Source organism: Eschrichtius robustus, chromosome 3 (assembly GCF_028021215.1).
Source record: "Eschrichtius robustus isolate mEscRob2 chromosome 3, mEscRob2.pri, whole genome shotgun sequence".
In the NCBI taxonomy this organism is placed as follows: Eukaryota; Metazoa; Chordata; class Mammalia; order Artiodactyla; family Eschrichtiidae; genus Eschrichtius; species Eschrichtius robustus.
In genome coordinates, this window is record NC_090826.1 from 114910346 (window position 1) to 114976186 (window position 65841).

At 39.2% G+C, this 65841-nt stretch overlaps 2 protein-coding genes and 1 non-coding gene across 3 annotated transcripts; 1 reads left to right on the plus strand and 2 right to left on the minus strand.

Moving 5' to 3' along the window:
• Positions 1-2466: 2466 nt before the first annotated feature.
• On the minus strand, positions 2467-49660 carry FCRL5 (Fc receptor like 5). The gene is made up of 17 exons (XM_068537590.1): positions 49630-49660; positions 42379-42399; positions 40872-41126; positions 39467-39721; positions 38893-39177; positions 37158-37436; positions 34203-34481; positions 33041-33063; positions 28944-29271; positions 25336-25614; positions 7513-7791; positions 6957-7073; positions 6254-6281; positions 5050-5132; positions 4779-4847; positions 2635-2666; positions 2467-2556 (listed from the first exon to the last, which is right to left on the minus strand). Exons 1-17 carry the CDS (start codon positions 49658-49660, stop codon positions 2467-2469), a joined length of 2733 nt encoding a protein of 910 aa, XP_068393691.1.
• On the minus strand, positions 8962-10305 carry LOC137762752 (geranylgeranyl transferase type-2 subunit beta). The gene is made up of 2 exons (XM_068541068.1): positions 9862-10305; positions 8962-9687 (listed from the first exon to the last, which is right to left on the minus strand). Exons 1-2 carry the CDS (start codon positions 10291-10293, stop codon positions 9106-9108), a joined length of 1014 nt encoding a protein of 337 aa, XP_068397169.1. The 5' UTR covers positions 10294-10305; the 3' UTR covers positions 8962-9105.
• Positions 49661-55947: 6287 nt separating the features above from the next.
• LOC137763260 (U6 spliceosomal RNA) lies at positions 55948-56054 on the plus strand. The gene has a single exon (XR_011073803.1). It is a non-coding gene; the product is annotated as a U6 spliceosomal RNA (small nuclear RNA).
• Positions 56055-65841: the final 9787 nt, after the last annotated feature.

A 65841-nucleotide genomic window follows, 5' to 3' on the forward strand; every position in this document is an offset into this window, starting at 1 on the left:
GCAGTTCATGCAAGTATCTTGTTCTTGTTTTGAACAATACACAGCATTCATCTCAAATTGACAGGTGGACCTCGTAGCAATGATTTTATTGGGATTATTAAAAACTCTAAGATTGAAGGACATGTATTGCACTTCTCTGGGTGGGTTAAGAGGGAGCAGGTAATGATATAGACAAATTTGTAGAGGTGATGTTTATTCATCAGGGGGATTTAATAGACATCCAATTCAACAACAGTTCATTGAGCACCAATTGAATGCCAGGCACCATGCTGGCTGCTTGGGCTTTCCTTTTAAGGAACTCTCAGTCTTGTTGGGGAAACACAAAAATGCACACATCTCTGTAGCAGAGGAGCCGTGTAAAGGAAAGAGCACCGTCCTGGGTACCAGGAGACCTGGGTTTAATTTAGTATGTGCTTTGCCACTAACTCGTTATTTAATTTTCAGCTAGTTGCTCTTCCTCTCTGGTTCTCAATTTCCAACCACAAAATTAAAGAAGTGGCTTAGATAAACTGTAAGTTCCCTCCAAACATCAACCATTAGTGATGCCATGTCTCACGGTATACAAGTGCTATGGGAGTCCAAAGACAGATCATTTCCAGTAGCAGCTGACATTTGACTTGGGGCTCAATGAATGAGCAGGATTCCAGCATATGCAAATGATGGAAAAGGCTGAGAGGAGGAAGTGCAGAGCGGCTATATTAGAAAATGGGGAAGATCACCCGGTGGGTGATTGAGTGTAGGGTGTGGAGCACAATGACCACGGAAAATGCTGGAGAGGGAAGTAGGTGGTGCTACGTGGAGAAGGGCCATGAATGCCCCGTCAAGGATTTTATTAATCCAGGCAATGTGGCTTGGAAATGACTCCCCCTGTACAATCCACTGGAGTGTGGAGATCAAGATGAGGTGTGATGGACATCATAAAAATGGATCAAAACATCCCATGGCTCAGAGGCGAGATAGATCAACTTTGAATGGAGAAAGCTAAGAGGTATATTTATTCACAGTGTATTCATTTCCTCTATGGGAAAGTGTGAGGCCTGAGGTGGGGAAACGAAGATGACGGCAGCTACTTTTTACTGACCCAGGGAGGCTGATGAAACCCAGCATGTTGCTGAGAAGTCCTCTTAGCAGCAGGATCTGATGGTGTTCTAGTGGAAGGATGGTGCAGGGAGCACGTGATCTACGTGAGTGGCCCCCATGGAGCTGGGCAGTGGGCAGCCAGAGCCCACGCTACTTCTTCATGGTCCTGGGCGCTCAGTATGCTCCTAGGGTCAGTAGCATTAGCATCACGTGGGAGCTTATTACAGACGCAGGATCTTAGCCTCCACCCAGACTCAGTGAATAAGAATCTGCATTTTAACAAGATCTCCAGGTTACCCATAAGCACTTTATTTTATTTTATTATTTTTTAAACATCTTTATTGGAGTATAATTGCTTTACAATATTTTGTTAGTTTCTGCTGTATAACAAAGTGAATCAGCTATATGTATACATATATCCCCATATCCCCTCCCTCTTGCATCTCCCTCCCACCCTCCCTACATAAGCACTTTAAAGTTTGAGAAGGCTTCCTGCTTTCTGAACACAGCTTTCCTCACTCAAACTCTTTCTCTTAGTTTATTTCCTACTCAGGGAAGAGAAAAGAGTACTTCCTGGATTTCCTAGGGAGCACACTGGATCAGATGCCAGTTTGAGGGTAGGAATACACCATAATGACCCATAATAGCTTCCTCATTAATTCATTCATTCATTCAATCAATCAAATAGTAATAGAGCACCTCCTATATTTCAATATGTATTCTATCTGCATCTCTGGTCCTCCTGGCCTTGACTGTCCTGGGTTACTTCTGGCAGGATGGGAAGGATCTAGGACCTAGGGTGTGAAATCCACTTACTTGGGCAGGAGAGAAGTTATCCTGGTGTCAGATTCTGAGCTTAGAGTTTCAGACAGACAGTGGGAGTGTGGAATGCAGTCCCATCATGGGGAGGTCCATGACGAGCCCAGTGTCCATGTCTCCAGGGGTGTGTGCTGTCCCACTTGGCAGAGCCCACTGTAGCCTTACCAGACTGACTGCAACTGAGAAAAGCACCCACTGAAAGCAGGTTATCCGTGGTAGAGTTTAGGTGCAGTCCTCATGGAGGAATGGTGGGGATGTGTATGGGAGTAGGACTCAGAATAGTGACCAAAGCTGAAGCTCATTAAGGAAGCCAGGCAACATCATGGGCCTTGGATTGGGAGCAACATGTCATTAAGAAAAAGACCACTGGGCCAGGGCTGTCACTTTGGAAATAGGCGGGAGTCCTGCGGGACCCTGTGTTCTGTTCAGACTAGGGTGTGGGCACTTGATGTACAGGTTGCTGGGTGTGGCCTTGGGTGGTTTAAATCGTCCCACTTTGATGTCCCTTCTCCCCCAAGGGTGGCTTTGGGTGCAGAGGCTGAGACAGCAATCGGGAGCTGCGTGGACTCATCTGTGAGGAGTGGATGCAGCCAAGAGCTGGGGCTTAGGGGCTGCGGCGTAAGCCCCCTTCACCTGGGAGTAGATGACACAGGAATCCTGGGGGAAGGAGCACATAGGTGAGGGCCAGAGGCCAGCAGGCCCGAAGTGGGAGAGTACACAGGTCACGGGACTCACCATGTTCTTGAGAAGCTCTGGGTCAGAGGCTGCTGTGGAAAGAAGGGAAGCATTCAGCTGTGAACTCAGAACTCTCTCCTTGCATCTGTGCCACCAGCCCAGCCACAGCCATCTCCATGGGGCTGCACTGAACCTTTCCTAAGAACCTCAACCTCACAGCTTCGAGCAACTCTCTCCTCAGCATCTCTCCACTCTTTGTTCCTCATCCTGAGCTCCCCAGGGACTCTCAAAAGAAAGAAATGTACTTTTTATCTTGTTCATGCTTTGATCATAGATTCATAGTGTATATTATGGAGAAGCAGCCTGGCCTGGAGCAGAGGCAGTGCAGTGGTTTAGAGCAGACTTCTGATCCAGACTACCTCAGACTGAGCTCCAGGTCAGCCGTGCCACTTCTGTGACCTTGGGCAAGTCACTCAATATCTCCTGCCTTGGTGTCTCATCTGTATGTTGGGAATAATAATACCTACCTGTAGGGTTATGTGTGTGTGTGTTTGATTTCTAACATCTGTTATGTGCTGAGCAGTTCCAATGTGCAGGTACACTTCTGAGGGTTATAAACAAACAAACTTTAAATATATGTGTGTGTGTATATATTTATGGCATATATATATATATATTTTTTCAATGTATTTATTTACAGTACTCTACTCAGAACTGTACCAGGCACATAGGAACTGCTCAACACGTGTTGATATGATAATAGAAGTTGTTATTATTATTATATTGTCTTAAACCTGGAATGAAATATGGCATTCATCAAGCAAGGCTTTCTCTTTTTGGCTTGGAATGAGCCTCAAGGCTCCCTGGAACTGCCCTGAGAAGCAGAGCTTGGCCTAAGGCTTGGACTCTAGAGACAGACTCTTCTGTGATTTGTTAGCTCTGTGACTTCAGGCTGGTCATTTAAGATCTCTCTGCCTCTGTTTTCTCATCTGTGAAATGGGGTAATAACAACACTCACATCAAAAGGGGTTGTAAGTGTGAATGAATTCATACATTTTAGAGGTGGGCCCCTGAACCAAGAATGGAACAAAATGGAGTTCATTTGATTTTATACAAGAAGAATAAAAAAACCAGAGAAGGAAGCAGAATGGCTAAAAATCACATGACAGTTTTTACAGAACAAAGTTAGAATAGCCCCAAAGGCTTTCCCTTTCCTGCTCTGAGAGGAGGAAACCAGGCTGGGATTCTTCACAGCTGACCATCTACCATGAGTGAGGACTAATGACACAGACAGACAACAAGCATATACTTGTCATAAAAGCTGCTTAAACTCTGCTGCTGTAATAGCATCTCCCCATCTACTTCCTCGTTTGATCCTTACAATAACCCTATGAGAGAGTATGATAGGCAGAATAATGTCTCCCACAAAGATGTCCATGTCCTGATACCTGGAACCTGTGAATATGTGACCTAAGATGGAGAAAGGGATTTTGCAGATGTGACTAAGATTAAGGACCTTCAAATGGCGAGATTATTTTAGATTATCCAGGTAGAATTTTAAGGAGAACTTTAAAATCTGAGAACTTTTTCTAGTTGTGGTCAAAGGGAGCACTGACTATGGAAGAAATGGTTAGAGAGGTGCCACTTGCTGGCTTTGAAGATGGAGGGATGGGACATGAGCCCCAGAAAGGAAAAGGGTGTCCTTTAGAAGCTGGAAAAGGCACGGGAATACATTCTCCCCTGGAGCTTCCAGAAAGGACCTCTGCTGACACTGATTTTAGCCCAGTGTAACCTGTGTTTTAGACTTCTGACCTACAGCACAGTAAGATAATAAACTTGTATTGTTTAAGCCCTCGTGGTCATTTGCCACAGCAGCAGTAGAAAACAGGTACAGGTAGGAAGGGAATGATAGACAGTCCTGTCTCATTTCACAGATGGGACACTGAAGCTCTGAGGGGCTGACTGCCCAGGGTGATGACTTTGTTACTCAAGTGATGCTGAGGCCATCTGTGGAGAATGGAGAAAGCAGCTCTGCACGGTGAGCTTGGGTTAATCGCAGCAGGGTAGGTGGGCACAAAGTAAGAAGCTCAGTGACCCAGCCTGAGGGGCAGTTCTGTGTCTGGTTGGCCCAGACCCACTGAAGGGGTGGAGACTGAGCCACACATAGCAATAGACCGCCCAAATCAAGGGTCCTTAGGTCTTACCTGCCTGTTTGTTCTCCGCCTTCACGCTCCGGACTTCCGAGTACACCACATCTCCTCCGTTAGGATTTACTTGGAGAGAAGTTGAAGTTTGAGAGGACTCTAAGGTTCTTGCCCCTTGTCTTGCTACTTCCTCCTCTCCCAGATAGAGTTTGTTCTCTGGAGGGAGCAGGGCCCTCCGGGCCTCTGTACCATCCCTTCCTCATTTCTTGTCCCACCACTTCCTGGACCAACCCTGGGGTCCCTGCCCAAATGGAGGGTCCTCAGTCCTCACCATTGCTGTACACTGGTTGCAGTTCTATCCAGCTTGGTACATTGTAGTAGGTGGGCTCTTGGGAGTCTGAAGCTGATGGGTTCCTGTAAGGTAGAAGCATTGATGTTTCCCAGAAATCCTGATGAAGTAGCTATAAGGATCATTCCCTGTTAGTGAGTCTTTACCACAGGATAGTTGCCAAGCCTGGAAACATAGATGAGCATATAACAAATGGTCTATTGTTATGGACTATTATATTATAAATCATAATATTAATCCAGACTTTACTGCCACCTAGTATGTCACTGTGCTAGTGCCTATAACAATATTAAGTTGATGCTATTATTATCTCTGTTTTTTAGATGGAAAAAATGGAGGTTCTGAGAGGTAAAATGACTTACTCAAGACTATGTAACTAGAAAGGGAAAGAGCCAGGAGCCATTCAAACCTGGCTCCAAGGTCTACACTCCCAGAGAGATCAGTATCTGAGTGAAATCCATAATTAGAAAGGCTCAAATGGGAATACCTTGGTGGTCCAGAAGTTAGGACTTGGTGCTTTCACTAAGAAGGGCTTGGGTTCAGTCCCTTGTGGGGGAACTAAGATCCTGCAACTTTGCAGCATGGCCAAACAAACAAACAAACAAAAAGGCTCAGAGGAACTCAGGATGGTTTGGATGCTGCTACCATAAGCTTGCCCAGGGATAGTTTGTGAGCTGTGGTGTGACTCTTAAAGTCAGTCTTTGGAATCCAAGACGGCAGCCCCTTCTTCACAGGCACCACCTCCTGTTAGCAGAGAGGTCTCTCGGGGTGGCCAAGTTGCGTGACTCCATCTTCTTGGCTGTCATCACAACAGGTGTTGGTTAGGTTGGGTTGGCCACGACCAGAGCTTTCCAGGCTGATTAAGCTAAGACCATCTTAGGAAACGGATGGATTCAGTGGTCATAGTGTCACTCAAACAACCAAGGCAACATTGGACCAAGGATGTAAGTTAATAAATAAAAAGCAATTAACACTTGCTGCAAGAAAAAGGCCTATTTAGCTAAGCTGATGGGTGAGAAGGTCCTGGGAATTGAGATATCCCAAGGGAGGTGGCAACATGAAATTGGCACAACCCATCTCAGTGACATGAAGCAGTGACCATGCTCTCAGCAGTAACCAGATTCAATTCCATTTTCATACTTGGTGGGCATTTCATTAACCATACGGCAATATAGGCAGGTCTTACCTGGAGGAGTCAAATGTAGGCTTTCCTCCTGCAAAGGAAAGCAGAGAGACATTGAGTCCAGGAGAAGGAAGACTTCACAAGGAGCACAGCTCATAGGAGGCTCACCTAGAACCTTCCAGGAGTCACTGTCTCTAAGATGTGAACCCTCCTTTGCTATGTCCAAGGGAGGTGGCAGATTGGGCAAAAACTACTGATCCTGGATTCCAGAGGGGTATAGTTATAATACAAAAGGGTAGCCCACAATCCGTAATCTTTTAACGTGGAGTTTGTGAAGAACAATGGTCAATAGCTGAATGTGGGAAAATAGACTTGATCGGCTATGAAAGTACCATACATTTACAAAATCAGTAAGTTATCAAATTCCATTTGGTTTCTGTTCTCACTACTATTTCTCAGAGTTTTTCTTCTCCTCTTCCGTTCCTTGGGGGTCTTGCAAGGGTAGAGAGGGAAATGCACTGTAATTTGTCATGTCAGATAAACTACATCTTGTGAAGACATCTTACACCCAATAGGGCTGTTCTGGAAACTTTGCATTTGATGAAGACAAATTCTGGAGGAACTAGAGGGGAATGTAGGAGCTGTGGAATTGTGCAGAAAGGAGGTGTTGAGAGCTTGGGGGTGGTTCCAAAGGCAGCATGAGCCTGAGGGAATGGAGATGGGAAGGACAGGGACTCAAGCAAAGGTTAACCAGGGAGTTACTCACCTGCTTTCCTCGGGAGCCAGCAGTAGAACAACAGTGCCACGGCAGCGAGACCCATCACGCTGAGCAGCCCCCCGGTGACACCGGTGGCAACAGGGCCACTTCTGCTCCCTGTCAGCCCTGAGGGGGAGACCCCAGGCATGAGCCAGAGGGAGAGGCTTGTGGTCTTGAACTGCCCTGATCCCTGGAGCTGATGCCTGGGAGAGAGGATGAACTGAGGGGACCAGGACTCCTGAGGCTAATCAGGTGCAGGTGTGGCACAGGGGATGGCACTTCTCTTGGTGGGGAAGCTCATGTCTGTGGCTGATGCAAGGGTTGAGGGTCAGGATGGATGATGCTAGCTGAAGAGTATTAAATTCAGTGGTCTTCTTTAGCCCCCTTTCCCACCCAAATGACAAGCCTTCAGAAACACTTAATGAAAATAACAGTTTGGAGAACATCTAGCTTTGTGTACCTGTCCCTGAGAAACACTGTCCTGGTCAGGCATCACAAGGATTATCAGAGTATCCTAGGAGGAAATCTTTTGGCCACATCTGTGGCCTGAGAATAGGAAACTTACCTGTGATGGAAAGTGTCACTGCCTCACTGCACTGGGGACCCAGGCCATTGTCGGCCTCACAGGAGTAGGTTCCAGAATGATTTGCAGTCAGTGAGAGGTTGAGGGACACTCCTTGTCCAGAGTGGGATATGCTGCTCTCCAGGGTGACATTCTTGTGATAAAACCGGTACAGGATCGGGGGAGAGCCTCTCTGGGCCTCACAATGAAGCTCCACCACATCCCCCACCACAGCCTGGGCCCTGGGGGTCCTGAGGGTGAGGATAGGGTGAGACACTGGAACTGAGGGAAAACAAAAAGTCAATAGAAGTTCCTACTTCTAACATACTCAGAAAGGAACAAAAAATAATATAAACAAATAATAAAAGTCATATCTCAATCAAGGAAAATATATTGAAACACATATGACAAGCAAAGTTAATGACCTGAATCTACAAATAGCTTTCAATGCACAAAAATATCCAACAGAAAAGTGTGAAAAGTGTATGAATCACTAAAAACTTCAAATAGCCAATAAATATATAAAGATAACATCTTTGTTACTAATTAAGTATATACAAATAAAAACACCCATCAGACTGGCAAAGCTTAAAAAGGCAGATAATACTGATGGGGTTGTGGATTAAGAGGCACCCTGATATGCTCTCGGTGGGAATGCAAATTTGAGACACTTCCTTGAATGGTGATTTGGAAATATATATCTAATTTAAAATGCACATAAACTTTCACCCAGCAAATCTACTTCTAAGACTATTTCCTTTAGGGCTACTAACATAAGTTATGTAAAAAATGGCCAACAGACACGTGAAAAGATGCTCAATATGGGTAATTATTAGAGAAATGCAAATCAAAACTACAGTGAGGTATCACCTCACACCAGTCAGAATGGCCATCATTAAAAAGTCAACAAGTTTGGTACTGTGCTGTGTTTACTTATTGTATACAGTTCATACTTCATAGAAACTGTTATTTTATTGCTTTTGAATAAATTTTATATTTTGAATAAAAAAAAAGTCAACAGGACTGAGACATTCAAGATGGCGGAGGAGTAAGACGTGGAGATCACCTTCCTCCCCACAAATACATCAGAAAAACAACTACATGTGGAACAACTCTTTTTTTTTTTTTTTTTTTATTCCCAAATTTCAGCCATTTATTTTTTTTTCATCTTTTAATTCCTATGGGGTTCATCAATTCTTTATCAGTTAACATTCTCATTGACAAAGACCAATTTATATTAACTATAGTTATATATAACATATCAAGGGAGTACATGGGAAAATCAGAACATAAAACTTCATCAGCTAAATAGAGTTCAACTCAGTTTGCTGTTATGGAGACAAACAAGATAAATACATTGAAGCATAAACAAAATATTACGCTCAGAATAACAGCATTCCGGAAGAAAACGGAAAGCTGAAGATACAATAAAGGTCTCTAATTTACAGTATGTATAATTATATAATTTATTAAAATCAACACAATTCATGTACAAAATATTAACATGGCAGCCATTACGTTTGTTAAGCACTTCAAATACTGAAATGTTAAAACAGTAAAGCTACACTAAGCAACTTCTGCATCAAGGGATCTAATCTAGCTCACTAGTTCAGGCTGAACATTCACTCTCCGAAGTATTTCTTCAGGCATGCAAAAAACAGGGCTAACAGGTTTAATCTGTTCTTCTCCCAAAAGTGACAATCCAGCAATTCCAAATAGAGTATGAAAAGGATCTACCATATCTCCTGGCCTGTCCGCAAATCCTCCCGTTTCTTCATCTTGACATGCTAAAATGAAACTGCGCAGTTTCTCTCTGTCAATCCAATGAAGCCTTCCAATTATCTTTAGGGAAGCCAACACCCACCAAGAATAGCATACATCTGGTAACTTCTCTGGCCTTCCATTGAGTCCACCTGATGGAAGCTGTCGTTCACAAAGCCACCAACCAAGTAAATCAGAATTTACTCGATGCAACTGACTAGTAATAGCCAGGAATCCTGTGCAACAATAGATCTGCCCAGCATGGGATTCAGAACCTGGCCTGCAACCAAATCCACCATCAAAGTTCATACATGATAAAACAAATTCGATTGCCTTTTCCACATTAATAGCATCCAGCTTCCCCAATAGAGCCAAAGTTGCCACCGCACAAAAAGAGAATCTTGTATCGATTTCTCCCTATTATATAAAAGTAGATTTTCACATCCCATGAAGCAGCTGGTCTCTCCTGCCTGCGCTGTATTCAGCCCTTATCTTTTAGACTGGCCCCCTCTGTTCCAGTACTCCTGTATGCTGATATAACTAGCACAGTGCATGCTGGAACTTCCAGCAGACCATTAACTCCAGTTAGACCAGCTGCTTAGTGGGACCCCAAATATCTCCAGCAAAAGAACCATCTTCTTTCTGTAGACTCTGAACATATTCCACAACTTTATTTACATCAATAACATTAATACTATCATAGAGAGTAAGAATCTGCACAGCACTAAGAGTGTACAAAAGATGAGGATCATGTCCAAGACTAGCACTTATTCCACCACACTCGTGTTGACAAGACTTAATAAATGTCAGAATTTCTTCTCTATTCATGCGATGTAGCTGTCCCATGAGATCCATAACAGTCAGACCCCAATAGATGCCACTCATTCTCAAATATTCAGACATACAGTATTCGTAATCATCTTTCTTTGAGCCATACGATGCTATATAATCTGCATGCTTCTCCACTAATAGGGTGTCGGGTGCATCTGACTTGATAATAACATCCTTCTGCGGTGTGCCCATGTCTGAGAGCGAAAAGAGCTGTGGAACAACTCTTACAGAACACCAACTGAATGCTGGCAGAAGACCTCAGACTTCCCAAAAGTATGGCTGACAGGGTTTTGGTGTTCCATCCGGGTGTCAGGCCTGTGCCCCTGAGGTGGGAGGGCAAAGTTTACGACATTGGTCCACCAGAGACTTCTCGGCTCCACGTAATAACAAATGGCAAATGTTCTCCCAGAGAGCACCATCTCAACGCTAAGACCCAGCTCCACTCAATGACCAGCAAGCTACAGTGCTGGACACCCTATGCCAAACAACTCACAAGACAGGAAAACAACCCCACCCATTAGCAGAGAGGCTGCCTAAAATCATAATAAGTTCACAGACACCCCAAAACAAACCACCAGATGCAGTCTTGCCCCCCAGAAAGACAAGATTCAGCCTCACTGACCAAAACACAGGCACCAGTCCCCTCCACCTGGAAGCCTACACAACCCACTGAACCAACCTTAGCCACTGGGGGCAGACACCAAAAGCAACGGGAACTATGAACCTGCAGCCTGAGAAAAGGAGACCCCAAACACAGTAAGTTAAGCAAAATGAGAAGACAGAGAAACAAAAAGCAGATGAAGGAGCAAGGTAAAAACGACCAGACCAAACAAATGAAGAGGAAATAGGCAGTCTACCTGAAAAAGAATTCAGAGTAATGATAGTAAAGATGATCCAAAATCTTGGAAATAGAATGGAGAAAATACAAGAAACATTTAAGAAGGACCTAGAAGAACTAAAGAACAAACAAACAATGATGACCAACAAAATAAATGAAATTAAAAATTCTCTTGAAGGAATCAATAGCAGAATAACTGAGGCAGAAGAACGGATAAGTAACCTGGAAGATAAAATAGTGGAAGTAACTACCACAGAGCAGAATAAAGAAAAAAGAATGAAAAGAATTGAGGACAGTCTCAGAGACATCTGGGCCAACATTAAACGCAACAACATTCAAATTGTAGGGGTCCCAGAAGAAGAAGAGAAAAAAAAAAGGGACTGAGAAAATATTTGAAGAGATTATAGTTGAAAACTTCCCTAATATGGGAAAGGAAATAGTCAATCAAGTGCAGGAAGGGCAGAGAGTCCCATACAGGATAAATCCAAGGAGAAACATGCCAAGACACATATTAATCAAACTATCAAAAATTAAATACAGAGAAAAAATATTAAAGGCAGCAAGGGAGAAGCAACAAATAACATACAAAGACATCCCCATAAAGTTAACAGCTGATCTTTCAGCAGAAACTCTGCAAGGCAGAAGGGAGGGGCAGGACATATTTAAAGTGTTGAAAGGGAAAAACCTACAACCAAGATTACTCTACCCAGCAAGGATCTCATTCAGATTCGACAGAGAAATTAAAACCTTTACAGACAAGCAAAAGCTAAGAGAATTCAGCACCACAAAACCAGCTTTACAAGAAATGCTAAAGGAATTTCTCTAGACAGGAAACAGAAGGCAAGGAAAAGACCTACAAAAACAAACCCAAAATAATTAAGAAAATGGTAATAGGAACATACATATGGATAACTACCTTAAATGTAAATGGATTAAATGCTCCCACCAAAATACATAGACTAGCTGAATGGTTACAAAAACAAGACCCACATATATGCTGTCTACAAGAGACCCACTTCAGACCTAGGGACACATACAGTTCAAAAGTGAGGGGATGGAGAAAGATATTCCATGCAAATGGAAATCAAAAGAAAGCTGGTTAGCAATTCTGATATCAGACAAAATAGACTTTCAAATAAAGACTATTACAAGAGACAAAGAAAGACACTCATAATGATCAAGGGATCAATCCAAGAAGAAGACATGACAATTGTAAATATTTATGCACCCAACATAGCAGCACCTCAATACATAAGGCAAATGCTAACAGCCATAAAAGGGGAAATCGACAGTAACACAATCATAGTAGGGGACTTTAACATCCTACTTTCACCAATGGACAGATCATCCAAAATGAAAATAAATAAGGGAACACAAGCTTTAAATGATACATTAAACAAGATGGACTTAATTGATATTTATAGGACATTCCATCCAAACACAACAGAACACACTTTCTTCTCAAGTGCTCATGGAACACTCTCCATGATAGATCATATCTTGGGTCACAAATCAAGCTTTGGTAAATTTAAGGTAATTGAAATTGTATCAAGTAACTTTTCCAACCACAACGCTAAGAGACTAGATATTAATTACAGGTAAAAATCTGGAAAAAATACAAACACATGGAGGATAAACAATACTCTACTAAATAACCAAAGATCACTGAAGAAATCCAAGAGGAAATAAAAAAATACCTAGAAACAAATGACAATGAAAACACGAAGACCCAAAACCTATGGGATGAAGCAAAAGCAGTTCTAAGACAGAAGTTTACAGCAGTACAATCCTACCTCAAGAAACCAGAAACATCTCAAATAAACAACCTAACCTTACACCTAAAGCAATTAGAGAAAGAAGAACAAAAAAACCGCAAAGTTAGCAGAGGGAAAGAAATCATAAATATCAGATTAGAAATAAATGAAAAAGAAATGAAGGAAACAATAGCAAAGATCAATAAAACCAAAAGCTGGTTCTTTGAGGAGACAAACAAAATTGATAAACCATTAGCCAGACTCATCAAGAAAAAAAGGGAGAAGACTCAAATCAATAGAATTAGAAATGAAAAAGGAGAAGTAACAACTGACACTGCAGAAATACAAAGGATCATGAGAGATTACTACAAGCAACTATATGCCAGAAAAATGGACAGCCTCAAAGAAATGGACACATTCTTAGAAAAGCACAACCTTCCAAGACTGAACCAGGAAGAAATAGAAAATATAAACAGACCAAACATGAGCACTGAAATTGAGACTGTGATTAAAAATCTTCCAAAAATCAAAAGCCCAGGACCAGATGGCTTCACAGGCAAATTCTATCAAACATTTAGAGAAGAGCTAACACCTATCCTTCTCAAACTCTTCCACAATATAGCAGAGGGAGGAACACTCCCAAACTCATTCTACAAGGCCACCATCACCCTGATACCAAAACCAGACAAAGATGTCACAAAGAAAGAAAAGTACAGGCCAATATCACTGATGAACATAGATACAAAAATCCTCAACAAAATATTAGCAAACAGAATCTAACTGCACAATAAAAGGATCATACAACATGGTCAAGTGGGTTTTATCCCAGGAATGCAAGGATTCCTCAATGTACGCAAATCAATCAATGTGATACACCATATTAACAAATTGAAGGAGAAAAACCATATGATCATCTCAATAGATGCAGAAAAAGCTTTTGACAAAACTCAACACCCATTTATGATAAAAACCCTCCAGAAATAGGCATAGAGGGAACTTACCTCAACATAATAAAGGCCATATATGACAAATCCACAGCCAACATCATTCTCAATGGTGAAAAACTGAAACCATTTCCACTAAGATCAGGAACAAGAGAAGGTGGTTCTCTCTCACCACTATTATTCAACATAGTTTTGGAAGTTTTAGCCACAGCAATCAGAGAAGAAAAAGAAATAAAAGGAATCCAAATTGGAAAAGAAGAAGTAAAGCTGTCACTGTTTGCAGATGACATGATACTATACACAGAGAATCCTAAAGATGCTACCAGAACGCTACTAGAGCTAATCAATGAATTTGGTAAAGTAGCAGGATACAAAATTAATGCACAGAAATCTCTTGCATTCTTGAGAGGGCAGACAGCAGAAGCAAGAAGAACTACCATCCTGCAGCCTGTGGAACAAAAACCACATTCACAGAAAGATAGACAAGATGAAAAGGCAGAGGGCTATGTACCAGATGAAGGAACAAGATAAAACCCCAGAAAAACAACTAAATGAAGTGGAGATAGGCAACCTTCCAGAAAAAGAATTCAGAATAATGATAGTGAAGATGATTCAGGGCCTCGGAAAAACAATGGAGGCAAAGATGGAGAAGATGCAAGAAATGTGTAACAAAGACCTAGAAGAATTAAAGAACAAACAAACAGAGATGAACAATACAATAACTGAAATGAAAACTACACTAGAAGGAACCAATAGCAGAATAACTGAGGCAGAAGAACGGATAAGTGACCTGGAAGACACTATGGTGGAATTCACTGCTGTGGAACAGAATAAAGAAAAAAGAATGAAAAGAAATGAAGACAGCCTAAGAGACCTCTGGGACAACATTAAACGCAACAACATTCGCATTATAGGGGTCCCAGAAGGAGAAGAGAGAGAGGAAGGACCAGAGAAAATATTTGAGGAGATTATACTCGAAAACTTCCCTAACATGGGAAAGGAAATAGCCACCCAAGTCCAGGAAACGCAGCGAGTCCCATACAGGATAAACCCAAGGAGAAACACGCTGAGACACATAGTAATCAAATTGGCAAAAATTAAAGACAAAGAAAAATTATTGAAAGCAGCAAGGGAAAAATGACAAATAACATACAAGGGAACTCCCATAAGGTTAACAGCTGATTTCTCAGCAGAAACTCTACAAGCCAGAAGGGAGGGGCATGATATACTTAAAGTGATGAAAGCGAAGAACCGGCCACCAAGATTACTGTACTCGGCAAGGATCTCATTCAGATTTGATGGAGAAATCAAAAGCTTTACAGACAAGCAAAAGCTAAGAGAATTCAGCACCACCAAACCAGCTCTACAACAAATGCTAAAGGAACTTCTCTAAGTGGGAAACACAAGAGAAGAAAAGGACCTACAAAAACAACCCAAAACAATTAAGAGAATGGTCATAGGAACATACATATCAATAATTGCCTTAAATGTGAATGGAGTAAATGCTCCAACCAAAAGACACAGGCTCACTGAGTGAATACAAAAACAAGACCCATATATATGCTGTTTACAAGAGACCCACTTCAGACCTAGGGACACATACAGACTGAAAGTGAGGGGATAGAAAAAGATATTCCATGCAAATGGAAATCAAAAGAAAGCTGGAGTAACAATACTCATAGCAGATAAAATACACTTTAAATAAAGAATGTTACAAGACACAAGGAAGGGCACTACATAATGATCAAAGGATCAATACAAGAAGAAGATACAACAATTATAAATATATATGCACCCAACATAGGGGCACCTCAATACATAAGGCAATGGTTAACAGCTGTAAAAGAGGAAATTGACAGTAACACAATAATAGTGGGGGACTTTAACACCCCACTTACACCAATGGGCAGATCATCCAAAATGAAAATAAATAAGGAAACAGAAGCTTTAAAGGACACAATGGACCAGATAGATTTAATTGATATTTATAGGACATTCCATCCCCAAACAGCAGATTACACTTTCTTCTCAAGTGCGCATGGAACATTCTCCAGGATAGATCACATCTTGGGTCACAAATCAAGCCTCAGTAAATTTAGGAGAATTGAAATCATATCAGGCATCTTTTCTGACCACAACACTATGAGATTAGAAATGAATTACAGGGAAAAAAATGTAAAAAACACAAACACATGGAGGCTAAACAATACATTACTAAATAACCAAGAGATCACTGAAGAAATCCAAGAGGAAATCAAAAAATACCTAGAGACAAATGGCAATGAATACACGATGATCCAAAACCTATGGAATGCAGCAAAAGCAGTTCTAAGAGGGAAGTTTATAACTATACAAGCCTACCTCAAGAAACAAGAAAAATCTCAAATAAACAATCTATCCTTACACCTAAAGGAACTAGAGAAAGAAGAACAAACAAAACCCAAAGTTAGCAGAAGGAAAGAAATAATAAAGATCAGAGCAGAAATAAATGAAATAGAAACAAAGAAAACAATAGCAAAGATCAATAAAACTAAAAGCTTGTTCTTTGAGAACATAAACAAAATTGATAAACCATTAGCCAGACTCACCAAGAAAAAGAGGGAGAAGACTCAAATCAATAAAATTAGAAATGAAAAAGGAGAGGTTACAACAGACACCTCAGAAATACAAAGCATCCTAAGAGACTACTACAAGCAACTCTATGCCAATAAAATGGACAACCTGGAAGAAATGGACAAATTGTCAGAAAGGTATAACCTTCCAAGACTGAACCAGGAAGAAATAGAAAATATGAACAAACCAGTCACAAGTAATGAAATTGAAACTGTGATTAAAGATCTTCCAACAAACAAAAGTCCAGGACCAGAAGGCTTCACAGGGGAATTCTATCAAACATTTAGAGAAGAGCTAACGCCCATCCTTCTCAAATTCTTCCAAAAAATTGCAGAGGAAGGAACACTCCCAAACTCATTCTATGAGGCCACCATCACCCTGATACCAAAACCAGACAAAGATACTACAAAAAAAGAAAAAATACAGAGCAATATCACTGATGAATATAGATGCAAAAATCCTTAACAAAATACTAGCAAACAGAATCCAACAACACATTAAAAGGATCACACACCATGATCAAGTGGGATTTATCCCAGGGATGCAAGGATTCTTCAATATATGCAAATCAATCAATGTGATACACCATATTAACAAATTGAAGAATAAAAACCATATGATCATCTCAATAGATGCAGAAAAATCTTTTGACAAAATTCAACACCCATTTATGATAAAAACTCTCTAGATAGTGGACACAGAGGGAACGTACCTCAACATAATAAAGGCCTTATATGACACACCCACAGCAAACATCATTCTCAATAGTGAAAAACTGAAAGCATTTCCACTAAGATCAGGAACAAGACAAGGACGTCCACTCTTACCACTATTATTCAACATAGTTTTGGAAGTCCTAGCCACGGCAATCAGAGAAGAAAAAGAAATAAAAGGAATTCAGATTGCAAAAGAAGCAAAACTGTCACTGTTTGCAGATGACATGATACTATACATAGAGAATGCTAAACATGCCACCAGAAAACTACTAGAGCTAATCAATGAATCTGGTAAAGTTGCAGGATACAAAATTAATGCACAGAAATCTCTTGCATTCCTATACACTAATGATGAAACATCTGAAAGAGAAATTAAGGAGACACTCCCATTTACCATTACAACAAAAAGAATAAAATACCTAGGTATAAACCTACCTAGGGAGAAAAAAGACCTGTATGCAGAAAACTATAAGACACTGATGAAAGAAATTAAAGATGATACCAACAGATGGAGAGATGATACCATGTTCTTGGATTGGAATAATCAATATTGTGAAAATGACTATACTACCCAAAGCAATCTACAGAGTCAATGCAATCCCTATCAAATTACCAATGGCATTTTTTATGGAACTAGAACAAAAAATCTTAAAATTTGTATGGGGGCACAAAAGGCCCGAAATAGCCAAAGCAGTCTTGAGGGAAAAAAAGGAGCTGGCGGAATCAGACTCCCTGACTTCAGACTATACTACAAAGCTACAGTAATCAAGACAATATGGTACTGGCACAAAAACGGAAATATAGATCAATGGAACAAGATAGAAAGCCCAGAGGCAAACCCACGCACCTATGGTCAACTAATCTATGACAAAGGAGGCAAGGATATACAATGGAGAAAAGACAGTCTCTTCAATAAGTGGTGCTGGGGAAACTGGACGGCTACATGTAAAAGAATGAAATTAGAGCACTCCCTAACACCATACACAAAAATAAACTCAAAATGGATTCGAGACCTAATGTAAGACCGGACACTATAAAACTCTTAGAGGAAAACATAGGAAGAACACTCTTTGACATAAATCACAGCAAGATCTTTTTTGATCCACCTCTTAGAGTAATGGAAATAAAAACAAAAATAAACAAATGGGACCTAATGAAACTTAAAAGCTTTTGCACAGCAATGGAAACCATAAACAAGACCAAAAGACAACCCTCAGAATGGGAGAAAATATTTGCAAATGAATCAATGGACAAAGGATTAATCTCCAAAATATATAAACAGCTCATGCAGCTCAATATTAAAGAAACAAACAACCCAATCTAAAAATGGGCAGGAGACCTAAATAGACATTTCTCCAAAGAAGGCATACAGATGCCCAAGAAGCACATGAAAAGCTGCTCAATATCATTATTTATTAGAGAAATGCAAATCAAAACTACAATGAGGTATCACCTCACACCAGTTAGAATGGGCATCATCAGAAAATCTACAAACAACAAATGCTGGAGAGGGTGTGGAGAAAAGGGAACCCTCTTGCACTGTTGGTGGGAATGTAAATTGATACAGCCACTATGGAGAACAGTATGGAGGTTCCTTAAAAAACTAAAAATAGAATTACCATATGATCCAGCAATCCCACTACTGTGCATATACCCAGAGAAAACCATAATTCAAAAAGACACATGCACACCAATGTTCACTGCAGCACTATTTACAATAGCCAGGTCATGGAAGCAACCTAAATGCCCATTGACAGACGAATGGATAAAGAATTTGTGGTACATATATACAATGGACTATTACTCAGCCACAAAAAGGAACGAAATTGAGTCATTTGTTGCGACGTGGATGGATCTAGAGACTGTCATACAGAGTGAAGTAAGTCAGAAAGAGCAAAAGATATATCGTATATTAATGCATGTATGTGGAACCTAGAAAAATGGTACAGATGAACTGGTTTGCAGGGCAGAATTTGAGACACAGATGTAGAGAACAAACGTATGGACACCAAGGGGGGAAAGCCGTGGCAGGGGTGGGGGGGGGTGGGGATGGTGGTGTGCCGAATTGAGTGATTGGGATTGACATGTATAGAGTGATGTGTATAAAATTGATGACTAATAAGGACCTGCTGTATAAAAAAAAAAAAAAAATCAAATTCAAAAATTAAAAAAAAAGCTAATACTAAAATTTCTTTGGGTTATTTGTATGGAAATATGTTAATATAAATGTTTCATTTTACATTACATGAAATTAATTACATTACATGACATTACATGAAATTCCTAAAAATCTTATATGTTCTGGTATAATGTTATAAGTCATTATTCTAGTTATTACTTTAAAATGTATATCTCAGAAATAACTAAATTTCCTTGCCAATTGCATTATTATGAACTTTCATCAAAACTTTAACCGTGGTCATTTTAAAGTCTTTTGTCATTTACAGACAGTTCTGGGTGTACTCCGATGCTTTTGCAAAAATGTTCCTATAAAAGGGTTTCATCTTCAAGGAATTCATGGAAAAGACTCTGACAAGTACAGGTTTCTGGTAACTGACTATACTGCTGAATTGAGTGAAAAAGCATTTTCAGAACTCTAATGGAAAACTGATGAATTCATAAAAGTGGTAACAAAAGATCAAGATAAAAAAATTAATTACATGGGACTGAGTGAACTGATGAGGATGATAATAATTTTTGTGACTTTCTGTTTGAATAAAAAAATAAAAAAGAAATCTCTTGCATTCTTATACACTAACAATGAAAAATCCGAAAGGGAAATCAAGGAAACAATACCATTTACCATTGCAAGAAAAAGAATAAAACACCTAGGAATAAACCTACCTAAGGAGACAAAAGACCTGTATGCATAAAATTATAAGACACTGATGAAAGAAATTAAAGATGATACAAACAGATGGAGAGATATACCACGTTCTTGGATTGGAAGAATCAACATTGTGAAAATGACTATACTCCCCAAGGCAATCTACATATTCAATGCAATCCCTATCAAACTACCAATGGCATTTTTCACAGAACTAGAACAAAAAATTTCACAATTTGTATGGAAACACAAAAGACCCCGAATAGACAAAGCAATCTTGAGAAAGGAAAACGGAGCTGGAGGAATCAGGCTCCCTGACTTTAGACTCTACTACAAAGCTACAGTAATCAAGACAGTATTGTACTGACACAAAAACAGAAATATAGGTCGATGGAACAGGATAGAAAGCCCAGAGATAAACCCACACACATATGGTCACCTTATCTTTGATAAAGGAAGCAAGAATATACAATGGAGAAAAGGCAGCCTCTTCAATAAGTGGTGTTGGCAAAACTGGACAGCTACATATAAAAGAATGAAATTGGAGCACTCTCTAACAGCATACACAAAAATAAGCTCAAAATGGATTAAAGACCTCAATGTAAGGGCAGACACTATAAAATTCTTAGAGGAAAACATAGGCAGAACACTCTATGACATAAATCACAGCAAGATCCTTTTGACCCACCTCCTAAAGAAATGGAAATTAAAAAAAATAAACAAATGGGATCTACTGAAACTTAAAAGCTTTTGCACAGCAAAGGAAACCATAAACAAGATGAAAAGACTACCTTCAGAATCGGAGAAAATATTTGCAAATGAAGCAACTGACAAAGGATTAATCTCCAAAATTTACAAGCAGCTCATGCAACTCAATATCAAAAAAACCCAAACAAAACCCAATCCAAAAATGGGCAGAAGTCCTAAATAGGCATTTCTCCAAAGAAGATATACAGATTGCCAACAAAGATGTGAAAGGATGCTCAACATCACTAATCATTAGAGCAATGCAAATCAAAACTACAGTGAGGTATCACCTCACACCAGTCAGAATGGCCATCATCAAAACTTCTACAAACAATTAATGCTGGAGAGGGTGTGGCGGAAAGGTAACCCTCTTCCACTGTTGGTGGGAATGTAAATTGATACAGCCACTATGGAGAACAGTATGGAGGTTCCTTAAAAAACTAAAAATAGAACTACTATACTACCCAGCATCCCACTACTGGGCGTATACCCTGAGAAAACCTTAATTCAAAAAGAGTCATGTACCACAATGTTCATTGCAGCTCTATTTACAGTAGCCAGGACATGGAAGCAACCTAAGTATCCATTGACAGATGAATGGATAAAGAAGATGTGGCACATATATACAGTGGAATATTACTCAGCCATAAAAAGAAACGAAATTGAGTTATTTGTAGTGAGGTGGATGGACATAGAGTCTGTCATACGGAGTGAAGTAAGTCAGAAAGAAAAAAAACAAATACCGTGGGCTTCCCTGGTGGTGCAGTGGTTGAGAATCTGCCTGCCAATGCAGGGCACACGGGTTTGAGCCCTGGTCTGGGACAATCCCACATGCCGTGGAGCAACTGGGCCCGTGAGCCACAATTACTGAGCCTGCGTGTCTGGAGCCTGTGCTCTGCAACAAAAAAGGCCGCGGTAGTGAGAGGCCTAAGCACCGCGATGAAGAGTGGCCCACACTTGCCGCAACTGGAGAAAGCCCTCGCACAGAAGCGAGGACCCAACACAGCCAAAAATTAAAACAAACAAACAAACGAAAAAAAAACAAAAAAAAACAAATACCGTATGTCAACACATATATATGGAATCTAAAAAAAAAAAAGGCTATGAAGAACCTAGGGGCAGGACAGGAATAAAGATGCAGAAGTAGAGAATGCACTTGAGGACACGGGGATGGGGAAGGGTAAGCTGGGACGAAGTGAGAGAGTGGCATGGACTTATATGTACTACCAAATGTAAAACAGATAGCTAGTGGGACGCAGCTGCATAGCACAGGGAGATCACCTCGGTGCTTTGTGACCACCTAGAGGGGTGGGATAGGGAGGGTTGGAGGGAGACGCAAGAGGATGGAGATAGGGGGATATATGTATATGTATAGCTGAGTCACTTTGTTATAAAGCAGAAACTAACACACCATTGTAAAGCAATTATACTCCACTAAAGACGTTAAAAAAAAAAGTCAAGAAACATTGCTGGAGAACCTGTGGAGAAAAGGGAGCCCTCCTGCACTGTTGGTGGGAATGTAAATTGGTGCAGCCACTATGGAGAATAGTATGGAAGTTCCTCAAAAAAGTAAAAATAGAGTTACCATATGATCCTGCAATTCCACTCTTGGGCAAACTCTAGTTCAAAAAGATATATGCCCCCCAATGTTTATAGCAGCAATATTTACAATAGCCAAGACATGGCAGCAACCTAAATGTCATCATTAGATGAATGGATAAAGAAGATGTGGTATATATATACAATGGACTATTACTCAGCCATAAAAAAGAATGAAATAATGCCATTTGCAGCAACATGGATGGACTTAGAGATTGCCATACTGAGTGAAGTAAGTCAGACAGAGAAAGGCAAATATCATATGATATCACTTATATGTGGAATCTAAAAAAAAAATGTTACAAATGAACTTATTTATAAAACAGAAATAGGGCTTCCCTGGTGGCACAGTGGTTGAGAATCTGCCTGCTAATGCAGGGGACACGGGTTCGAGCCCTGGTCTGGGAAGACCCCACATGCCACAGAGCGACTGGGCCCGTGAGCCACAACTGCTGAGCCTGTGCGTCTGGAGCCTGTGCTCCACAACGAGAGACCGCGATACTGAGAGGCCCGTGCACCGTGATGAAGAGTGGCCCCCACTTGCCGCAACTAGAGAAAGCCCTAGCACAGAAACGAAGACAATCAATCAATAAAATAAATAAATCTTTAAAAAAAACAAACAAAAAAACAAACAAAAACACCAAAAACAAACAAACAAAAAAACAGAAATAGACTCACAGACATAGAAAACAAACTTATGGTTACCAAGGGGGCTAGCAGGTGGGGTGAGATAAATTTGGAGTTTGGGATTTACATGTATACCCTACTATATATAAAATAGATAACCAGCAAGGGCCTACTGTATAGCACAGGGAACTATACTCAATATCTTGTAATAACCTACAATGGAAAAGAATCTGATAATGAATATATATATATATGTACGTATATAAAACTGAATCACTTTGCTATACACATTGTAACTATACTATTGTAACTAAACTTCTATTTAAAAAAGTATTTGCAAATATATTTGCACAAAGATTTCTATTGTAGAATTTTTATAATAGCTAAAAACTGGAGACAACCTAGTTGACTTGCTAATAAAACACGAAAGATATCCAAGATATATCAAGTAAAAAATGCAAGTTGCATAACTATATGTGTAATATGATTGTACTTGTAAAAAATTCTATGCCTTTGTTTATAATATATTTTAATATTTCTAGAAAAATATACCTGAAAGTACCCTTTTGCTCCATTTGATTTTTTATCGTGAAAGTTTATGTATTCTTCCAGAATAATAAATTATTAAAAAGTTGTGTTAAACCTGGCCACAAAGGATGAGAGATATTATAATGTATATTTACATTGAGTTGGATAGACTCATTTTTCAACCTGGCTCTACCATTGCTAGCTGTGTCTCTAAGCTAGTTACTTCACCTCTCTAAGTTTCAGTTTCCTCTCCTGCAAACTGAGGATAAAAATGATCTCATTTTTAACCTCAGTGGTTTATCTTAAAGATTAAATGAGATATTGCATGTCAAGTACTAAGCACAGGGCCTGGCACATACAAGGGCTCAGTAAGTATTGATGGTGGTGATGATGATGATGGTAGTGACAATGATAGTAAGTATTCCTTTTTCTTGCAGTTCTCCATGATCTGTGTCCTAGTTCTAGGACTCAGACACAATCATCTAGCAAGAAGTCCTTTAGGTGTGATAGCACCAGCATAAATAATAGGCATTTGCACCAGGGATCATAGAAACAAAGGAATGAGGATGTGTATAAAATCACGCATACAGAGTGCGAGGGGTATGATGTGCTGGTCCACTGTGTTGTGAAGAGGGAGGGAGTGGCACTTGGTCAGAAGTACATGCCTGTGTGGTGGATCTAAGAGGTGAGTGTGTAAACCATGCGGTAAGAGTCCCTGTGAACCTTAGAGGAAAATTGGCTGAGGCAGGTGCTGCCTGCTACTGGGGGAAGAAGAATGGACTGGTTGAATGGAAAAAATCAAATCTGCAATCAAGTTGCCTGCTAGATGCCAAAGAGATGGCTGCCCCAGCCACCTTGATGGGATGTTGGCTCCCGGGCTGGTATGCCTAAATCAACCTGCTCATGTGATTTTGTCTGTATTTCTTATGATACTCAGGGACCCAGCCAAGGGAGACTAAGAGTATCAGCCTGTATTTTGCTTTATGTACTTCAGAAAGCATTTGCATGCTATTTCATGGTCTCGTGTTTCTCTGGGTTGTATCCTAGGAGCAGGGACTCCCAGCTTCTCCTTTAGCATGTCTCCTTCCAGGAACCTTTGAGTCTGACATACGCCATGTTCCCTGTGCACCAAAATAATAGAATTCTAGGGTTGAGGATGACCCTGGTATTCATCTAGTTCAATTTTCTCACTTTATGAATGAGGAAATTGAGGTCAATATAGGGAAATATGCTTGGCCAAGTTCACAGAGCTAGTATCTTCAGAACCAAGACTAGAACATCCATCTCAACAGCCCTTAGCATACTTTTGCTCTACCATAAGTTTGACCTGTAGGGGATCATCACAAAGCAGATTCAGAGATGACAAGAAGCAGTTTTCCTTTGGTTTTTATACCCAATGGCAAGATGTCAGACAGCTTAGAGAATGAAAGAATTTGATTAATGGGTGACCATTTTCATTCCATGTCATCCTGCTTTCACCTCTGTGTCCCCACTACTTTAAGAATCACTTTGTAAACTATCTTGGATTGGTTGTGATGGTATATCCTTAAAGGCTATGTACCTAGCTAATATTAATATAGAATTTTTAATATGGAAATGTGAGGCATGTTTATATCCCTGGCAGTGAAAGAAGCTCAAGAGTAGAAGTTTGTTGGAAGTCAAAGAGAGAAAAACCAGGACAAAGAATGGCCCAACCTTTTTTGGGGCAATGAAACCTATACTTAGAATTCGTTATTTTCCCTTTTTTTATCATAATTGCAGATCAAAATATAGTCAATGTTCTAAAAACCTTCTTTGCATTTTTAGTGAGGAGTTTTGATCACATTCAAGAAGACTTCTTGAACTGTGCTGCTGAGAGGGTCCAGGTTTCTGAAACCGCAGCCACAGGAAGGATCCCAGACTTTCAACTGGAGATTCTACGTGCAGGAAATATGCTGGGGGGTCACACCAGCAAACAGGAGTGCTGGAGCTCCATTTCTGCTGCCGGGGAGAGAAGACGGTCAGTCCCTGGTTGTGCTGCCTGCGGGCAGGACCAACTCACCTATGACACTGAGTAACATCACCTCACTATGCTGGACCCCCAGGCCATTGTCAGCCTTACAGGAGTAGTTTCCAGAATGTTTCGTGGTCAGAGAGAGGTTGAAGGATGCTCCTCCTCCCAAGGGAGCTGAGCTGCTCCCCACGGCGACATCCTCATGATAAAACTGGTACAGGATCGGGGGAGAGCCTCTCTGGGCCTCACAGTGAAGCTCTACCATGTCCCCCACCACAGCCTGGGCCCTGGAAGCCCTGAGGGTGAGGACAGGATGAGACACTGGAACTGAAGGAAGAAAGATAGTTAACCATTAGTTCATGCCGTTTAAATATGTTCCTCCATAGAAAAGACATTTCAAACAGGAAAATGTTTTTCTGTTTTTAATGACCTTGTGACATCACTCAGAGCTCAGCTATAATCTCTTCAGATCTGAAGAAACAAACCATTTGTGTAGTGTTATATACAGTCTGGAATACTTCGATATACAATCTCAAAATTGTTTGGAGAATCTGAAAACAGAGATTAAATTGAAACCCAAGTGTCTGAGAAGTCAAAAGACAATTGGAGAAAAGGAGAAATCAGTTCAATAGAAAATGAGAAACAGGGGAGACTGCTGCTTACATAGCCAGGGATGTAACTGAGCCTTGGCCGCATCAAAAATAAGACCCCAAAGAGAATAAATATTGATCAAGTTATTGGCTCATTTTCATATTTATTCATTCATCAAAAATTAATTGAGCAGTTTAAAAGTCTCAGGAACTACACAATATGCTGGAGATTCAATAGTGAGAAAGACACAGTCCCTGCTCTCATGAAGCCTGCAATCTAGATGAGAGGATAGAGTAATTAAATAGAAATACAAATACATAATTAAAACATTGATAATTGATACAAAGTAAAGAATAGGATGCTATGAAATGTATAATAATGGTACCTGATCTAGTATGGGTTAGTCAGGTAATGCTGCCTCACAAAGTGACATCTGAATTAACCAAGTGAGGAAGGGAATGAAGACTGCACAGGCAGGCAAACAGTGTGTGCAAAGGCCCTGAGCTGGGAAGAAGGTGGGAGCATTTGAGCTGTTGAAACGAGGTGACAGCAGCACTAAGAGAAGGGTTTGAAGAGTGCCGTGAAATAGGAGGCTGGAGAGCTAGGCAGAGCTTCACAAGCCATGGTACGGATTTTGATCCTTCTTCACAGAGCAATGGGAAACCTGTAAGTGTCTCTATACAGGGGCATGAGATGATCAAACCTGTCTTTTTTAAAGACAATTTTGATCTCAGTGTGCAAAATGGATTGTAATGGGACAGAAATGGAATGGAGAGGTTATTAGGGGTGGAGTGGTGGCATTGCAGTAATTGAAATGGTGGTAGATTTGACTATGATAGTGGCAGTAAAGATAGAAAGAAAAGATCCAAGGAATATTTTGGAAATAAAATCAATAGGAGTCAATGACTAACTGGCTATGGAGACCAAGGGAGAGAAATGGCAAGGAAGCCTCCTGGGTTTTTGCCTTGTATATCTGGATGAATGGATGTGTCTTTCACAGAGCTAGGGACACTTGGAGGAGGACCAGATCTGGGGGGATTTCCATGAGTTCAGTTTTAGAGATGTTCAAGTTCATGAGCCTTTAAGAGATATGGCATAAGCAGGTGCTCAGGTAGGAGGTCTCTTTTGGAGATAAAAGTTTAAGAATCATTTATAGATGACACCCCCAGGATCATTCAGAGAAAGAACATATATAAGAGAAGAGGGTACATGCAGGACAAAGCTCTGGGACACACCAATGCTTTTATAGTTTGTCTATAGAAGGAGGAGCTAGTAAAGGGAACTGAGAAGGAGTGGCAGAGAAAGGAGATCCAGGAGAAGGTGAAGTCATTGAAGCCAAGGAAGGGAGGGTTTCAAGAAGAAAGAAAATGTAAACAGTATGTACTATTTCTGAGAGATCAAGTAAGGTGAGGATTGGAAAATGGCCACTGGATTTAAAGCCATGGAGGTCATTGGTGACCTTTGTGAGAATCATTTTTTGTATAGAGGTCAGAAGAAACCAAGTGTTAAATCCTAGTGGGTAAGGAGGAAATGGAGACAATCTGTGCAACTGACTCTTTCTCGGAAGTTTAGCCATAATAGAGCAGTGGCTGGAGATGTAAGTGGGACCAAGTTAGGGTTTTTTCTTAGACATGGGACAGACATAGCATGTTAAATGTCAATGGGAAGGATCCTATAAAGCAGGAGAGAAAGTTGTTCAAAGTGTCTGAGAATGCAAGAAAGGATGGACTCTAGAGGTGAGATGGAGATTTTCACCTTTCATAGGAAGCAGTCTTCTATACCTTAGGAAGAGGAGGGATGAGTTACTGGATGGATACAGAGACAAACACTCAGATGGTGGTGGGAGTCGAGGGTGTGATTGTCTGGGAGGAAGTAAAGGTGTTAATGAACTGGGGGTTCTGCTGAGGTCTGAGAACAATAATGATTGGAGGATTTTATTTTTTTTAATTCCTGTATTTTAAAATTTTTTTTAAACATCTTTATTGGAGTATAATTGCTTTACAATGGTGTGTTAGTTTCTGCTTTTATAACAAAGTGAATCAGCTGTGCATATACATATATCCCCATATCTCCTCCCTCTTGCGTCTCCCTCTCTCCCTCCCTATCCCACCCCTCTAGGTGGTCACAAAGCACCGAGCTGATCTCCTTGTGCTATGCGGCTGCTTCCCACTAGCTATCTATTTTACGTTTGGTAGTGTATATATGTCCATGCCACTCTGTCACTTTGTCCCAGCTTACCCTGCCCAATCCCTGTGTCCTCAAGTCCTTTCTCTACATCTGCGTCTTTATTCCTGTCCTGCCCCTAGTGATTGGAGGATTTGAAGAAACAAGTAGAGGGATAGGAGGTTGTGGTCAGGTGATTGGAGTAGTGTATGTACGGGGCAGTGGGTGGCGGAAAGAATGACAAGACGTGGTGTTGAGTGGGTCATCCATGTGGACGAGTTATGGAATGATGGCAGAGTGTAGGGTAGAGAGGAAGACTATGAGTGAGGTGCCAAGCCTGCACTGAAAGTGGGCATGACTAGGTTAGCCCATGACAGGCCAGGTAGGAGAGAGAGTGCTATAGCTGAATGAGAGGTAAGTTGTCAGGAGAATGATGTTGAAAGGTCTTTTAGCAGGAGTTCTGGCTGGAGATCTGAGATGCTCTGGGACAGGGGCAGGAGAAGCTAGAGAGAAATTCATGAGCCAGTGAAAGGATGAGTTGGCCTTTTTATTGATTGACTGACAAAGGAAACTCCAACTAAATCTCTTCTGAGGTGAGACATGCTGAACTTTACAATTTCCTTTCTTGCTGATCATTGTTGGCCAGGATGCAATTTGTGTTTTAAAAGCCTTTATTCCTATGTTAGGAAACTTTTGGTCACAATGTCTTGCACTACTGCTACCAGGAGAGGCAAAGCAAGCAAAAGGAAGGTGAAAGTTCCTGAAAATGTAGAATACAGAACTCTCAGTTGGAGGCTGTGTAGCAATGATGTAAATGACCCTGGGGTACCTACAATCTCGGCTACAGGGGAAGGTGGGGGAGATGGTCTGTCCCTGGCTGTGCTGTAGTTGGGTCCACTTACCTCTGACACTGAGTGACACTGTGTTACTGCGTTGGGCCCCCTGGCCATTGTTGGCCTCACAGAAGTAGTTCCCAGAATGCTCTGCCGTCAGAAGGAGGTTGAAGGAAGCTCCCCTTCCAGAGGGGCTTGAGCTGCTCCCCAGGCTGACATCCTCATGATAAAACTGGTACAGGATCGGGGCAGAGCCTCTCCAGGCCTCACAGTGAAGCTCCATCACGTCCCCCACCACAGCCTGGGCCCCGGGAGCCCTGAGGGTGAGGACAGGGCGAGATACTGGAACTGAGAGCAAAAATGAGTTAGTTGATACCAGGATCTTTTCCCATTTCCTCTATTTTTATTTTTCAGAGGTTACCTCTGTTGATTATTTGGTGACACTTTCGAGATCTTTTATATGTGTAAGAACTCTTATTCTTATCAACACATAAACAAATGCATAAAAACCCCACATACATGCATGGGATCACAATATACATACTGGTCTACAACCTGATTTTTCCCCTTAGCAAAATATCATGAGCATCATTCTATGTTATTACCTAAAGATCTATCTGAGTCACTTAAAAAATCAGCTTTATTGAGGTATAATTTACATGCATAAAATGCAACTCCTCTAAATTTAAAATTTGATAATTTAGGGTAAATATTGCTTGATTATTTTTAACAACAGCAAAGTATTCCATGGTATGAATTTACTGTAATACACCTAAGCAATTCCCCATTATGGAACTTTAGGTTGTTATTGTTTTCTAATTTTGAATAAGGCTGCATTACACAATTCTGTATATATATCATTGTATTTTGTCAATGCATTTCTTAGGATAAATTCTTCGAAGTGGGATTTCTGGGATTGGGATATGGGCATTTCAAATAATGATATATAATGTTAAATTTTTCTTCAAAAAGTTTCAACCAATTTACACTTGCACTAATGGTATGTAAGAGTTTCCTTTCCCCACCCTCTGATCAATTATAGTCATATAAATGCACAGGCTTATTTTTCTTATCATTTCTCTTTTCCTAGTTTTAAACTCTACAGTTGTTCCATCTGAAGAATTGACTTATTCTATCCTATGGGACCTTACAGTTTATTATTTGATTTTTTATGGACTGTTAGTGAGCTGTAATTCGTTAATGACGAGTTGTTCTCTATAAAGTATCCAGAAATTATTTACAAAATGAAAACTTTGAAATCTGTCATTAATTTTTCTAAATTATTAAGTCAATTTTTATCCTCCATTATGAAATAATAATAATCATAAGAAAATTGGTTTTTTAATTTCCTCTTCTCCCTCTGAATGATTTTCCTTTGTTACATATATTTTTTACTTTTTCAGCATTTAGAATAGTTGCTTTCTATTCTGTAACCATAACTCTCATATTGCTTAGCCTTTGTTTTTATGTCTGAATCAGTGGTTTTCAACCATATCTGTACAATATTTTCAACTGAGGTTGTGTTAAAAAATGTGGATTCTGAGACCTCATCTGAGAGATTCTGAACTTAATTGATCTGGAGAGAGCTTAGTAAAAAGTCTCTTTTCAAAATTCCTAGGTGATTCTAATATGCAGCCAAGGCTGAGAACTACCGATCTGAATAGATTCAGTATTCACTTTTCATATCATAGTTTCCTCATTTTGAGTCTTTTATATTGATTCATACCTTGGCTGGCTAGAGTTTGTCATCAAGTAATTTTTCAAGAAGCGTTAATGGGTACTAAGTTCCCTGAATTCTTGCATGTTTGAAAATGTTTTTCTGATTTGATATAAAATTCTCAGTTCTCATTTCTCCTCTGAAAGTCCAAGTCTGAATACCATTCCTCTCTCTTTTAGTATTGACTTCTGTGTAAAGACTAAGACCAACTGCATATTTTTTCTTTCTGAGATGACTGCTTTTTTTTGCCATGATCACACACACACACAGGTGCGCACGTGCACACACACACACACACACACACACGTATATTTTTAGCCTTGAAAGTCAATAACCTCATCAGGATATGTCTTTTGATCTACATATTCAAGTTTTCTTCACTTCAGGAAACTTTTTATTATGTCTTTGAGTTTTGTTTCTCTCTTTAGACAGTTAATTATCCACACTTGTGGTCTTCGTTGTCTGATCGCCATACTTTACTTTCTTTTTCTTTTTGCCTTTTCTGTGTCTTTCTACTTTGCGTTCTGTATTATTTTCTCAAACCAACTCTCCATTCCATTAACAGATTTCGGAAGTATGCATTCTCTTCTTACTGCTTCAAATTTGGATTTTATTTCTAACATAGGTTTGGTTTTTCTCCTGAGCTCTGTTATATATATGTATATATATTTTTTCTTTTCTGTTATCTTATCATCTCTTTTTTTTTTAACATCTTTATTGGAGTATAATTGCTTTACAATGGTGTGTTAGTTTCTGCTTTATAACAAAGTGAATCAGCTATACATATAAGATTCTCATATTGGACTTGTTTTCTTTATGGCTTTTACTTCAATGAATAAAGTTATATTCCGAGTTTTGTATTTGCTTGAGAAAGCTGTGTGTGTGTATGAGGGGCGGGTAGTGTTTTAATGACCCAGGGCTGTTGATAGATTCAAAATTGGTATATCTTATTAGCTCACATTCCCACGAAATTTCTGTGTCTCCTCTTTGCGGTATATTCCCTTGAGAGAAAAAAAAAACAAACCCCAGATTATTCTGCCAGAAAGTCTGCATGGCTCACAGTGAAGCTTCTCAACTTGTTTGCTAATTTAAGGCTAATTTACTTCTGTTCAGTTGATATAAACAGTTGCAAAGATCAATGTTCTCTCCCTGCTCTTTTTTTCCTCATCTCATCTCAAAGACCTTTTTGTTCATGAAATTACAAATGCTGACTGAAGACCTACTCTATGCCAGACACCAAGTAGGCACAGGGATGAGGTGCAGACCAAAACTGATAAGGTTCCATTCTCATGAAGCTTATACTCTGGCATTGAGGAAGACAGACACGAGACGGGAAATAAAGGGGTTTCAGATATTGCTAAATTTGAGAAGAAAATACAGCATCATAATGAGAAAGAGGATGTCTTAGGGCTTGGGGCTTTCCTAGGTAGATTGGCTTCAGGCTTTGGAGTCTGGGTCTCAGATCATTTACATTTTTAAAATAATCTCTTTACTCAACAATTTATATTGGGGTAATGTCTTCCTTTGGCTATGTTTTATTTCTATGATCTGAAACAAGAGCTATCGAGGAGCAAGAGGTCTTTCAGATCCATATGTTCCAAGATAGGACCATAGTAATAAGAACTCCAAATGGACTCACGGGTTCCTAAGACCACAGACTATAACAGAAACTTGCCTAATTTACAAATTCTGACCAGACCACACTTGCAGTTACAATCACACTCTGACCAGTTCCTGCTCCCAAAGCCCTAAAAGTGCCTCCCCTAACTCCCCGCTGTGAGAGATGATGAGACTCTGTCAAACTGATGCTCTCCCTTGTTTTGCCAGCTAAACGAGCCCAGCTCTGGGGCACCCACAGGTTTCCCTGGTTGTCTTGTCTGGGGCTTTGACGAGTGTCGCTCAGCCTCTCCCTCACTTTGTTTCTTCCAGAGCTTCATGGATTCATGGCCTCTGGGTTCCTATTCCAACTCAAATCACAGAATTCTTGGGCTTTAAGGGACATGAAATACTGTCTTATCTAACTTTCAATAGAAGGTGAAAAGCAAGACAAAGAAAATTTAAAAGTTTTGCCCAAATTATGAGCTAGCTATTTTCATACCCAGGGCTAGAATTCAGGTTTTCTGACCCACGCTGACATCAGACAACCCGAGCAAGATGTTTTTCATGTACACTGGCTCTTTCTAGGAAACCTCAGAGGTCTTTCTGTGCATATCATTCCTAGAAAAAGTATTTCCTTAAACGTAGTTCATTACATGTCATGTTGTCCCAAGTGACCCTGCTCTCTTGGCCATCATTTGTTGAATTAGAGGTGAGCAGTTGGTTTAAGAACATTCTATGTATAGACTTGCCAGTGGCCTATGAGGTGTCTTAGAGCTAGGCTGCTTGACTAGTTGGAAGCACCGCTTTGGCAATTGGGGCAGACGCTGAAATACAGAGCAGGACGTCATACCCAGAAGTCCAAGGCAGTCAATGCTGAAATTAACAGAAGTTTTGAGTAAAGATAAGTTATAAGATAGAGTCATAAGAATGAGGGTGGAAAGCACTTAGGAGCAGTAAGAACAATGGGGCAGAAGGACATAGAAAGGAAATAGCTGATGGGCCTAGGAGTAGAGAATAATGAAAGCTTCTAGCTCATCAAACATCAGCATAATCTGTTTTTGAGAAATAAGTTGAATTCTGAGAGATCTCTCAGTTCTTATTCCATGAGTCTGAATATAATGTCTTTCCTGTTTTTTGTTTTTTGTTTTTTTTGTTTTTTTACTCCCTGGATATCCTTAACAAACCCTCACCCACTGGAGACATGGGGTTTTTTTTCTTCTGATCTAAAATGATCTGATACACCAGATTCAAGAGTTTTCTATTTATATTTCTCTTCTCTGAAAAGAAAACTGAACTTTTACTCTCTACTAAACAAAGATTCCAAGTGTAAACAGAAGCAATTTTGCTCCTAAAATGACACTTTTTCATGGTTCCATGGGCAACCATGAGCTGTACACCTATGGTTCGTATACCTTTATAAATATATGTCATACTGCAACAAAAATTTTAAAAACATAATACAATGAAATGACATTTATTTTACTGGGTTAAGTCAAAGGATCACGGAAACCCCAGTAAACAAATGAGCTGGTTTCCAGGAAGACATTTCCTCCCTTCCCTTCACCTTCAGCCCTCTTTAAACCTACTGGAAGAGCTTGAACTTCTTGAGAACCCTTTGGAGAAAGTAAGGTCTTGCCCACTATATGCCCATATGACTGTGCTTGTAGCTAAATTAATATGTAGGTGTTATTGAGGAAATATGAGATGCTTCTGGGCATGGAGTTAAGAGAAATTGGCTTGGAGACTGAACATACAGGGCCTGAGAAGATAATTTGAGAAAACAAATTCATTTGCTAAAAGCTGGGAAAGGTGCTGAGCTATCATAGGGGTCTGGCTGAGCCAGGGTAGATGAGGATTAAGGCCCACAGATAGCTGGTTCTATGAGAAGGGAGCCAAGACGGGCATGAGGTTGATTGGGGTAGGAAACTGGAAGATCCAGGCAGACCTCTGAAGGGGTTGGTGCGAGAGGATCTGGGTCAGGGATGGGTCACTGGCAGGAATCCAGGGCTTACCGGTGACAGAGAGTCTCAGGGTCTCACTGCTCTGGGGGCCAAGGCCATTGTCAGCTGTGCAGTAGTAGTTCCCAGAATGCTCTGCAGTCAGAGAGAATCTATAGGACGTTGTTCTCCATAAAGTAGTTTCTATCTTCATGAGCAGCACACCTTCACGAAAAAACTGATACCAGATGGGCAGAGAACCTCTCTGAGCTTCACAGTCAAAGCTCACCTCATCTCCCACAAGAGTCCGGGTCCCAGGAGGGTTGAGGGTGAGGACAGGTTGAGACACGGGGACTGAGGGAAAGAAACACTTAGTCAACAGGTGCATCTGCCACTTCCTGGAGCTTTCAATCAGTGGCTAGTGAGTCTCAAGTCCACTGGCCCTCAGGGCAGCCCAGTGCCTCCCAGGCTTTTCTCCCCAGCTCTCTCCTGTTCTCCATGCTGGTCTTCTCCTTTCCCATCAGACCTGGCCCTTCTCCTCTCCTGTCTCCCTTTGTTAGGTGACCTCATTCCTGTTTTCCAGAGGAAATGATGTTCTTGGGGAAGAAGTCCCTTATCTTGCTTCCACCAGACTGACAGATTTACCTTGTCCCTTTCCTTTGCCATATGACCGTGGAAGATCTGTTCCCTCACCTGCCAAGCCTCTCTGAGTCTTGTTATCTGTCCCTGCTCTATACTTCTCCCTTTGCTGGGATTGGCCTCAGGCCTCTGCCCTTAGCCCATTTCTGTTCCAGATTCACATACTCTTCCAGGACCCTCTCCTCTGTTCCTACACTCTCCCTGCATCCAGCCTGACCCTCTCTATTTACAGGTGAGAAAACTGAGTCAGGAAAAGGTTAGGAGATCGACCTGTGGTCCCTCAGCAGGCTGTTTTCAGGGCCAGATAGGACCTGAGTCTGTCTCCTTACTCATGGTCTAATGCTGAATCATATCATCTCCTTGAAAGTGGAACTGGAGTTTGCCACCAATGAAGGGAACAGCACAGGGCTCTACAGAAGCTATTTTCCTCTCACTACCACAACTACCTTAATAGCTTTCAGGGTAAGATGGCATCAGATACTGGTAAAGTAGGTGGTGTAGTTTGGGGTGGTGTAGTATGGTGTAGTAACCATAGTTACATGGTTGGAGTAACTGTGATGTTGCTACCTGTCTGTATCCTACATGGATTTGCACATTGGTTATTGCCAATAATTAATTGCTGATTGGAACAACAGATATCTCCACAACTCTGGGATAGAGAAATGATTTTAGAACTATTAAGATTGATTGGAAACTCAAGCATCTGGGGATTTGAAGGATAAAGAAAGAAAAGAGAAAAACAGTGAATTCTGTAGATGCCAGGGACCAAAGAGGGGGAGAGAGAGAGATGCTGAAGACATATTAAGGGGTGTGATGGTATCTGAACTTGTCAAAGGATGAGGCCCACAAGATAGAGACAGTTGTTCAAAGACCTGGGAGCCAATGGGGATATTAGAATGGTGTTATTGACTAAACTGTGTCCCTGCTAAATACATATGTTGAAGCCCTAATCTCCAATATGACTGTATTTGGAGATAAGGCCTTTTAGGAAATAAATGTCAAATGAGGTCATAAGGGTGGGGCCCTAATCAGATGGGACTGGTGTCCTTATAGAAGAGGAAGAGAGAAGCCTCTGTCTCTCCCAGGGCACAGAGGAAAGGTCATGTGAGGACACAGAGAAGGTGGCCTACTACAAGCCAGAAAGAGAGCCCTGATTAAATACCAATCTTACTGGCACCTGATCTTGGACTTTTAACCTCCAGAACTGTGAGAAAATAAATTTCTGTTGTTAAACCACCCAGTCTGTGGTATTATGTTATGGCAGCCTGAGCAGACTAATATAGATGAATTGGGGAAGAAGCAGGAAGTAGGTAAGGGAGTAGAGATTTGTTGGGATTCAGTAAGAGGAAGATTAGACCCAGGAATCGCTGGACTATTTTCTTTTTTTGATTGACAGAAAAATCAAAGACTGAGTATCATCTAAACCAAATAATGGTGAACTCTGACAGAATCTGGACCCTGAAAAGTTTTCACAGCTATGTTAGGAGAGTTTTGGTCAGACTGTGTATTTTACTGTTGATGATTCACTGTAAGGAATTCCTGAGAGTGTGGTCACAGGAAGGAGCCCAGATCTGCCAAGCAGAGGCAATGAACCTGCCGTGATGCCATGTGAACCAAAAGCCTGTGAATTTCTGTAGCTGCAGTCTTTAGACTGTGGGGTAACAAACAACCTGACCCTGTGACTTCTGGTGGTCAGACTTACTTCTGATGGAGAGTGGCCTCTCCTCACTGCCTGGGTCCCCAGGCCATTGTCTGAGCATGGGAGTCACTCCCAGAATGTTCTGTGGGCAGAGAGATTGAGGGATGTTCCTCTACTATAGGGGTCTGGGGTCCTCAGGATTTCAGCTTCATGATAAAACTGATACAGAATTGAAAGAGAGGCTCCCTTGGTTTCACAGGGAAGATCTGGAACTCTATCTCATTCTTCCCAACATCCTGTGCCCTAGGAGCCCTGAGGGTGGTGAAAGGATGTGTCATTTGGAACTGAAAGAGACAACGAGGTAGTGGGAGGGAGGGAATCCCTGCACATCCTTAAATCAAGGAGGCTTATGAAGAGACACGGCCCCAGATTGTTCCAGTTCTAAAATTCTGTTTGTTCTGGCTTTATCCCAGGAGCCACTGCATTTAAGCTAAAAAGTAATTTGTAAATATGAAGAATCCAGACATGTGCCAGCCACTGAGTACTTTCTCTGGCCTCCATTTCTAGGAGTTTCCAAAAGCTCCCACAACTCCTTCTATCCTTAAATCCCACTCCTGTTAGTCTCTAACTTCTGGTAGATTATTCAGAGTAGTAAATTATTGCCAACTATCAACATTCACTCCCACCCAACCACTTTGTGGTCTTCAAGAAGTTTGAAAAGCCATCCCTCAGGTAATATCTGGCAGACACACCTTTCACATTGATGGTCACTGGGTCACTGCGGAAGGAGGAGCGACTATTGCTGGCAACACAGTAATACTCTCCATCATGACTGTTTTTCACCACAGGGATCTTGAATTCTGTTTTTGAGGAAGTGTGAAGCTTTCTTTCTGTCCTCGGCTTTTTGAATTTTCTGTACCAAGAAATTGTGATGGGCCCTGGAACTCCATTTACTGAGCAGATGAGCACCAGCTCCTGCCCTTCAAACACCAACTTTGGGCGAGGGTATATACGGACGTCAGGAACAACATCTAAATGAATAAAAATGACATGTGGGATTCTTGGTATTGGGGTGTCACAGAATAAGCCATAGAAGAAGAGTCTCAGAATGGGAAGGGCTAAGTCTGCTGACCCGATGGGAAGTTGGCCTGGAATAGAATTGAGCTTGTTCCTTGGGACGAGGGAGAAAGGGGTGGAGAGACTGTGGTCCATCCATGGTTTGGGAGAACTTCAACTCCCTAATGAACTGGTGGAGCATCTGGCACAAGAAAAAGAGGCAAGCCTGCCCACCCTCCCCTCATGCCCTACCTGTTAGAACATGGACTAATCATTCTGGAAATTACACCCGGTGCCCAACAGTGGTGTTGCTTGGGGGGAAGTGGTGGATGGTGAAGGGGAGGGGAAGACCTGCCATCAGAGGTGCTTGTTCTGAAGCTGTAACAACTGCAATGGCTAGGTGGAAATCAATCATTGGCATATACAGCAAGCTTGCCCTGGAATAAGCACTTCTTAACACCTCTGCCAGTCAGTTAGATGGTCAGAGGAGGTGGACCCATAACAGTCCTCCTAAAACTGGGAAAATCTGTGATGAAAGTGTTCTATACTCCAGGTGGCTGTGGTTTTACACTAGGATGTTGGCTTAGGGCAGTGCCTTTTTGAGTCATCCTGGGGGTTTGAAGAACAAAGGAAGATACCTGGGAACAGAGAGGGAGTAGGGTTTGAGATTGGGGTTCCATCAATTATGCTGGGGGAGATCCTATACTAGAAATTACTATGTTGTAACTGTTGGGTAACACCCTCTCCACTTCCTCTCAATTTTCCAGTCCAAACTAGGGACCTAAGAAAAATCTGTTGCCTGTGACTGGAGAACAAAGATTAATAAAATCTGGACAGTTTAGAAGAAACATAGAACCTTCTTTTTTGCTTAGGAATGGGAGTGAATTTATGGAGAATGCTACCACTTTCACCCCTTCCTCACTCAGGAAAGCATGCATCCCAGATCTGCATCTTTCCTAATGCTCAAACACGTCTCCTATGGGACAGGTCAAATTTAATCAGAAGAGGCATTTGACAATTGGTTAGCAGTCATGCTTGAGGACCTACACAGTTTCAGAGACTTAGGGAAAAGTAATCGTGGGTAAAACACCATCCCTAAAGACAGCAAGTTGAAACCATTTAGTCCCCAAGCTCTTGTCCTTTGTTTTTTTATTCTTAAGTGCTCTGCTCCAGGGATCTAGCATTCTAGGAATCTGTCCATCTGGCTAAGCAGAGTCCATCCAGCCCAGTCGGAGGGCTCTGCCATAGCCCATGGCTTACGCCTATAGGCCTACCAGGGGAAAAAAATGGTGTCAAGGAAGAGAAACTTCAGAAGAAAAAGAAAGAGTTGTATCTCATGGGATTGAAAGAAAAAAGTAAACAACTGTTGTGCCACTCTGCCTGGCTCTTCCCAGCCCCAGTCTTAGCAAGTCTCACCTCACTAACACTCACTTTTCACCTGTATGTGTAATCTCTGGCTCTGTTTCTGGACAGAGGGAGTCATGCTCTGTGCCTGGCACCAGTAAGACCCTGAGTCTTCTCTCCATATGGTGGGGATCCAGAATTCTGGGGAGCTTCTCCAGCCTGACCCCAGGGACTGTCTGTCTCTGAAGAAGTGGAACTGGAGCTGGACATCTGGCCTCTGTGGAGAGAGCTGGGTCTCACAGGTCAGAGTCACTGCTCCTCCTTCGGTGGGCTGGGTGGAGCTGGCTCTCAGCACAGGACTTGGAAACAGCTCTAGAGAGAAGAATCACAACAGTCCCTGGAGCAGTGAGGCTTGGAACTGCTCTGGAGAAAAACACAGTTCATCCTCAGCACCAGCAAGCAGAACATACAAAAGCAGGCAGAAGAGATGCCACCTTTGATTCCTAATATCCTTCAGCCCAAAGCACAGTAGTGCTTTCTCTGTTTCTTGTAGGATTGTGCCCTGAGGTTCAATGGTATTACAGTCCACCCTCTTTATCCTCTACAATCTCAGGGGTCCTCCTTTTGACTATCCTATTTCACAAAATAATGAAGGCTTTACCTTGGACTTCGATTTTGACCGAGTTTGAAAAAACCAACCGATCATCTTCCTTAACTCCAACACAGTGATATTTGCCATTGTCCTTCAGACTTGCCTGATGAATATGGAAGTCAGAGGATTTTTCAAAGACTTCCAGGACTTTTCCATTCTTGTACAGCTTTATAGTATTCAGTACTGTGTTTGCCTTTGCTCGGCATCTCAGAATCACAGATTCTTTTTCAAACACATCAAGTGGAGCCTGCAGGATCAGGTTGGCTGTAGGAAACACAAGGGCAGTTGTTTGTTTCATCTGGTTGTTTCTCCCTTCTTTTCATTATTATTCCAATAGATTTTATAAGAAAGGGACTAGGAAAAAGGATTCTTAAAATAATTATCATTTCTTTTTTTCTGGTTCTATCTATCTATCTATCTATCTATCTATCAATCTATCTATCTATCTATCTATCATCTATCTACCTATCTATCTATCTATCTATCTATCTATTTTATATTTTATTTTTTGGCCATGATATGCGGCTTGTGGGATCTTAGTTCCCCAGCCAGGGATCAAACCCGTGCCCCTGAAATGGAAGTGCAGAGTCCTAACCACTGGACCACCTGGGAAATCCCTCTTTTTTTCTGATTTTAAAAGGAACACATATGTTTGAGAAAATTTTGTAAACGGAAATGTAAATTAACCTTATTATCTCACCACCCAGATTTTTTCCAGTTCTTTTTTCTATGTACATGTATATGAGAGTCTGTGTGTATTTATTTTCTTTTTATGAAATTAAAATATTTATCTACTTGATAACTTGCTTTTCACTTACTTTGCTATGAACACTTTCCTATGTCATCAATATCATTCCCTAATCTGGTTTTCAATGACCACAAAGTTTTCCTACAATGGCAGTAAGGTAATTTATTTAATGAGTTTTCTTTTCTTGACCATTTAATGTTCTTCAATTTTGGTTGTATATATCTATGATTATTTCAGTAGGTAAATTCTTAAGAGGGGAATTGTCAGGTCAAAGAAGCTCTTAGCTCTTTGCTACTATACTGCTTCCTTGTTCACTAAATTAAAGAGCATTATAACTAGAAAGATACTGCTTCACCTCAAAACAGGTGGCTTTAGGACAGAAATGGAAATTTCTGTCTATCTGTCTATCTATTTATCTATCTATCTGTCAAATATTAACAAATCCTCATGTAGATTATTATTCCAAATAAATTTTATAAGCCTCATACTATACATGGTTTCAGAAACCATTCAGATAAACTGCTTCTCAAATTTCCTTTTACCTGAGCAGTTTGTAAAATATATAAATTCCTGGGTCTTATTTCTATAGCTTTTGAATTAGTAAATATAGCTGAGTTCTGGGTAACTTTATTATTTCTAAACTTTTTTCTTTCATTTCTTTCCCACCTGGAGAAAAGAGCAAGCTCACACGATTACTCAGGAGTGAGTCCTGGGCCTGGCATCTGTAATCCCCAGATTCATGGACCTCATGGGTGTTTCCTGAGGTTTCACTTTGTATTTCTCCCAGAAGATACTGATGGTACCATTTTATTTTCTCTGATGCATCGAAGTGAATTGTTTTGCAAGTCAGTGTCACATTCTCTCCTTGGAAGACAGTGGTCCATGGAGGATGGAGGAAAATTACAGACTTTGGTTCAGTTGCTGTGGATGAAAGAGAAAGAATCTGAGGTGGAGTGGCCTGCAGTCCCCATCACAGTGGTTTGTGAGGCTCAGATTGGAGGTCCTGGCTTTTGGGAATCCCTAAGAAATCCCCCTGGGAAAGTCACTGATTGCTCAAGTCTGTGTTTCAACCAAAGCACTCACCCAGCAGAAAGTGATTGCTGAGGGGATGACAATGAGCAAAATGATTTCAAGAGGGTGATATCAGGCAAGGTTCACTGCCAAATGTCAATGGGAAATAAATGGTAGGTTAGTCTATTATGGAATTGGATCCTGGGAAATGTCATCCCCTGCCCCTGCCACTTCATCATGTTCATAAACTCATAAGAACTTCCCAGGGAGTTGTTAAAATCACAGTTTTGCACATTCCAAAAAAGGATAAATCATATTAGGATTTTGGCACTGGAAAAAGCTGGAGAGATTAACTTGTCTAACACCTTCATCTTATAGATTATGCCCAGGAAATGCCCAGAAAAATCCCATCATAGCTAATTGTGGTAGAGCAAGGAATGGACAGGTCGTTAGCTAGAATCCAGAGGTGATCTAATTAAGGATGAAACACTGGGCAGCTGATTTTGGACAGGAGACAGGTGGTAGTGAGTTCTTGCTATTTATGAGTCCTCAAATATCCAAAATACTCTCTGACCCAAAAGATTGGCAATTAAGTGTCAGAACTTAAAAAAAATGTGGGATACAGACAATTTGTCTTCTCCCTCAATCTCCTCTTTTTGTGCATTTCTTCCTTTTAAGGGCCCATTTGTTGGATGTTCTTATGCTCCCCACACATTTCCTGGAGGATCTTACTCCTAAAACTTTAGAGAATGCAACATTCCCACTGGTATCTCCACAGTGTGATGTTTTCAGAGAAGTTTTGCAGGCTTGCTGATTGGAGAACATCTTATCCCAAGTCCTGCACATTTGATATGGAGTTAAGATGTCCTGCCTTGTTATCTGGGGTCCATTTGCAATAGGAGTAAGTGCAGGACCTAGTGAAGGCCAGGAGTTGCTTGTACATTTGCTGCTTCTTCCAGGGAGGGCCAGAGGATGACCACGTGGCTATCCTGGCTCTTGGGCAATGCCAATAGACCAGGTGACACTTTCACATCTTTGCTGACCTCAGCAAGAGAAACAGGAGATATTAGAGATCCTCAGGCAATCATCACAAATATTTCATATTTATTAGGGAGACACTCTTATCCAGGGACACTGAAGTACATAAGAAAGGAGAACTCACCAAACTGTCCACTGACAGGAGCTGTAAAAATATAAAGAGCCAGAGATGAGCACAGAGCAAGGAATCTTTGGCTTTTCGAAGGGAATGCTTGTTTTTCTTTTCATTCATTTATTATTTCTTTCATTAAAATTTATTTTTTAATGTAATAGTCATTTGTCAAATGTCTATTTATACTGGTCATTGTGCTTGGACTAAAGCGTGAATAAAAAAGATGAATAAAAAATGGTATCTGATAAAAGAAGTTGATTGGTGGGATAAACAGAAACCTGAAGCAAAATAATATAATTATAATGCAGGGTATAAGTGCAGTAATAGAAATACACATGGGGCATCTTGAAGGCAGAAGGGTCACCCATCCCAGTATGTAGGGTCTGTGTGTGTGAGTCAGTGTGTGGCAAAGAGGGTGGGTGGACCATAAAAGATACCTGAAGGAAGTGATGCTTGAGAAGACTGAATGAGAACATAGGAGTCAGCCACGCAAAGGTGATTGTGTTTGGCAAGAGCTGATGGGGGGTGTAATTAAGACAGAAAGGGCACAGATGTGAAGAAATAGCACTGGTGTTCAGAAGTTGAACGGGGGAGTGGTTCTGGAAGGTAGAGAGTTTAGGGGAAATCAGATTAGACAGATAGGCAGGGCCTAAGTTATGGATGGTATGTAGCTATGGTTTCATCATAAAAGTAACAGGGAGCCATGGAAATGTTTCAAGTAGGAAAGTGACAAGATTAAATGTTGTAACTTATTGGAGCACTCTGGCAGATGTAAAACAGAAGGACTGGAGGGAAGGCAGAGCAAGAGATGATGATATTTAATTTTCTTCAGAATGTTTATCTGAAATTATCTTATTTGCTTGTTTGCTTTGTTTGCTTACTTTTCCTTCTCTAGAACAGAAGCTATGTGAAAGCAGGGACTTCTCATGTTCACCATATATCACACAGAATTTATAACAGTGCCTGGTTTATAAGAGACATTTCATAAACATTTATTGAATAATGAATTAATTAAAGTACTAAGTTAGTAAGTATCTCTACTTGGGAAGATACAGGTTTGAGAAAGGAGTATTGGAGAGGCAGAAGAGGCAAAATTGACTAGTTTGTAAACTGATTACACATTCCAGATGAGGGACAGATTTGATTCATTCATTCAGCAGAAATGTGTGGAATGCCAACTGTATCTAGGAACTGGACAAGGCAATGGAAATCCAGCAGTGAGCAAAAGGGATATTATCCCTGTCCACATGGGGCTGATGAGAAGTAATCCAAACCTAAGTGTTATAATCAGAGCAATGGATTATATGCCATTTTCTAAATATCTTGGAATCATGGATTTGTATTGTTTTATAAGTAGCTAATATTTTTCTGAGTGTATTCTATGTGGTAGATATTCACATACATTATTTCATGTAATCTTCTTAACTATCCCTATGAGGAAAGTTCTATGATTATCCCCATTTTACAGACCAGAAACTGTTTAAGTAGCTGTTAAGGGTAGAATGGAGTTTTTAACCCATTTATTTGAACCCATCCTGTTTGACCCCAAAGCACATGCTCCTGGCCATTACCCTATCCTGCTCCTTTGTTTTGGTGCCACACTAGGATGTGCTTCCTATTTCTGGAGTATTCCATGCAGCTTCCAACTATGGGGTCCTTTTTTCTCACATTGTGCTGTACCCCATCCCTGCCCCCTCCAGCTCCTACTGTCTATCTGTTTCATGAAGTCATTACCAGCTACTTGGCATATAGTTTGTTAACCACTTTTACCATCATTGGTAACTTTGCTTGGACAATTGTTTAACTGAGATCTTGTTACATAGATATTTCTTGTACATTGGCCTTGTTGAAGGACCTTCTATATCATGAGCTTCCTAAGCACAGAAATGATGCTTCCCATGTCTTCCCATCATCATTCTTAGCACCTAGCATAGTGCTGTGTATTAATGTTGCTAAATAATTTGTTGAACAAATGAATAAATATGTTTTATTCTAATATTTTCAACTTTGGTAAAAAACCAACCAGTTGATATGTGTGAATTGACAGACTTATACACACCCACAGGCACAAAGAGAATGTCACATGTTGGGAGTGACATGAGCAAGATGGCAGAAGAGGAGGTCTCTAGTCTTTGTCTCCACCCTCTACAGAAACGAAGTTTTAGCAGCCATCTACAAACAAAAACTGAGAGCTTTGAGATCTAGAGATTGTGAAACCCCATTGGAGCCCAAGACCAAGGAGCGCCACTTTGAGAAGACAAGCACATGTGCTGGTAGAAGACTCACTGACTATGATCCCAGCTACAGACTAAAAGCTGCCTTATTCTCCTGTAAACTCAACTCTAGCTCCACTTGTCCATGGTCCTGCCACCAGCCTTTTCTGCTGAGGAATCCATGCTCATCCATGCCCTTGGTAGCAAGCCCACCAGCCTCAGACCTGAGTTCTATTGCTGAAGCAGTTCTGTGACCCAGATCCAGTCCCACTCTACTGTAGTCCAAAGCAGTCTTGCCTGCCCAGGGTTCTACCCAGGGACCCAGTGAAAGCCACACCTGTAAGCACCCCTGGTAACAGAACTTCATGTCTTGAACTTGACTGTGGTCCTTAAAGCCATCCTGTGACCAAACTCCAGTACCACTCTACTGAAGTTCAGGGCAGTCCTGACTGCCCAGGCACCAGCCAAGCAACCCAATGAGAGAACGCTCAGGGACCTAGCAGAAACCACACCCATCCATGCCCTTGGTAACAGGCTTGCCAACTGCAGACCCAAATGTAAACCCAGCAATAATCATGAGATCCAGCTCCAGCCGAGCTCAACCATGATCCTGGAGGCAGTCCTATAAGTTCATGGAAGAAGCAAGAGTATTTAGCTGTTCAAACAAGTAAATACCAGAAAGAGTGTCTGCTTTTCTAAATTCACAGACACCAATGCAGAGCTACACAGATCATATTTGTCAGGCAAATATGACAACATCAAAGGAAGCTAATAAAGCTCCAGTAACTCACCCTAACGATCCATGAACTGCTTGGCTAACATTTCAAAATAATAGTCTTAAAGAAGCTCGATGAACTATAAGAAAAAGCAGACAAGTAAATGAATCTGCAAACAATACATAAACAAAATGAGAAGTTTAACAAAGAAATAGAAAACATAAAAAAGAACCAAACAGAAATCTTGGAGCTAAAGAATACAGTGACTAAGCTGAAAAATTCAATAGACACCTTCGATAGCAGAAGTGATCATGCAGGAGAAAGAATCAGTAAATTCAAAGACAAGCCATTTCATATTATCCAGTTAGAGGAACAAAAAGAAAGAAGACCAAAAAAAGAGTGAAGACGACTTAGGTGGTTTATGGGATAACATTAAACCAATCAATATATGCATTATTCAAGTCCCAGAAGGAGCAGAGAATAAGAGCAGAAAGATTGTTTAAAGAAATAATTAAAAACTTCCCAAATCTGGGGAGGGAATTGAACATCTAGATCCATGATTCCCAAAGGATCCCAAATAAGCTAGACATCAAAAGGTCCAAGACATATTATAATCAAACTCTCAAAAGTCAAAGACAAAGTTTTTAAATCAGCAGGAGAAAAGCAACTCATCACACACAAGGGAACCCTAATAAACTTACAGTGGATTTATCAGTAGAAAAATTGCAGATCAGGAGAGAGTGGGATAATTAAAATACTGAAAGAAAAAACCCTGCCAACCCAAAATACAATACATGGCAAAGCTGTCCTTTGAAATGAAGGAGAGATAAAGACTTCCCAAGATAAAAAAAAAAGCTGGGGAAGTTAACTACCATAAAACCCGTTGTAAAGAAAAGCTAAAGGAAGTTCGTCAAGTTGAAATTAAAGGACACTAACTAGCAACATGAAAACACATGAAATTATAAAATTCACTGTTAAAAGTGAGTATATATATGGTTTGACTTATGATTTTTCAGCTTTGTGATGGTGCGAAAGCAATACGCGTTTGGTAGAAACCATACTTTGAACTTTGAACTTTGATCTTTTCCTGGGCCAGCAATATGCGGTATGATACTCTCTTGTGATGCTGGGCAGCAGCAGTGTGCCAGAGCTCCCAGTCAGCCACACAGTCAAAGGGCTAAACTTACAACAATTCTGTATCTATACAGTCATTCTGTTTTTCACTTTCAGTACAGTATTCAATAAATTACATGAACTATTCAATACTTTACTATAAAATAGTATTTGTGTTAGATGATTTTGCCCAGCTGTAGGCTAATGTAAGTGTTCTGAGCATGTTTAAAGGAGTTTAGGTTAGGCGATGATATTCAGTAGGCTGGGTGTATTAAATACATTTTGGACTTATGGTATTTTCTACTTATAACGAGTCTATCAGGACATAACCTCATCATGAATTGAGGAAGATCTGTATAGTTATATTCAGACTACTCTGAATACTGGGTCTTATTCTATTCAGTCTGCTATGACAAAAATGCCATACTGGGTAGCTTATAAACAACAGTAATTGATTTCTCAAAGCTCTGGAGGCTGGAAAGTCTGATATCAAAGCACCGGCAGACTCTTCTCCAGTACAGTGCACTTCATCATAGACAGCTATCTTTTCGCTATAATCTCATATGGAAGAAAGCATAAGAGGGCCCTCTTTGGCCTCTTTTATAAGGGCACTAATCTCTTTCATGATGGTTCTGCCCTCATGACATAATCATCTCCCAAATGCCCCACCATCTCCTAATACTATCACCTTCGGTGTCAAAATTTTAACATATGAACTTTGAGGGAAAACAAACATTCAGACCATAGCATCCTATATAGTGGTATATAAATCACTTTTAACTCTAGCAAAAAGAGTTTAAAAGGACAAAAGTATTAAAAATAACTATAGCTAAAACAATTTGTTAATGTATATACAATATAAAATGTGTAAATTGTGATATCTATAACAAAATGGGGGAGAACTAAAAGTGTAGAGTTTTAATATGTAATTGAAACACATTTCTTAACTTAAATTGTCTGCTATATTTTATAAGGTCCCATAGTTATCACAAAGAAAAAAACTGAAATAGATATACAAAGACCCCCAAAAGCTAAAACTATCTTGAACCAGAAGAACAAAACTGGAGGCATTATACTTCCTGACTTCAAATTTTATTACAAAGCTATGGGAATCAAAGCTAGCATAAAAATAGACATATAGATCAATGGATCAGAACAGAGAGCCCAGAAATAAGTCCACACTTTTACAGTCAACTGATCTTCAAAAGGGGTGCCAAAAACACACAAGGGGGAAAGAATAGTTCTCTCCGTAAATCATTCTGCAAACACTGAATATCCACATGAAAAAAAAAATTGGATCCTTATATCTCACCATGTACAAAAATCAATTCAAAGTAGATTAATGAGTTAAATATATGACCTGAAACTGTAAAACTACTAAAAGAGAACATAGGGAGAAAGCTTCTTGGCATGGATCTGGGACATGAGTTTTGGATATAACCCCAAAAGCATAGGCAAAAAAAGGAATAACTAAAACAAATGGGATTGCATCAAAAGTAAAAGCTTTTGCACAGCAAAGGAAACAACAATATAAAGAGTAACCTACGAAATGGGAGAAAATATATGCAAACCATATATCCAATAAGGGGTTAATATATAAAATGTCTTAGGAACTCTAACAAATCAACAACAAAATACAAATAACCTGATTAAAAAACAGTTAAGGACATGAATAGATATTCTTAATAGAAGACATAAAAGTGTCCAAAAGTATATAAAAAGATGCTCAACATTAGTTATCAGGGAAGTGCAAATCAAAACCAGGAGATAACACCTCACACCAGTTAGAATAGCTATTACCAAATAGACAAAAGATAACAAGTGTTGATGAAGAAACCTTGTACACTGTTGGTAAGAATATAAATTCACACAGTCATTATACAGAAACAGTACGGAAGTTCCTTAAAAAATTAAAAGTAAACTATCATATGATCTAGCAATCCCACTTCTGGGTATGTATCTGAAGGAAATAAAATCAGTATCTTGATGAGAATCCTGCACTCCCATATTCATTGCAGCATTATTCACAGTAGCTAAAATATTGAAACAATCTAAGTGCCTGTCAACTGATTAATGGATAAAGAAAATGTGGTGTATAATAATATTCCGTTGCATATATATATGCAACGGAATATTATTCAGCTTTAAAAAAAAAGAAAAAAATCCTGCCATTGTGACAACATAGATAAACCTAGAGGACATTATGCTAACTGAAATAAGCCAGACAGAGAAAGACAAATACTGCATGATCCCACTTACATGTAGAATCTGAAAAAGTTGAAATCACAAAAGCAGAGAATAAAATGGTGTTTGCCAGGCACTGAGTAGGATGTAGGGGAACTGGGGAGATGTTGGTCAGAGGAAATGAACTTTCAGTTGTAAGACAAAGCAGTACTGGAGATCTAATATAGAGTATGGTGACTAATAACGTATTGTTGAAATTTGCTGAGAGTTCATCCTGAGTGTTCTTACCACACACACACACACACACACACACACACACACACACACGGTAATTATGTAAAGTGAGAGAAATGTTAACTAGCTGATTGTGGTTATTACTGCATAATACATGTATATCAAAACATCTCGTACATCTTAAATATATACAATTTTTATTTGTCAATTATACTTCAATAAACCTGGAGGGAAAAAGAAAGAATGTCATGCATCTTAGGTTTTTCCCTTGCCTTGCCCACTTCCCCCTGTGAGTCTCGGTCTTTGTCTCCCCCTCCCTGTGTTCTTTATCTGACAATCACAGCTGTGGTTTGCATTTGTGTGCAAAAGAAGGAGACATCTTTTGTATTAGAAGAACTTTCCCTCCCATGTCTAGCACCATGGTCTGGCATTGTCATACAAGGGATAAACACTCCTCCTCTGCAGAGAGAAAACTAGGGTCTTCTCTGAATGAGACAATATGAACAAGCAAACGTAATACATTTTCTGGACTTTATCAAGTAATATTTGTTGTAGAAAAAAATGAATAAACCCTTAAGTGTTGTGGTCACTGTGGTTTCCTTCTTTGTAAAGTTGAAGCTCTGACCACGCTTTCAGCCTCAAGGGAGAAATCTCTGAGCTATACAGTGAAGCCAGAGAATATAATCTCCCCAGGCAGAAAAGAATCTCTGAGCAGGGGCTGAGCCCCAAGAAAAGGTCAGGTCCATGATAGAGAGATGCTGTCCCAACCCCACCCAGGGCCCACGTTGAGCTGTTCTACTTACCCAGGACCAGCAGTGACACCCACAGCAGCATGAAGACTTGGCCTGCCCAGGGCTGAGACCAAAAGAGAGGTTTTCTCAGGAATACTAAGTTTGGCTTTGATCTTACAGTTGTACACTGTCACAGTAGCCCCAAGGAAGACATCTGAGAAACAGCTTTTTCAAAGAGCAGGATGCATTAGTAAATTAGAAAAAAGGAAGTGGAAGTACCCATCCTCAACTACTAATCAAAGTTTCCTGCCCAGTGATCAAAGTGAAAAAATAAATGTTAGGGTTTTTAAAAAGCTCATATCCTTGACCCCACATTTCTATTGCTTGGAAAATACCTTAAGGGAAGTATGGAAGATAGCTCTAAAATAATGTTATTGTGACATTATTCATAATAGGCAAAACACTTGAAGCAACATAATGGGACTGCTTAAGAATATTCTGATACATCTAAACAATGACATAAAATGCAGACATTAAGAATGAGATAAACTTGCACATATAAGAAGGCAAGACAACCTTGATTAATGTGAAGAGAAAAAAGTGAGGAGTAGATTGGTATTTGTAGTATTATCACATTGGGGTAGATGTAAAAAATAGAGTACGTGTGTATATAAACTGACAAAGTATCCTTTTTCATTTCCTGGAAAGTATATCTAAAATAGTGGTTATATTTGAAGAACTATGGATAGGAAGGAGACATTTTATTTTATGTCTTTCTATACTGTTTAACTTTTAAAAAATTACTATGTTTGTGAATTGCTTTTATAACTTTTTAAAACTCAAGTTTCCATCCTGGTATATTGACAGCAAAGATCCCTAAGACATTAGCTGCCATGAGAAATGCCAGTTCCTTATTTTTAAATAGTTTTCCCCACCCTTTCTTTCTGGGTCCATACCTTGGTCTTCTTAAGGGACATTTAATCTCATATCTGCAAATGCATATCACCTTACATACATTACGTTATATCCTACCTACTTCATTCTGAGATAAGAAAAGCATATAAGGGTAAATAGAGATTATTCCATCTCAGTCCAGCAGGAGGACCTCAAGGGAACAAAGAGCTTTTACTTGCTTTTGAAGCTAATACAAATAGCTCTGCTACATATATTCTTGTATAGGTCTCTCGGTGCATGTGGGCACGCATATCCGTTGAATATATACCTGGGAGTAGAATTCCTGGCTCTTAAAATTATTTTAGAATGCTCAGTTTAGAAGGTACTGCTAAGTTATTTTGGAAAGTGGTTGTGCTAATTCCTACCTTATCAACCAGTGTGTGAGAGTTCTTGTTGCTGTAAAATATTTACTGATATTGGTATTATAATCTTGTAAAATTTAGCCACTGTGCTAGGATTATCTTAATGCAGTTTTAATTTTCATGTCCCTGGTGAATTATGCAATTGAGCATCTTTTCATGTTCTAATTGGTGAATTGGATATTCTTTTAATCTCTCTGGTCATTTTTTCTTTTCTTGCCTTAAAATACAAATTTTATTTCATCTGGCTTGCAATTTTTCTTTTGTGATATCATTGTCTGGTTTTGGTATCAGTGTGATACTGGTCTCATAAAATGACTTCAGAAGTGTTCTTTCCTCTGCAATTTTTTGGAATAGTTTGAGAAGGATAGGCGTTAAGTCTTCTCTAAATGTTTGGTAGAATTCACCTGCGAAGCCATCTGGTCCTGGACTTTCGTTTTTTGGGAAATTTTAAATTACTGATTCAATTTTATTACTGGTAATTGGTCTGTTCATATTTTCTATTTCTTCCTGGTTCAGTCTTGGGAGATTTTATCTTTCTGAGGATTTGTTCATTTCTTCTAGGTTGTCTATTTTATAAGCATATAGTTTTTTGCGGATGAAATGATACTACAGGGAGAAAATCCTAAAGATGCCACCAGAAAACTACTAGAGCTCATTAATGAATTCAGTAAAGTTGCAGGATACAAAATTAATATACAGAACTCTGTTGCATTTCTATATACTAACAACAAACTATCAGAAGAAAAATCAAGGAAACAATCCCATTTACCATCAAATCAAAAAGAATAAAATACCTAGGAATAAACCTACCTAAGGAGGTAAAAAGCCCGTATACAGAAAATTATAAAACACCAATGAAACAAATTGAAGATGACACAAGTGGTTGGAAAGCTGTACCATGTTCTTGGACTGAAAGAATTAATATTGTTAAAATGACCATACTAGCCCAAGGCAATCTACAGATTCAATGCAATTCCTATCAAAATACCAATGGCATTTTTTTCCCCAGACCACAACAAATAATTTTAAAATTTGTATGGAAACACAATAGACCTTGAAGAGCCAAAACAATTTTGAGAAAGAAGAACAGAGCTTCCAAACAGCTTGAAGCTAGGTACTGAGATACTTCTCTTAGGAACTCTAAGAGGTCTTGGCACATCCTCAAATACTGGGAGCATTTTAAAATATAATAGGCTGTTTGAAGAAGCACAAAGATTTGAGAGATGACAAAGAGCTGGAGCAGGGTTGAATGATAAGTTTTATCTCCTACATGTGGCCACTCTTCAATATTGGGAGAGGTCTTCATTTCATCTACTGTATACAAACCATAACAGAGTCAAGCAAAATAAAGAAACAGAGGAATATATTCCAAATAAAAGAACAAGATAAAACCTAGAAAGAAAAAAACCTTAATGAAATAGAGATAAGTAGTTTACCTGATAAAATGTTCAAAGTAATGGTCATAATGATGCTTACTGACCTGGGGAGAAGAATGGATGGACACAGGAAAACTTCAACAAAAAGAGGGAAAATATGAGAAAGTACCAAATAGAAATCACTGCTGAAGAATACAATAACTGAACTGAAAAATACACTAGACAGATTCAACAGCAGACTAGATGAAGCATAAAAGAGGATCAGTCAACTTTAAGACAAGGCAGTAGAACTCACCCAATCAGAGCAGCAAAAAATAAATTGATTAATTTTTTTTTTAAAGTGAAGATAGCTTAACGAGCTTATGAGGCAAAACCCAATGGACACACACTCAACTTATAGGTGTCCCAGAAGGAGAGGAGAGATAGAAAATAACAGAAATCTTGAAGAAATAATGGACAAAAACTTCCCTAACCTGAGTAAAGAAATAGACATCCAGATCCAGGAAATTCTGAGTTTAAATAAGATGAATCCAAAGAAACCTACACCAAAACACATTATAATTAAAATGTCAAAATTAAAGACAGAGAGAGAATATTAGAAAGCAGCAAGAGTGAAATATTTTGTTATGTACAAAGGAACACTCATAAGACTATCAATAGATTTTTCAGCAGAAACTTTGCAGACCAGAAGGGAGTGGAATGATATATTCAAAGTGTTGAAACAAAGAATAAAAAATCCAACAAGTAATACTCTACCCAGAAAAGTTATCAGGTAGAATTTAAGGAGAGAGAAAGAGTTTTCCATACAAGCAAAAGCTAAAGGAGTTTTCACCACTAAACTGGCCTAACAAGAAGTGTTAGGAGGACTTATTTAAACTGAAAAAAAAAAAAGGTTAATTTCTAACAAGAAAACATATGAAAGAAAACATTTCACTGGAAAGGTAAATATATAGTAAATGTAGTGGTTTAGTCACTTATAAAACTAGTATAAAGATTAAAAGACAAAAGCAGTAAAAACAACTATTACAATCATTAGTTAAGGGATACACAAGACATAAAGATATAAACTGTGAGGTGGAAAGTAAAAATGTTGAGATATAGGGATCAAACTTATGTTGTTATCAATTTAAAACAGAATGTTATGTTATTATACGAAAGCCTCCTGGTAACCATAAAGCAATCCTTTAGTAAATACCAAAAGAGAGAGAGAGAGAGAGAGAGAGAGAGAGTAATATAAGCATAACAGTAAATTTAAAAAGTCATCAAATCACAAAGGAAGAGAACAAGATTTGTTCTCTTTGTTTGAATAAGTGGTGCTGGGAAACTGGAGAGCTACATGTAAAAGGATGAAATTAGTACACTTTCTCACACCATATACAAAATTAAACTCAAAATGGATTAAAGACCTAAATGTAATATGTGAAAAAGCTCTTAGGAGAGAACATAGGCAAAACACTCTTTGACATCAATTGTAGCAATAGTTTTATGGCTCAGTCTCCTAAGGGAAAAGAACCAATAGCAAAAATAAACAAATGGGACCTAATTAAATTTAAAAGTTTTTGCAAAGCAAAGGAGACCATCAACAAAATGAAAAGATAACCTACTGAACGGGAGAAAATATTTGCAATAAGCTCATACAACTCAACATCAAAAACAAACAAACAAACAAAAAACAGAATTAAAAATGTGCAGAAGAATTCAATACACATTTTTCCAAAGAGGAAATGCAGATGGTCAACAGGCACACCACTAATCATCAGGAAAATGAAAATCAAAACCACAATGAGATATCACCTCACACATGTCAGAATGGCTATCATCAAAAAGAAGACAAATAACAAATGTTGGCGAGGATGTGGAGAAAAGGGAACCCTCGTACACAGTTGGTAGAAATGTAAATTGGTGTAGCCACTGTGGAAAACAGTATGGAGGTTCCTCAGAAAACTAAAAATTGAACTACCGTGTGATCCAGTAATTCCACTCCTGGGTATACATCTAAAAAAACCAAAAACACTAATTCAAAAAGATACATGTGCCCCAATGTTCACAGCAGCATTATTTACAATAGGCAAGATACGGAAGCAACCTATGAATGAATAAAGAAGATGTAGTATATATATTGAATATATATATATATATATATAATGGAATATTACTCAACCAAAAAAAAGAATGAAATTCTGCCATTGCAGCAACATGGATGAACCTAGAGGGTACTATGCTTAGTGAAATAAGTCAAACAGAGAAAGATAAATACTGTATGTCATCACTTATATGTGGAATCTAAAAACAAAACAAGCAAATATAACAAAACAGAAAAAGACTCACACCTATAGAGAACAAAGTAGTGATTACCAGTGAGGAGAGGGAAGGTGGGGGGGGGGGCAAGATTGGGGTAGGGAATTAAGAGATACAAACTGCTATGTATAAAATAAATAATTATATTCTACAGCATAGGAAATGTAGCCACTATTTTGTAATAACTGGAAATGGAGTATAATCTATAAAAATATTGAATAAGTATGTTGTATACCAGAAACCAATATAATATTGTAAGTTAACTATGCTTCAATTAAAAATAATTATAATTTAAACTGGTACACTCTTACAGAGACACCAAAGGTGATTTTAAAATTTATCTGAAAGATATTTAAATTTCTAAAAAATTACGAAGGTTGTTTAGGATGAAAAACTAACCCTTGTAAATTTGGTGTGATAAACTTAAAAGAACAAACATGTTTGGAAACACATCAATGATTGTAATTTAATTTTGTTGAACATATAATTTCACTTGCTTGTATATTTAAATATTTTGTAGCTAAAATATTCACTTAATGAATAAAAATAATATAAAATTTGGAAAGTCTATTAAAAAAAGAAGAGTGCAAGAGAAGAAAAAAAGGAACACAGAAGAACTACAAAAACAACTAGAAAAGAATTAACAAAGTGGCAATATGTACATACCTATCAATAGTTACTGTAAATGTAAATGGACTAAATGCTCCAACCGAAATACACAGAGTGACTGACTGATAAGAAAGCAAGACCCATATATATACTGCCTACAAGAGAGTCATTTTAGATGTAAGGACACACACAGACTCAAAGTGAAAGGATGAAATAAGACAGTCTACGCAAACGGAACCAAAAGAAAGCTGGAGTAGCTATACTTATATCAGAAAAAATAGGCTTTAAAACAAAGACTGTAGTAAGAGACAAAGATGGGCATTACATAATGATAAAGGGGTCAATCCAACAAGAGAATATAACATTTATAAATATTTGTGCATCCAACATAGGAGCATCTAAATATATAAAGCAAATTTTAACAGACCTAAAGGGAGGAATAGACAGTAATAGTTGTAGGGGATTTTAATGCCCCACTTACATAAATGAATAGATCAACCAGAAAGAAAATTAATAAGGAAACATCTGCCTTAAAGGACGTGTTAGCCAGATGGACTTAACAGATATATACAGAATGTCACACCCAAAAATAACAGAATGCACATTCTTCTCTAGGGCTCATGGAATATTTTCCAGGATAGATCATATGTTAGGCTACAAAACAAGTTTTAATAAATTTATGATAATTAAAATCATATCAAGTGTCTTTCTGAACACAATATTAAAACTAGAAATTAATTACATGAAGACAACAAAAATTCACATATGTGGAGATTAAACAACATACTACTGTGCTTGCTTCGGCAGCACATATACTAAAATTGGAATGATACAGAGAAGATTAGCATGGCCCCTGTGCAAGGATGACATGCAAATTTGTGAAGCATTCCATAGTTTTAAAACAAAGAAACCAATCCAAAAACGGGCAGAAGACCTAAACAGACATTTCTCCAAAGAAGATATACAGATTGCCAACAAACACATGAAGGGATGCTCAACATCACTAATCATTAGAGAAATGCAAATCAAAACTACAATGAGGTATCACCTCACACCAGTCAGAATGGCCATCATCAAAACATCTACAAACAATAAATGCTGGAGAGGGTGTGGAGAAAAGGGAACCCTCTTCCACTGTTGGTGGGAATGTAAATTGATACCACCATTATGGAGAACAGTATGGTGGTTCCTTAGAAAACTAAAAATAGAACTACCATACGACCCAGCACTCCCACTACTGTGCATATACCCTGAGAGAACCATAATTCAAAAAGAGTCATGTACCACAATGTTCATTGCAGCTCTATTTACAGTAGCCAGGACATGGAAGCAACCTAAGTATCCATTGACAGATGAATGGATAAAGAAGATGTGGCACATATATACAATGGAATATTACTCAGCCATAAAAAGAAACAAAATTGAGTTATTTGTAGTGAGGTGGATGGAGTTAGAGTCTGTCATACAGAATGAAGTAAGTCAGAAAGAGAAAAACAAATACCGTATGCTAACGCATATATATATGGAATCTAAAAAAAGAAAAAAAAATGGTTCTGAAGAACCTAAGGGCAGGACAGGAATAAAGACGCAGATGTAGAGAATGGACTTGAGGACAAGGGGAGGGGGAAGGGTAAGCTGAGACGAAGTGAGAGAGTGGCAAGGACATATGTACACTACCAAATGTAAAATAGATTGCTAGTGGGAAGCAGCCGCATAGCACAGGGAGATCAGCTCAGTGCTTTGTGATCACCTAGAGGGGTGGGATAAGGAGGATAGGGAGGAGATGAAAGAGGGAGGAGATATGGGGATATATGTACACATATAGCTGATTCACTTTGTTATAAAGCAGAAACTAACACACCATTGTAAAGCAATTATACTCCAATAAAGATGTTAAAAACAACAACAACAAAACCCACAACATACTACTGAGCAATCAGTAGATCAGAGGGAAGTCAAAAGAGAAATAAAAAACTCTGAGACAAACAAAAATTGAAATGTACCAAAATTTGTGGGATAGAGCAGTTCCAAGTTCTACACCCACAAATCAGTCATGTGATATACCACATTAACAAAATGAAGGTTAATAAGCTCAATAAATGAAGAAAAAGCTTTTGAAATAATTCAACATTCATTTATGATAAAAACTGTCAACAAAGTTGGCATGGAAAAAGTACCTCAACATAATCAAGGTCATATATGACAAGCCCACAGCTAACATCATACTCAACACTGAAAAGCTGAAAGCCTTCCTCTATGATCAGGAGCTCGACAAGGATGCCCACTCTCTCCACTTTTATTCAATATGGTATTGGAAGTCCTAGCCAGAGCAAATAGTCAATAAAAAGAAATAAAAATGTGTCCAAATTGGAAAGGAAGAAATAAATCTTTTACTCTTTACAGATGGCATGATATTATGTATAGAAAATCCTAAAGACTTAATCAAAAAACTGTTAGAAATAATAAATGAATTCAGTAAAGTTTCAGGATACAAAATCAATATACAAAAACCTGCTGCATTTCTATACCCTAATAAACTAAACTATCAGAAAGAGAAATAAAGAAAACAGTCCCATTTACAACTGCATCAAAAATAAAATACTCAGGAATAATTTTAACCAATTAGGTGAAAGACCTGTATATTTAAAAGTTCAAGTACTAATGAAGGAGATTGAAAATGAAACAAACATATGGAAATATATACCATATTTATGTACTGGCAGAATCAGTATTTTTATTTTATTTTAAATTTGTATTGGAGTATAGTTGATTTACAATGTTGTGTTAGTTTCACATGTACAGCAAAGTGAATTAGTTATATATATATATATATATATATATATATATATATATATATACGTACGATATTTGTCTTTCTGTGTCTGACATACTTCATTCAGTATGACAATCTCCAGGTCCATCCATGTTGCTGCAAACGACATTATTTTGTTCTTTTTCACGGCTGAGTAATATTCCATTGTGTATATGTGTATATATATATATATATATCTCACATCTTCTTTATCCATTCATCTGTTGATGGACATCTAGGTTACTTCTATGTCCTGGCTATTGTAAATAGTGATGCAATGAACATTGGGGTGCAGGTATCTTTTCAAATTATGGTTTTCTCTGGGTATATGCTTAGGAGTGAGATTGCTGGGTCATATGTTAGTTCTATTTTTAGTTTTTTAAGGAACCTCCATACTGTTGCCCATAGTGGCTATACAAATTTACATTCCCACCAAACAAAGTAGGAAAGTTCCCTTTCCTCCACACCCTCTCCAGCATTTGTTGTTTGTAGAGTTTCTGATGATGCCCATTCTAACCAGTGTGAGGTGATACCTCATTATAGTTTTGATTTGCATTTCTCTAATTTTTAGTGATGTTGAGCAGCTTTTCATGTGCCTCTTGACCATCTGTATGCCTTCTTTGGAGAAATGTCTATTTAGGTCTTCTGCCCATTTTTTGATTGGGTTGTTTGTTTTTTTGATATTGAGCTGTATGACCTGTTTGTATATTTTGGAGATTAATCCTTTGTCCGTTGATTCATTTGCAAATATTTTCTCCCATTCTGAGGGTTGTCTTTTTGTTTTGTTTATGGTTTCCTTTGCTGTGCAAAAGCTTTTAAGTTTAATTAGATCCTATTTGTTTATTTTTGTTTTTATTTTCATCACTGTAGGAGGTGGGTCAAAAAAGATCCTGCTGTGATTTATGTCAACGAGTGTTCTGCCAGTATTTTTAAAATGTTCATACCACCCAAAGCAATCTATAGATTCAATGCAATCCCCATCAAAATTCCAATGGCATTTTCATAGAAATTGAACAAATACTCCCAAAATTTGTATGGAACCACCAAAAACCCTGAATAGCCAAAGCAACCTTGAGAAAGAAGAACAAAGCTAGAGGCATTACACTCCCTGATTTCAAATTATATTGTAGAGCTATAGTAATTAAAACAGCATGGTTTTGAAGTGGGACTTCATCATAATAAAAAGTTTCTGTTCTGTGCAGCAAAGGAAACCATCAACAAAATGGGAAGGTAATCTACAGAGTGGGAGACAATATTTTCAAATCATATATCTGATAAGGAGCTAATATCCAAAATGTATAAAGAATTCATACAACTTAACAGCAAAAAAAAAAAAAAAAAAATCCAATTTAAAAATGGGCAGAAGATCAGAATAGACATTTTTCCAAAGAAGACACACAAACAGCCAATAGGTATCTGAAAAAGTGCTGAACATCACTGATCATCAGGGAAATGTAAATCAAAACCACAATGAGATCTCACCTCACACCTATCAGGATAGGTATTATCAAAAAGACAAGAAAAAACATGTTGGTGAGGATGTGGAGAAAAGGGTAGAACTACCATATGATTCAGCAATTCCACTTCTGGGCATTTATTTGAAGGAAATAGAAACACTACCTCAAAAATATATGCACCCGTATGTTCACTGCAGTATTATTTACAATAGCCAAGATATGAAAACAACCTAAGTGTCCATCGATGGATAAATAGCTAAAGAACTTGTGGTACATACGCACGGTGGAATATTATTCAGCCACAAAAAAAGACGAAATCTTGCCATTTGTGACAACATGTGTAGACCTCAGGGGCATTATACTAAGTGATATAAGTCAGACAGGGAAAGACAAATACCATGTGACCTCTCTTAGGTGTGGAATCTGAAAGAGGCAGGGGGTTTGGGGTGGTAGAAATAAGGGAATGAAAAGAAAAAAGGAAAACAATGTACAGGTCTTTTTGTAAGCAGCCTTTGGCAGGAAAGAGCTCTTTGCAGGAAGTCCCTTTTGTCTTGTCACTAAACTTAAACCAGGCACCCCTATGCTGTACTCATCTCTAGCCCTAGCACAACTTTCAAATCTTTTGATCACACAATACCTTGCTTAACCTGTTGGTTCTTTCTGTGGGTCAAAGAAGTAGAAATGAAGAATAAGTAATTAACAGATGACCAGATCTCTTCCTTAGCTTCCCCTTCAGTAATCTTGTGAACAAACTGTGTGAACAAGACAGTATCAAAAGAAAGATCACAAGAATTTGACAATTCTGGGGGATGGCAATGACTCTGACCCCCTATCTCAATGATTAACTGAGATAACTTCCCCTTTTCCCTTTAAAACTTTCATGGCTGAGCAGAATCTTGGGAGGCGGTTTTTGGGGAACACTGAGTCCACCATCTCCCCAGACGGCCGGCATTCTGATTAAAAGCAACTTTCCTTTCTACCAACATTTGCCTCTCTTGAGTATTGATTTTTGAGTGGTGAGCAGCTGGACCTGATTTGGTAATACTTTAAGAAAATTGTAAAATTTATTGATAAATGGAGAGTTATATCATATTTGTGGATAGCAACACAATAACATAATGACCTTAAATCTTACCACATTAATCAACAAATTCAAGATGAAAAAAAGAAAGAAGAGAAGTAACAGAAGTTTAAGGAGGGTGGAAGGGAGTGACCTGGACACCCAATAACCCTTCTCTAGTAACATCCTGATGAGTTAAGTATAAATGAATCAGAAAGAAATGGATTTTTTCCCTTGAAATACACATGAGTTTAAATACCAGCGAAAAATATGCTTGGAAAAAATGTTTTGTTAAAACTCCCCCTCCCCCAAAAAGTTTCATTGAAGATGGAGTTTTGTTTTTCACTCTTTTAGTCATTTGTGGTTTGTCTCAGAAAGTAAAATGTGGTAGATATGCTTTTATTCTGAACTGAAAGTGATGTTTATCCTGATAGCTTACCATATAGTGGATGCTTACTGTAATACAATGTCACATCAGGTACTATGTATATATTACTTTATTTAATCGTTGCATCAACACTAAAACAGTTAAACAGTGAAATAACACAGGCAATGTTCTATCAGGTGGGTATTATTGTCCTCATTTTACAGATGAGGAAAACTGAAGCTCAAAGAAATTAAGTACCTTAATTTCAAGTACCTTGTAAGCCCAAAGACTCACAGACAGTAAGTAGACTCACAGACAGTAAGTAGTAGAGTCAGGTCTGGAACCCAGCTCTGTCTGAGAATGAGCATAACCAATTCAATAAAGAGATTCAACAGTCATTAACATTTGAATAGGAATCTAGGTAAAGCATTGTCCTAAAACCATCTGTAGCAGTAACAGTTTCCATGGTTAAATGGTTATCTCAAAGGCAATATTAAGGACCTATTCTGGGTTCCTGATGGCAGGAAATGGAAACTTGGTATTCTGAAGTTTATAAGTAAGCACTGTACTATCTATAACAGTACAGATTAGAACCAAAGGCTTCTGGAGGACAAAGGGAGAGACATATTTAAAGTAGGACGTGAGGAATTAACCACAGTAATCTCATGATCACTGGATAAGCCTTTCAGTTCAAGGGTTCTGTCAATCAATATGGAAAAGGGTTGGAACCTCTCAGGTGCTCTGGCTATAAGCAGCTGGAGGAAAAGTGTCAGATACAGTGATGAGAGAGGATTGACAGAGATGAAGAGGGAGTGTTGGCAGCATAAACAAATCTGGACAAAGGGAGAATTTAAATATTACCATCAGGTCATTTTCCTGAAGGAAAATCTAACCGGCAACGTTCTGTCATGACAGAGAGGTAAAGGAGCACAGGCTCTGTTATCAGAGAGACTCAGAGCTCTGCCACTTACCAGAGGGATGACCTCTAGCAAATTATCAAACTTGATCTCAAGTTTCTTCACCTTTATAAAGGAGACAACACCACCCATCTTACTAGGTTGGTGCCAGCCTATTCAAAACCCAGACCTACATGAAACCAAAATCTGCTGTTCTTTCAAACTTTTATTCGCTTTCTACACTACAGCCTTTTTACCAAATTGCCTTTATTTGTAATTAATGCTTATTAATAATCACTGGGTGAATGCATATATATTTAATAACTCTATTGAAGTATAATTTTCAAACATAAAATTCATTTGTTTTATCACTGCAATCTAATTTTTTTAAAATTTCCACTACCCCAAATATAAACTTGGCACCCATTTGTACTCTCCATTCCCACCCACAGCCCCAGGCAACAGATTACTAATTTACTTTCTTTCTCTATAGATTTGCCTATTCTGAGCATAGAAATTGATTCATACAATATGTGGTCTTTTGTGTCTGGCTTCTTTCACTTAGTATGCTTCCAAGGCTCATCCGTGTTTTAGCATTCATCAGTACTTTGTGAATGTATGCTTTGTTATTTGAATCTTCTTGGCTAGGATAACAAGGTTTGTTAAGAATCTCCTTGAATATTTCACAGTTTCCTTGAGGGCACTACATCAACCTGAGTTTGATAAACAAGAGCAACAGCCAGAGATAATAAAGAAAGAACATGTCTGATATCCCCCGTTAAACTTTCTAGGGTTCTGAGGTGAGATACCCATGCCTGTGGGTCACTTTGCATACTTGCTACCATTTTCCTGACCATGTCCAGAAGGGATATTAGGTCAGATTAGGCTGCTCTTGACCTCTGTCTTTGAATGCTGGACATTCTTTTTGTGTGCTGTGGCTTTGCTACCTTGAACAGGTAGCAAAGAACAAAAGCTCCCCAGCTTTCCAACTTTTTGCTAGTTCTCCAATCTATGTCCATTCCTCCACCTAATTCAACTTCTGAATACCCTCTATTCATTACTTCATATTGATTTTTATTTCTTATTAATTTATCTACCTGGTTACATTTAGAAAAAGTAATCGAAACAGGCACCCATCATTGGGTTTGTCAAGCAAATCTCTCCCCATCTTAAGATACATGCTGGACCTGCCAAGGTGAATCTCTACACAAAGACCCTTCTCCTTTCTGTGGTTTTTTTCCAACTTGGCCATCCCAATACACCAACTGCCTTGTGTTTTCAGACTCTGATCTTTGGCCAGGGAGGAAGCTTGTTGTATGGGAAGAACATTCGTATTCGAATTGGATAGACATGAAACTGAATCTTAGCTCTGTCAGTTACCCTCTGGCGGACTTTGGGCAAACAATTCAAGATTTTGAGTCCCAGTTTTCTCATTTATAAAGCAGGTATTAATTATACTTGCCTTCTAGTTGCTGTCAGCATTAAATGTTTGCAAAGTATATGTCACAAGAACATAGTAGATGCTGCATAAATGGCAGTTATGAAGCTTATTAGCCTGCCACCCTGAACTCAGCCCTTTTTTCCATTCATGTAACCGAGCAGGACCCTATGGGGCTTTCCCATGACAGACCCCTCCCCCATATCCTCAGCTTTAACTCCTCTCCGAAGTACCCAGATAATAGTATCTCATGCATATTTCCTGAGTTTTCAGATGCTAAAAACCACCACCAAAGGGAAGAAATTAACTACTTGGTGATCATGCACACATAGCACACAGACCGCCCTGTTACTTCAACATCAACCAATCAGAGAATTGTGCACGAGCTGATCACATACCCTGTTACCACCCCCATCCCCCAACTTGGCCTTTAAAAATGCTTTGCTGAAGCCCTTTGGGGAGTTCGGGTTTTGGGGTGGGGCATGAGCCACCCGTCTCCTTGCGTGGCCCTGCAATAAACATTTCAGTGCTCCAAACTCTGACGTTTCAGTTTGTTTGGCCTCACTGTGTGTTGGGCTCATGAACTTGTGTTAGGTAACATTCTCCAAGGCTGCCCTCAGCCCGGGGCTTTCAGATCCAATTGCCTTCTAATCCCAGCACTAGCATAATCACAAATTCCAATGACGGGTTCAAATATTTAGTTAGAAAGCATTTAGAAAAAGAGAGAAATTGTTTTGGGCCTGTTTGATTCTGGAAGGTCCATTGGAGAATACCTGTGACTAGCCACTTATGACTTGCTGGAAGCATCACAACTACATCTGCTTTCATGAACATATGACCTGTACAGTCACACAGGACCCTACATTTATAAAGGCCCTGAGCCTGACCTCATACTCTGCTGTTGCTGTCTTGAAATTTCTAATAATTTTATCTTTAAATTGTGTATTGTAAATGAAGTCTGATGGAACAATGGAGTCAGCACATGAGCAGAGAAGATACTTGTTATAGGTGTGTCCACTTTCCTTGCTGCCCAAATGCAAATAGCATTCAAATACCCCAGGAACACAGAATTCCTGTTGGATCCACAATATGTGTGAGTCAGCAAGACTCAAAGGGAGTACAAAGTAAACATATTACATCAATGACTAACAGCCCCGAGAAGCCATGCTTTCCATTTGAACCAGAACTTGCTTTAAACATAGTAAGAAGGCAATCGTGTTCTAAGAAACTTCAACAACCAAGGAACCCTAATATAAGGTACTTCCCTATATTAGCTAATCAAGTAAGCTGAAAATAACGTAAAAGGAAAAGGAAAGATAAGACAATCTCTATATTTCAGTCTTTCCTTACTTGTCAGTAATCTAAAGATAGAAAGTGTTGGCGTAATGTGCTCATATTAAGAAATGAAATTTTAAAAGTTGAGAGTTTTTTTTTTTGCAGAATTTCCACTGTTCTCAAAAGAACAAAATACATATGCGTGAGTGAACTATGAAATACAAATTGTCTAATTTCTGTGGTTCTACATATGAGTAAAATACTCTCACATTTGCAGTTAAAGCTGGTATTGCAAAATATAAAGGTGAAACATAAAATTCATGCTAATGATTTAAAATTTTGTTTTTTCTTTTCTTATAATGACCTTAAATAGCAAATAAAAAGCATCATGACAAGAAGAGGCAGAGACCATGGAAAAAAGAAAAAAAAAAAAGCTTTATATTTTAGTACCTTTAGCATCACTTTTTTTCTCTTGGTTTTTGAACAAAGGGTCTTGCATTTTCACTTTTCACTGGGCCACAAAAGTTATGTAACATCTTGCATCTAGCTCTGCTCTCTTCTTGGTGGTCCTGAATAACTTCCTGGGGAGAACTGGGGCTACTTGTGCTCTTAGGGAAGGAGGCCCTATGCAAATGAGCTGACTTCTTTTCGTAATGAAAATTCTCATTTTTTTAGCCAGAAAATAATAGAAGCCAACTGGTTTGAGGCTTTCCCCTTACCCCTCCAGCTATGTAAATTTCTGAGGTGTTATTTTTCCATGCCTCTGGGAAGTCCGAAGACACAACACATTTTTTGCATAAACATAAATGATATATTTATCTTGGGGTTCCTCTTTCTGAGACTCTTGAACTGATGTTTGTGTGGGGGCTGTTTTTACATCTTATCTCAAGGTCAAGCTTAGCTTTAGAGATTTTATTAAATATAATAAGCAAGAAACTGGGATGGAGCTAATGAGAACAGAAGGCTGATGGTGTGCACAGCAGAATCACCAAATACATAAGATTGAAGTATTGTAGAGATTATCTAGGTAAACATTTTAATGACTCAAGAGTGAAGGCAAGGAATTTCAAATTCTTTAAAAAAAAAAAAAAAAGTCTAGGCCACAAAGTGATTGGCCAGGAGGAGAGAAAGCTGAATGTGAATCTCAAATTTTCTTCAAGTTTTTTTGGTAAATAAAATCCTGGCACGTAAAATGCAACACTGAGAGGAGTTGGGTGAGACTGCACTTATGCCAAGGAGTTTTTTTTTTTTCTTTTGGGTGTGCCCATGTTCCAATAAAACTTTTTTGACAAAAACAGGCAGTGGGCTATATTTGGCCCACAAGCTGTAGTTTGCTATCCCCTGATTTAGAACACCAAAAATAGAGATAGATGTTAGGAG

What these genes read in the sequence shown, in the direction of transcription:
- LOC137762752 (XM_068541068.1), bottom strand. Translation starts at nt 10,293, where the DNA reads ATGGGCACACCGCAGAAGGATGTTATTATCAAGTCAGATGCACCCGAC. An exon ending in GGGGTCCCACTAAGCAGCTG is followed by an intron (nt 9,688 to 9,861) that starts GTCTAACTGGAG and finishes TTTATATAATAG; the next exon opens with GGAGAAATCGATACAAGATT.
- FCRL5 (XM_068537590.1), bottom strand. Translation starts at nt 49,660, where the DNA reads ATGCTGCTGTGGGTGTCACTGCTGGTCCTGG. An exon ending in CTGGCTCCCGAGGAAAGCAG is followed by an intron (nt 6,282 to 6,956) that starts GTGAGTAACTCC and finishes TTTCCTTTGCAG; the next exon opens with GAGGAAAGCCTACATTTGAC. An exon ending in GCAACCAGTGTACAGCAATG is followed by an intron (nt 4,848 to 5,049) that starts GTGAGGACTGAG and finishes CTTCTCTCCAAG; the next exon opens with TAAATCCTAACGGAGGAGAT.